Consider the following 63,868-nt stretch of genomic DNA (forward strand, 5'->3'; position numbering starts at 1 on the left):
TTTTAAGCTGTCGCACAGCCACAAGATCTGTAGCAACTTTGCACTTTTGTTGTAGTAATGTTGTGGCTTAAGCAATGCCTTCGCCATCTTCCACCCTCATAAATATAAGAAAATGTTACGTGGGAGGCAGCGTTCTAGGAAAACGACTCAATAGGCGACGAAAAATTATAATGCCGCTTACACCGCCTGCCACGGATAGATATTCCAAAAAGCAATGAGATTTTACTAAAATCAAAGGAGGCGATAAATGGGATTCCCGCCAAAGACTATTGTGTTGTCACACCCTCCAAGACAGACGCACTTAACGAAGAGGTCTAGAGACGCGCACTGCACAAACTAGGAAAGCTTGCTGGATACACTCGGGAAGCCCGGCGACTAAAATAAACCTTGAGTGAGCTTTTGCTTGAATTTTTTAATGCGACAGCGTTTAGGGCCCAGTGTCGCAGAAAATCCGGCGTCGGAAACCGGCGTGTGATCGCGGGTGGCGGAGAAAAGCATCCAACCACATTGACCGCGCAGGCCCTCCACGTGGTGCAAGGTTTTGGTGAACAAAAATTGAGTTTCTCAGTGAAATCCGTCAAAAAGATGGTAAAGTACGACTTTACCATTCGGCGTCAGATTCGGCGTCAGATTCGGCGTCAGATTCGGCGTCAGATTCGGCGTCAGATTCGGCGTCAGATTCGGCGTCAGATTCGGCGTCGGATTCGGCGTCGGATTCGGCGTCGGATTTGGCGTCAGATTCGGCGTCGGATTTGGCGTCGGATTTGGCGTCGGATTCGGCGTCGGATTGTAATTTTAATGTACGAGAAAACCTAATTCTGCTACGACGAAACTCAAACATTTCTGCCAGACTTGCGCGCGTCGGGGCAATAGCAAACAATTAATAAAATAATAAAAAAAAGGTGCTAGGGCCTTCACATTTTAATATAAGACCTCTTATATTGCCCCTGGAAACACGTCTTTCCAGCAATGCATTTCAGTTTAAAAATGAAGCCGTCTTTAAGGGGATCGGTGTAAGCTTGGTCTTTGTAAGCTGACTTTCCCACGTTCAATGTTGCAGTGAATGAAGCCTACTTGTCGTATGCGAACTATGCGATGCGAACGGGTCCCGATAAAGCTATCGCATTCTACTCTTAAAGACGAAGCTTAAGCGTCCTCCAAGTTTTAGTCCGCTTGGGTAGACATTAAGTAGGCAAATTTTTAACGGTCTTAACGTTACGGAATCAGGTCTAGTATAGGGCTAGTTGTTTTAACTATGTTTTTTTTTCCTTTTCATAACGCGGTGCCAAGACAATGTGACCGACATTGTGGAGTTCATGCACTCCCCATGACCCCAGCGATGAACCCAGTAGTATGCGAAGTCGATGGCGAGCATAGCGAAGAACCATGTCCCCGTGGAATTCCAAGGCAGCGTGAGGATCCTGAAATTGTTGTACACGTAGATATAGCCGGCCAGGAGGGTGCCTTCCGTGAAGAGGCTGCAGGAAGAAGGAATATCAACGTCAGCACCTACTCTTTTTTGTAGCTGTTCTCATTCCTCGCTTGCAAGCAATACGAAATAACGGCGATTCAATAGGCTAAAGAAACGATGATAGCACCTGCCTCTGCATTTTTCATTAATGGAAAAGGAAAGTTGCATCTTTCGAAATGGGCAATAGAAGCGGAACTGCGTAAACTTCTCTCGACCTCGTAGGATTTTTGTAGCTACTACATTGCAAACCGGGTGTGGCGCCCGATGCTCAGACGCTTCAATGACAGACAGTTGTAGCTGGTCCCTAGGACATATACGGAATACCAAAGCATCAGAGATATGAATGGCAGAAACATAAATTAGTGAAGATGATGATGATGATGATTTATTGACATCCCCTTTGAACGGGGCGGTGACGAATAGTCACCTAGCCTGGTCCATTTAATCAGGTATATATGGTATACATGTTTTTGCTTCCCACATTTGTGTGTGCATCTCGTTATTCTTCTTTTTTTTCTGCCTTTAAACTTCTCTATCTACCTAGTACCACTACCCATGCTGTAACGGATCTGATCGCATCAATCTCTTCCGTGCTTTTTTTTTCATCAATACTCTAAAAGTCTCTTGCTTATCTCGACTGCTGGCCGGTTGATGCTTCCGTCCACTTTAAATCCAAGCCCTTCTGGAAGGTGCACGTTACCTACGGGTCTCACTGGGTGAATCCCCTCGCATTCAATTAGGATGTGCTGAGTTGTCTCCGGTTTTTTGCTGCAGCATAGACATGCCTCAACTTGTGGCGAATATTTGCTCCTGTACGTATGTTTTTCACCTTAGGCAACCAACTCGAGCCTCAAATAGCAAGGCACTGCCTTTTGTGGTATCGTACAGATTGTCCCTTGTAATATTTTTCTGCGCATTCGTGTAATCTCCATGGTCTTTTTGTTTCGATTCTTTGCATCCAATTCGCTGTCTCTGGTTCTCTAACTTTGTTTTTGATGACTCCTGGTTGTCCATTTACACTGACCATTTACAACTTGTGCTCGGTTTCCTATATATATATATATATATATATATATATATATATATATATATATATATATATATATATATATATATCCCTCAGCAGCTCTACGAAATCGTCATATATGCATTCGTGCTCGAGAATAACACATAATTCTCCGTGTACGTGCTCCAGAAGCTTACCCAGGGAATTGTGTTATTCTCAAGCACGAATGCATATAACAAGCGACCGACGTCGTCCAGCATTATGCAAGAAGCAGTGGTCTCCGATGCTCCCCCGAGAAGTCGGAACTATTAGTCGTTCGGCAGAAATCCGGTAGAAAACTCTATGAAATACCCCAAATCACACTCACCCTCGACGGCAAAGAATTACCTACAGTAAATCGCGTCCGCATCCTCGGCCTCCACATACAACAGGACGGCGGAGGCGCATACACCATCCAACGTCTCAAGCAGACCACTTTCCAAGTCATGCGAATGGTCAGCCGCATCACCACCAAACAACACGGCCTGAAAGAAGACGACGTTACCTAGCTCGTCCAGGCCCTGGCACCAAACCAAACCAAACTCTGATAATCAGCGGCATCGCCTACGCTGCCCCGTACCTTCCCCTTACTCCCATAGAGAAAGGTCAACTGGACATACTTCTGCGGAAAGAATACAAGCAAGCGCTCGGCCTACCACCGGGAACAGCCACACTCAAGCTCGAAGCCCTAGGAGTCCATAACACAGTAAGAGAAATCATAGACGCCCACCTCATAACCCAACGAGAACGCCTAGCCCTCAAACCAACAGGCAAGAAGCTCCTAGCGCGCCTAGGCTACCCCACACAGCGAGGCCACGAAAAATCAATCTGGCCCCCAACATCCGGGAGCATATCAAGGTAGCCGCCATCCCTAGAAGCATGCACTCGGAACATCATGCCGGTCGTCGCAAAGCTCGCGCAAGGACTCTTCAAACAAGATACGGTAACCTCCCCACCACACTATACACAGATGCCGCAAGTACCCCTGAAAAGCAGCCATGGCAGTCAGTGTTGTCGGCCATAACCTTCAAGAGGTGGTTTCGATGACGGTCCGCACTGCCAACGCCATCGAAGCGGAGGAGACAGCCATGAGCTTAGCCATCACCTCCAGTCAAACCAAAGAACACGTTACAATTATTACCGACTCCCAAGCAGCTTGTTGTAGCTATGCCAGAGGCAGAATATCTTCCATCGCCGCTCGACTCCTCAAACAAGCCTCTCAATTACCCGACGTTGAAATAGTATGGACTCCAGGACACGAGTCTCTCTCTGAAAATCAGCGTGCGCACGCTGTAGCCCGAGCTCACGCCACCCGGGCCCCACAAGAGAGGGATACGGCCGCATCTATGGAGCCCGTATCTTTACAATGCAACGCCATATTACAACACCACAGATTGAACAGGTGACAATACCCAACCCCACACAAGACCTTCTCACGCGAAGACGCAGTAGCATGGCGACAATTACAAACCAACACATACCCCCATTTAAGCAGATTACACGCAATACACCCTGCACTGTAGTCGTACAAATGCCCCCTTTATAACGATTACGCTTCTCTATATCACACCACATGGGCCTGTCCCAAAATACAGGTAGCCCCGCATATACCCAACCCCACACCCGGGCAGTGGGAGGCCGTGCTGACTAGCTCGGAACCTCGTGACCAGCAACAACTGGTGCAGCGGGCCCGGGAGACAGCAAGAGCCGCAGGAGCCCTGGACTAAGGACACCTCCCAGCACAAGCAGGAAGACGCCTGCTTGTTTTTTTCTCTTAATAAATGTTTTCCCTCCTCCTCCCTGTGTACGTTGTCGTAGGTGCCTTTAATATCTAGAAGCGCTATCCATAAAGGTCTATTCTTAGCTACTGAAATCTCTATGCAGTGAGTTTGTACACACATATTGTCCTCTAAGTGTCTGTCCGGTCTGAACCCATTCTGTAGTTCCCCCAGTACATTATTTTTCTCCACCCACTTCGACATTTCTAATATTATGGCTTGTATTACTATTCTATATATCACCGACGTTATTGTAACTGGCCTGTGCTAGTCTTATCTTTATCAGCTTTGCCTATGTAAATGAGGCTCATCTTGCTATCACGCCATACAACCGCAATTTCCTTCGTTCTAATCACTTTCTCTATGGCATTAATCAGTAGTGCCTTGCTCTTTGGACCGAGGTTGTTGATTAGCTGTATTGGGAGTTCATTGGGTCCTGCGGCACTGTTATTAGGGACATCTTCTTCTGTTTTTTCTTTCAGTACACGTTTCCTATGCTAAATTTTGATCTCCCAGTCTTCTCTGTTATTTCTGGATCTGTTTGAATCTGAACTACGCTTTCTTTCGTGTTGAACTTATCCCTAATAACGTCTGTGATGTACCGCAGTGCATTGTCTCCTTCGAAGATGTTACCAGGTCTGCATCCCTTATAGCCGTTTGCGAATTTGAAGTTGGAACTCCGAGTGCTCTAACATGGTTCCAGAATCTTTTTGGTGCGCCTTTGTCTCTTTTGCGAATGTCACGCACCCAACGTTCACTTGCGCATTCAATTTTCTCTTGCACGAGCTGACTCGCTACGCTTATCTTTTCTCGGTATTTGTTCCATCTAAGAAGCACCTATTCTTTGTGTAATCCTAACTTTATGGCTTCTCGATGATCTCTTGACACCTGCTTACGCTCTTCTATAGCTTGTTTTATTTCCTTGTTCCACCAATTGCGTGGTTTCCTCTTTCAAATCCAACAATTTTTGTTGTCGTGCTTGTCTTATGTCCTGCTGCATAATGTATGCCAGTTCCTTATATTCCCAGACTGTTGTAGGAAACGCCTCCATTTTCTTCTCTATGCCAGCAGCGCTTACAGCGACACCTTGTGGTGTTCTTTGCTGTTGACGTGTACATCTTTTATGCTGTTGATGTGTATATACCAGTCATTACGCATATGGACAAGCTAAAGCTTTCAGATCTGACACGAAGAACCTGTGACGCCACAATATGTTATCTTCAAAGGCAAACAGTCTGAAATGTTGACTTGCCTGAACTGGAAATACGGTTTTGATAATGAACTATTGAACGTTTCGAGCGTTACCCTTGGCTTTTATAAAGAAAGCAAGATATGACTCAGGTAATATTTCTTCAACGGCTCCGTTCGCTTTGAGGCGATGTACCCGGCCAACTTCATAACATCAAAAATGCAAGTTATTTTCTAAAGTTAAATATTTCCCGCGATTATTACTATCTTTTTTTAGCGAATATTTATTAGTATACACGCTGCGAGCGAGAAGGCGTGCTGTAGCCAATCAGCGGTCTTAATTCTATTTGGAGTTCATCGCTGCTCTTGCGTATTTACTACAGCCCATACAAGCGACGTGTCGACAGACAGATTCGGTAGGCCCTGTACCGCTTCTAAGAACTGGCACTGATAATGTGCGATTGTTTTGATCTGTGATTGGCATCCACGCACATTCATGAAATGGAAACAACAATCTTGAAATAAACAAGAACGATTATTCGTGTCCCGATTTCTTTCAGTTCTCTGCGGGTACGTTTGTCTGGTAACTCGCATACAGCTCACCGGGACAACTCTTGAATAATGCCTTGTCCTATCGAGGTCAGGCCATCGTCAAGTTGAAAACGGTCGCTGTTCTTCTGCAGGAAGTTGAATATCAGTTCGACCAGCAGGAACGCCGTAAACAGAGGCACAACCTGGGAGTAGCATACCAAAAAGGAGAGAGACGTACTTTATTCGATTCCAAGTAGGCACACGTTGGCAGCTTCTAGCAGAATTTAGTCTCGGTGCAAGAGTGCGACCAGCTGCACCTGGAGCTCAGAACAGAGTGCAACGCGGCCCTGCCATAACCTACAATAATAATATAAAAAAAAGATCTGCAAGGATGCAGAAAGTTTTTTGGACGGACTATAGGGATATTACTTTTTGAGGAAGTTTTCTGTACAGACTATAGGGCTACGACTTTTTGAGCTGTCTTACATATCCGACTGCATGTCCGAATTGCTAGCTGGGCAAACTGGTGCATCTTTACAGCAAAAATGAACAACAAACACAAACGACAAAGAACAGTAAACGAAGACATAAGCAAGCGCTGACTCGCGACTAAAGTTTATTTTAGAAGAACGGTGACGCCTTGTCATGGAGGCATACCCCATAAAAAAACGAGCACGTCGGCATTAGTAGGCCTTCAGTTGCCCCTCATAAAAAAGTTTTACATATTGACTGCCGATGAAGTATTCCACATTCCTTGAATGTCGTGTTTTTTTTTCTTGTGTGTGTATTTTTATATTTTTATTGTCAGCTCACCTCATGCATACGTGATTTTGTGTGTTATATGAACACTGTTCTGCAAAAATAAAATTAAGTAGCGAGTCAGCGCTTATGTCCTCTTCCATTGTCCCTTGTCGCTCTTGTCGATCACTTTCTTTCAGGTATATCCAAATGACACGTTTTTGTTGATTCCATGAGGATGCCTTCATCTGCTATTAGTGCTCATGCATGGAGCAGTTTTGTAAGGAAGAAGAGGAGAATGCCCGCGAATATAAAATTAGGCATAAGATCTTTGAACAGTTACCTAGACTAGATATGTGCCGTTGACACACAAGGTTCTACAACTGCACGAGGCAGTGGAATATAAAGAGAAAGTAAGGTGACAGTCCGAAACGTTTGTCTTCCTACTTTAAAGGCCTTCGTCTGCCCCTACGATTGAGCCTGAACCACTATTATTGAGGGCTATTGCCAGTACATAACTTTCAGGGATAGTCTTCATAGTGAAGACACAGTAATCTCGCGAGAAGACGTATCGATTAGATGTAGGCGAAATAAAAAAAAATAGTCTGACTTGCTCCAAACGACGGCAAACAACATTACCTTGATTCTGTTCAGCTACGTAGCACTCGCATATTATTAAATTTTGTCACACGTTAAGTGGGACATCCCGTTTCTTTCACTGGCACGCTTCATATCAGTCATTTTCACGTCGCACAGCTGACGATCACATAGACAAGTCAGTCACGCGTTTGTAAGCAAAGAGGATGCTGCGGAGCACGATGCGAAAAAATAATTTAGTTAGCATGGGTGAATCGGCAGGCAGGACCAGTCAACTACATCCATTCACTTTCCGGTACTGTGTCAATATCTACCCCTGTAAACCATAATCTTTGGCACAAAAGTTCTGAGAACACTCCCAAATGTATCTTGTCAGAGAAAATTCTCGCAACAGACATCATCGGGCGTCTTATGGAAACTACGCGTTCATGCATGTAAGTACATGTCACACAACCGACATTGACAGCAGAGGTACCGCATTTTGGGCATACCTATAAGGCTGGGGTTATGATGTTAAGTTACGCGGTTGCGCTTTGTGAGGTTTCCTGCAAAAATAAATGCAGGCCTTCTGGAACTGCAATTCTTTAACACGGATATAAATTATATAGTACGAGGATCCTTCTGACAAAGGTTATTGCCGCGAGAGCAACGTCGAGCGAAGGCAAACACATCGCAGGGAGGTTACTTTTGTGCCTGCCACTTAAGTTGGACATAATGAGGCAGGACTAGAGCGGTGCTAACAATAAAGTAATAAACATTAATAGAGGTTCCAACAGTGTCGGTTTCAGATTGTAAGACTATTTGTGTTCAGGACCGTATAGGTGAATGCAAAAGTCGCGTGCGTGATGGCCCTTTTCTGTAGTGTCACCTCTACTAAATCTTTGGACCAAACTAGACGAGCATGACGATTCAGATGTGCCTGAATCGACGAGAAATTGCGGAGCGGCTGACACAGTGTTTGTGTGGTGTTTCTCCTCTTGTAACCTCGACCTCCACACTGACAGACTGCATTTGGAGCATCAAACCTTCACCAGGATTCGGCTTTTGCCTTAGTCCCATCATGTAATGGCCACATAAATTACAGAGAAACGGAATGCGCATCCTTCAGTTTACTTGTAAGAAAGAGTCAGGCGTGCCGACACGGACACAAAAAGAGGGAGACGGACAAGACAAACGCCACACCCATCTTGTGGCCGCGTCTGCACGCCTAACTTTTTCAAACATGAATCCCTACCAACTAGTTATATTTTTGTCGTTCAAAGTTTCAGCGTAAAGTTTTCCCCTAAATTTGTCTCACTGATTCAGCTACGTATCAGAGACGAAGTATTTTCCGTCGCGAAAGTACCGAGGGCAAAGTACTCGCAGCTGGCGGTGATCTGACTTGTACGTTTGAAAATAGAGGCCGATCTTCATACCATGAAAATTGTCCGGAGCCGGCAACAGCAATAATTCCGCACAGCAGTATTTTTTGCGCAGGCCTCGAGCACCTTTGGCTGGGAAACTTTACAAGAAGTGTTGTCTGCTCCATACTTTGGCAGGAAATTAGAGACCTATAGCCATTAAGCGCTCAGGTGATGATGCAACGATCCGGCTAACACAGCGGTTTTAGAAAGGCAGTATCCGAAGTTATGAGCTTCAGAGTGAGTGAGTGAGTACGAACTTTATTTAGGTCCTGAGGAGAAAGAATTAAAGCGGGTCCGGAGGCCCCCCCAATCTATCCGGTGGCTCCACCCAGGTCGGTGCCGGTAGACATAGTCCTTCGGCGACGGCCCGGGCCCTCTGGACAGCCTTGAGCTGAGCGATGAGCTCTGTACTTCTGAGCGCTGAGTCCCAGGAGGACTGGTCAGGAAAGTCCGTGCCCGCGTTGGCAGGGCACAGCCAGAGCATGTGTTCGAAGTTGTTGTATTCGTGGCCGCAGTGTGGGTATGCAGTAGGAACAGTATCAGCAAAGGCCAAAGTACAATAACGATGTATGGGCTCTATGTATTGAAAACAGAACAATATGATGCTTCCCTAAGCGGAACTGGCCGATGGCCGACGATTGGAATATTGGAATTCGAAGTTGGGAAACATTGGGATACAGTTATCTGCCGATTTTGTTTGCCAGCTGTATGTCGACCATAGTCGGGCCACGTTAAGTGGCTAACTATGCTGGTATAGAATTTGTCAGCAAGTTCAGTTGTTTCCAAATTCCAGGATTTTCCAAACAGGCCCACCAAAACTGCATATGTCTCGCTGCACAGACGACGCAGTGAGGTCATTCAGGTGCAGAATTATAGACAGACATTTCAGATTTAGTGCAAGAGGAATATGCTTTCTGAAATACAACCTCACACTACCAGCTCCGTAGCTCAAGTTCACACGAGACTTTGCATTATTATTCTAAACCAACGTCACAAACATAGATTCTCCATATCGTAACACCGGGTAATTGCGGCGGTTCAAGAAATAGCGGCTATATCCTTGCCACATATCATAAGCGGCACGCATATTTGTATGCGGCATCTGTTCTTTACACGGCGTTAGCCAGTCTGAGCGCCGAGTCCACGCTGAGAATTCGTGGCGGCGGACGATATAAAGGCCGAAGCTGACGTACAGAGGTCAACACACATGTCTAGAACACACTCCTGAGGGCAGAAGCAGCTACCAACGTCTGAGCCGACCACCAGGTCAAGAGAAACCAATGGAAACTGTAAATGTAGTCGGGTAACCTCACATACAGCCGATTTTGGGCCACATGTCATCTTCAGATATCACCAGCGCAGTCCTGAGAACGTGATTCGCGCGTTCTCGAGAAGTGTGTTGACCTCTGTACGTTATCAGCCATGAATGTGCTGCAGAAATATCAGTAGATTATTATACGATGCGGTGTGTCTAGGATAGCATGTCTATCCAATCAAATGCCCGGGATTGCACAAAAGTTCCTTTGATTTCGTACAGATCGGAGCCATCCAAAAATATGTTGGGCCATGCGAGGCGTAACATTGGTCAGTAGTTCGCACAACGCGGGACACCCTGGTAGACGGCCGACGTGATGCCAATGCCCGTTCTCAAGCTCAGCCCAACCTACATTGCCAAGCTTGGCCCAACCAACACGCCTTGGCCGGCTACTATAAATCTCGCCAAGTATCAGAACAGCTTTTTCCACTGGGTCACCACTGCATATTGGCTTTCATTAAATTTCTGGTTCACCCATCTCTTCATCCCACCGTTCGGAAAAACTTCTGGGACGCAGAGAAGTAAACTCCGTTGAAGCTATGTCCGCTTTCTTGAATCTCTCTTCCCTTCTTCTACTTTCTGGGGTTTTACGTACCAACACCAGTTCTGATTATGAGGCAAGCCGTAGTGGAGGGCTCCGGATTAATTTTGACCATCTGGGGTTCTTTAAAGTGCACTACAACGCAAGCACACGGGTGTTTTTTCATTTCGCCTCCATCGAAATGCGGCTGCCGCGGCCGGGATTCGATCCCGCGATCTCATGCTCAGCAGTGCAACGAATCTCTCTTCCCAACTCTGTACGATTTAATTTTTGGTATATCGATAATGTCAGTTTGCATTGTCACTTGCGTAGAGCCAAGTGGTGGATACCGCAGCGTCCAATTATGCCAGGACTAAGACTGGCCCGACCACCCAGGCGTGCCAAGTTCCAACACTTGCTCGTCCAGCCATGACCGCCGGCAATGCTTGTGTGCATAAATCTATCTATCCAAGTTAAGCCTATATATAGTGCGCGTAGCTACTGTATACAATCAACCATCTCGAGCTAGCGTTCTAAAGCAGTAAAGCAATTGCACAACATGTATTAAAGTTCTTATTAGCCCCGAGATGCTCCTTAGTTGTCTGCTAGTGATCAGTGTGCACACGTGCGTGAACAGCGTTGGCTTCTCCCCATTGCTGTTCCATTTTCATAAAGCACTCATAATAGTTTGTCGGCCCTTTCACGACAATGAACTGCAGGATTTGGCCTTCAGCTACGGTGCCTGCGCTGAAATAGTGTGTTTGTCTATTCAGCGCATGCTACATGTTCGGTCACCCACTCCGTTTGCCAAAGACATTTCGATTTTGTTGCTGCCCAACGTGTAAAACATATCGCGAGAGAAGTTTGATGCCATGCGTTCTCAAGAAATTAGGTGCTCACTGCGGCACGTTAAAATGCATGCAGTGCTTTAGCGGCATTGCCGCAAAATGTGGTCTGGAACGTCTGATACAAGGGCGGACAAAATTAGTGAGGAAAACAAAATTACACAGTCTTGTGCTGCAGTATACTGCAGCCTTCGCATAACTTTTAATTAAAATGGATTACTTCCACCGTTCCACACAGCTTACCTACCGTGGCTAGCGTGCACATTCCTTGTGCTAGATTCGTCCAGCGATGATAATTACTATAAAGGCGAACTGTTCACAGGTGTTTCTGCGTTTTTTAATAACATTTTTATCATTACGGTCATAAAGGTATGTTTTTCGAGTAGTTTCCTGTAGTCAGAAAGTGCGTCGAAGAGAAATAGTATTATGCTAACGTAAACAAACATTTTTTTTTCTGCGTTAGAAAGTGGTAATGAGATTTATTTGCAAGAAAATAGTGCAAAGCATGCTCGACAATTGGGAACGATAGCGCGTGCTGCCCCTAATGTTCAAAGTAAACCGCTTCTCAGTAACATAACGATACTTTTGTTGTTAGAAAAAGTTTTATATTGCAACACCAAGTGATAGGAATTACGAGCGTACTGTGAAGTTCGCGTTCAACTACAATGTCGCTTTGTCAACGCAAAATTTTGCGCATGAGCCCTGCGATCGTGCTTTATTTCCAAAGCTGCGTGGACTCTCACTTGCTCGCTCGGCGCGATGTATTATGACTGATTCACGAGATCGTGTCCCTGCCCGCGAAAGATAGGGTAATATTAAACACAAATATAAATTGTGACATTTTACGTGCCAAAACAACCATATGATTAACAAGCCCGTAGTGGAGGACTCTGGATTGATTTTGACCACCTGGGGTTCTTCCCCATGCACCTAAATCTAAGTACACGTGAGTGTGTTTGCATTTCGCTCCCATCGAAATGTGGCCGCCGCGGATGAGGTCGAATCAATGACCTCGAGCTAAGCAGCGCAGCGCCAGATCGAGCCACTGGGGCGGTTATGTGGAAAATATATTTAATATACAAGTTTTGTTGTCCTCATAATATTGGCAATAAGAAAACTAACACTAAGAAAAAAATACAGATGGTAATTGGAGAGCGCCGTGCTACGCGAGCACGCCGTCAGAGCGCGAGCAAACACACGAAAAATGAAGCCATTCGAGCCCCTAGCGTAGCAGACGACAAAGGAGAGTCCTCCCTGTGACGTCACGGGAGCGCCGTTCGCAGCGCCGAAATCGGTAGTGCACGTGGCCAATATGTCCCCAAGAACCGGCGCTTTGTTTATGGAGCATAAATAATAAAGGGCATGGCCCCTTTCGTTGTTTCCGCACAATGACTCATAAAGACATTCGATCTAACCTCTTAGATAGCCCGCTAAGTTTAGCGGCCAAAAAGATAGACCAAAGTCGTCTGACTAACTTGCCAAGATTTCTATTCCGCACGTAATCGAACAGTTATGAATCACTACTCTGGAAAAATGCTCAAGAAATGTTACGTACATAACATCAGCACATGAGGCGTGGTTCTGTTAATTAGAATTTACGTATCCATTAAAATTAAATACAGGAACAACCACTTTTTCAATTACAAAGTCGGCTGTCAAATTGACGTGACTGGGTCAATATATTCTGTGCTCGCGGGAATACAACAAATAGTTGTATGCTAGCACAGACACACAACCACAGTGACCACACTGCTCCGGCCGCGCGAATGGAAGTCTCTAACCGAATGGAGAAATGGCTGATGAGCGGAATTTTCGTTTTGTATTTATTTTGCTTGATTTACTTTCCTCGTTCACGTGGCACTCCTGAGTCCTTCCCATCGCCACCGCGCCAAAGGGGTCCAGATACCGCGGCAAAGCGTCGCCAGGATGAGACACGCTTTCGTTTTTCAATTCTCAGGCTAGAATTGCGAAGGTCATGCACGTTTGGTCCGCCTTCGTCATGATAGATGAGAAACTCTCTGCGTTTACGTGTGTAGGCCTTTTTATTCGCACAGAATACCGTCAGTTCAAGTGTTTACACATTGCCGAAATCCACGCATAGCAAGGAACATACAACGTACAACAGCACATCGCACAGCTGAACTAGCCGAATTATGACGAACACCCACGAGCAGCACGCCAGATTAGCACTTAAATTTAAAGCGTGCCAGTCTGTGACTCTGGATCGATGAAGCAGCAGACATAACTGGGCCACTCGCCTGTACAATGTAGTCGGGAACGTCTTCGAGCTTCTCAAACGACGTCTCATTCGGGCTGACGAAGTAAACAAGGTATCCCAAACGCTTCGCAATCTCTGGCAGATCCATGGCCCTGCAAGCTGTTGGCGCCGCCTTCCTACGAGGTGTTGCTTAGTGCATTTCGAGTAATCTGCAGCAGCGTGTGATCTATAGCAACGCGGAGCGCAATTTTTGCTTTCGTTTCGTGCTGCGTCAATTTTCCTCCAAGCGCTGTAACTTCGCAACAGACGTGCCTGACCTCGCAGCAAGTGGTGTCGAAACGCTGTCAACTTGGTGAAAACCACTCGACCGCTTACGGCCGACGTTGTGAGGACACCAGTGCTCTTTTAGCTTTTCTACCCCTTAAGAAACAATTCCTGTGCGCTCGTGTGACTGAAAAGACGACATATGAATGTGGTAGAAATGGACCTGAAATGGACATCCCAACACCTAAACGCCACCAGCCAAACGTATCACACGTTTCCTCTGCTGAGGTCGGTGCTGCCATCTCTTGAAGACTGACTTAACGTACGCTAGATTTGCTTCTCTGACATCAAGCAGCGCGAACTTTAAAGTTGATGTGTAGGAGGCCTTCATACGCACGCCTGCACTCTGTTGAACGTGTTTGTAGGAAGACTCTCTGAGTTGACGTTTTGCTTGTTAAGATATCCGTGTAGAGCTGAGTGCTGCGATATTTCCTAATTGCGTTTCCATTTTGCCCTATGGCGTAATTTTTGCGCAACCCTACGACTGTTTGGAAGCGCCTCTTGCACTGTTCTGTTGAGGTGTCCTCACATCGAGAGACAGTTACGGCGGTGCACTTTTCTATTCAAGTTTATCTTCCAGGCAGGTACTACTACTACTACTACTAATACGCGCGCAACGCTAATTTCAAAGGCCGGGGCAGCATATCATCATCAACAACAACAGCGGCAGTGAATGAAGTAGCATGAGCCCCTGAATGCTGAAAACATTAAACAGGAAGATGGAAACTAAAATTAACTGTCTCTAAAATTAGTTTATCTCAATAGTGTTTGTAGAATTTCCCACGTACTCTGCCTTACACTCTCTTTTAAGTTTGATCTCCCCTCCTCCCTTTAACCGCTAGCTTTTGGGCCAATACACCGTGGTGTGTAAGCACCATGGTGCAAAGAGCAAGGAGGTTATATAAATCTCCTGGAGTGGCAGACCCGGCAGCCGCCTACGGGAGCGAGTGAAGTCGCGGTAGCCATATTGCTAGAGGCAAAAGAGGACCCGGCCTCAGCATTGGCGGCCTCGGAATACGCGCAGCATACGGTTGTATTGGTAGTTCCGCGATAAAAACTTATAATAAACATCTTTAAGGTGTATATCTATTCAAAATTGTGTGTCGTAGAAAAAAAAATTCTGCATCCAACTCTTGCTGCAGGCTTTGAGACAATCAATTGTCGAGACGCTTCGCCCATTGCACATCTTTACTTTTTTTTTATTGATACGATATGAGGAGATGTTGACGCACAAGTAAGGCGCCGGCTACTCCTTAACTCTTGAATACGTCTAACCTACAACCTACAGGGTTTAAAATAGCCTTCTCATATAAGCAACGCCATTGTGCATGATCAAAATTTACTTCTTCACTGTTATATTACGAACGGTTTCTTGTGGGGTGTAGCTGCGTAATATTCACTATTGATTACCCGCTGTTTGGCGAGAAACATTTTCAGCAAGCTTTTGTAAAGACATAATACACCTTCCACCAGCAGCGTATTACCTAAACCTAAACCAACTTACCTGACCACCGCCTTACCTAAACCTAAACAAAGTGATGCCACTCATCCATCGGTGTCGAGATAATTTGTTAATGTAACATGCGTATTGCACTGGTACAGTTAGAAGTTTTTCAGACAACATAGACATATCAGTCAACAATACTATACAAACGTAGGAACAACAGAAAACACTTTTCAGTGACACTGGAGCATTTAGAAATGTATATTTGTATCACTACAAGCGCAGTATGGAACTTACGCTCTTTGTGAATTCAGTTTTAAGTTTTACGAGTTTCGAAAGTCGTGTTACTGCTCTTCACAATGCGCTGGATTAGATTTCTGAGTGATGTGGTCTATTCGAAACATTATATAGCACTCTGCAATCTTGTAATTGGAGTTGAACACAACCACTCTTGTGTCCAAGCCATAACACATCATGTTTTGCTGGGCGAGATTATACGTATTTGTGATTGAACAGGAAGTCAGTGAGAAATGCAGACGCGTACACAAAGGAAGAACTGGAGTGAGTTTCAATTTAAATTCCCTTTATTTACCGGATAGTTCTGGCTAGATGAGCGCTGCACTTGCAACCCTTCTCTTTTTTGTTTTTTAAGTCGAAATCCTTATATGTCTCGTTTTGAGGTGACCTTGAAAAGTGGAGCCAGAAATCGGACAAAAATTGGTAAGAAATATGTACAAAAATCGACAACTCAATAAGATCATTACAAACACCATAACATTATATATCAATCGTTAGGTAATTACATGAGGAATATAAATATCGATAAATGATCATGATAGTTATTAAACTAATTACGATAATTAGCATGACAAATCGGGAACATTCAGAGCCCTTCCACTATGTCAAGATGGAAGACCAGCGAAGCTGTTGGTTTTGTTTAATTATATTTAAACTTCTTTAATTTGGTGGTTATGTTAAGTGGTTGAAAAAACGCAACACATAACTTCGTTGCGTCGCCGTGTGCTGTATGTGCGAGTGAAAGCGAGCTTAGGCGACTAGATTCACACCACCTTGCGCCATCGGCCGCAGCACGTTGGGCCGCTGCGGGTTCGGCTTCTCGTCGCTTTCGCATCCATTCGCGCTGTTGAGGGCGTCGGCGCTCCTTGAAGGCGCCCTCTTCCTCTTCGGAGCGAGCGACATGGGTCTCACCCATACCGAGTCCAAGGGGCAACTGACGAGTCGACGTCGCTGCGGAAATGGCTAAGTCAGAGAGAATGAGACACAGCTATTGGTTGGTAGACTATTACGATTTATCACTGACGTTTCGACACGCATCGTCATAGACTAGCGTTTGGGCAACAACGTTTATCGTTTCAGAGCGTTGTTGTCTCTTTGGGTCCCATATGTGGCAAGGGTAGTTCAAGGGCGAGTTAAAGGTCCCCGAGCCCACAGGGCAGGCCCGTAGCCAGGGGGGGGGGGGGGGGGGGGGGAGGGGGGGATATTCTCTAGCAGGGCTCCCGCCACCCCGCTGCGCAAAGAAACTTTTCCAGGCTGAAACGCCTCAAAACCTACCTTCGCAACAGCTCTGTTGCGGAATGATTGAATGGGTTGGCTCTGCTGTCGCTCTACAGAGAGTCCGTTGTGAGCAACGTAATCGCAACGTTTACGAGGAAGACACGGAGACTTGTGTTTTAGGCTTCCGAACTTAAGGAGCCAGTGCGGAGAAGGACCTTGAAGCAAATAGACGCACCGCGCCGCGGACTTGTGGGACCTGACGAGATCACTGCCGATCCACCGTTCCACGCCAGACGCCGGGTGAAGCTCTTCTTGAGTGTGCTTCAATACAACGAATATTTCCACTCTTCGTATTTATATTTGTGACTCTGAGTAACGCTGTTTTATATTGATTAATGAAATCTATTGCGACGAATTGTCCGTATAAAAACATTATACTATTAGGAAGATTCATCTCAAAACTAAGAATATAAATGTATTTATAAAATAGTATTAAAAATGACGCATAATTTACATACTGAGATTTTTCAGCGGAAATATTTACTGAAAGATAGGCGCTTTCCTCAAATAGTCAAGGCCTTCAGCAAGTGCCCCCCCCCCCCCCCCCCCCTTGAAAAGATTCCTGGCTACGGGCCTGCCACAGGGGTATATGCCATTGAGCTTGGACCCTTTCTGCACTATTACCAGCATAGGCCCACTTTGTTGTTCTACGCGTCATTTTGTCCACGGCCGCGATCCGTCCAAAGCTGGCCATATACAGCTTAAATTCGCTGTAAAATGGTTCGAAAAGCCCGAAAAGTGACCAAGAACCAATAATTAATGATAGTAATGGGTGTAATTAAATATGGTTATGGTGGTAATGATAAGGATAAAAAATGGTTATACAGCGAGGTAAATGAGGTGAATTAAGAGTGAATTGATGGTGAATTAAAGGGGTCTAGTTGGGTCATAGTAGTCAAACGAAAGGTAATGATGAAATAGAGTGAGCCAAGTTAACGAAAAGTAAATGAAATTGAATTAAGAGTGGATGAAGGTGAATCAAGTGGTGATAGGGTGAAACGATCAAGAGTGATGAAAATGGGAAATTCAGAGTAATAGAGCAAACCAAGTGTGATGGAAGTAAAATTGAGATACTAGAGTGAATGAAGGTGAACTAAGCAGTGATAGGGTAAATTAAGAGTGAATCAAATGTGAATTAAGAGTGAATCAAGAGGTCATGAAGTGGGGGGAGGGTGACTTGCAAAAATATATATGTCCGACTTGAGTGTCCAAGTGAGAGTGAGTCAGCAAAAAAAAAGTGCTGAGTCACGGTTCGAGTTTGGTGAGTCATAGGAAGGAAGAAAGAAAGGAGGAATAGACGGAAAGACAGGGAGGTTAGCCAGTTCTCAGACCGGCTGGCTACCCTATGCTGGGGAAAGGGAACAAGGGGAATAAAAGATCATAGAACAGAGATGTAACAAAATTGTAAAGAAGAAAAAAATGGAGAATATGGCACTGCTTAAAGTATGTCTCTGAGACCAATTCACCGCAAGAAGCGCAACAGCGCTTTGAAAGCCTTCTGCGCTGAGGACGGTCTTGGCCAGTGTCCCAGGACCCTTTCCTCTGACAAAGGCCGTTTATCAGGTCCATCTAACACCGTTTAAAGTTCTTTCTTGGGCGCACTGAAGGGGGGAGAGGAGAGAGGAAGCGAAGAGAGGAAATGCAGGGAGGTCAACCAGACGAACGTCTGGTTTGCTACCCTACACATGGGGTAAGGGAAAGGGGGAATAAAAAGAGGAAAAGAGGAGGAGAGTGAGCATTGTGTGTGCAGCAAAGTACCATAACACCAAAGTCAAGTCCCATAGCTGGTGATGTGCGTTGGAGACGTCTCACATGAACCAAGGGCCAGTGGTCGTTGCGTGAATGCGGGTGAGCCATGGGGCTTACTCGAGACTTGCAAGCACTGGATTGAGAGCATCCAGTACTTGTACTGCACTTCGCGCTGACGGAGTATGCAGCTTGCTTAAGAGTATACGTAGGGTATTTACAAGGGACCGAAGCATCACAACCACTTGCCGGTCTTCTTCGGGCAGTTTATCGGGAGTCGGCATGGTGGACTCTACCGCAGTGCACTGTATTCTTTGATGTGACTGTGGTGCCGCCTGTGGCATCGGTTGTGACTCCGGCTGTGGCCTCGGCTGTGGCTTGAACTGGGGCGTCGGCTGTGGCATCGGCTGTGGCATCGGCTGTGGCATCGGCTGTGGCTTCGGCTGTGGCTTCGGCTGTGGCTTCAGCTAGGGTATTTGCTGTGGCTTCGGTTGTGGCTTCTGCTGTGGCGGCGGCTGTAGTTTAGGTAGCGCGGGCCAGGCTTCAGTATTGGTGTTCTCCGGCACGAGCTTGTCAGAGTTAGACTCGACTCCGCCAGGCCTAGGGGGCAGAGGAGGAGGACTGAAGTGGGGAAACTCACATAGAAGGTTGGGGATTGTTTCCTCGCAGCTACAGTTGTCGTATGTAGGGCTGTTGGCCATTCCGATCCGAATTGAGTCAGCCTATGCCGACTCAGTGGCCTTCACAAATATTTGTGAAGGCCACTGAGTCGGCATATGCTTGGCGTGGCCTTCACAAATATTTGTGAAGGCCACGCCAAGCCACAAGCGGCACAGAAGCGTCTCCTCAGCTCTAGATATTCCTGTCGGAAGATGGAGCTGTAGATTCAGATCCAAGTTGTGGAGACGAGCGTTGGATAAATTCCACCGAGTTTCACTGTGCAAGTGTAAGTTCACGTGCGAGCGAACGAAGCCCTGTGGCTGCGTCTCTTCTGGATAGGGGTATAGCAGCACAGTGGACACCATCATGAGCATATCGGGCGGCCTCATCTACCACGGTCGTTTCCGTAGATACCGCAATGGCCCGGTATCCACTGATATGCTATGTCGTGTATTTTCTCTATTGCGTGATGATGCAGAAGTCTTATGTCAGCGAGTAATTGTTCATTCGGTCCATGACGAAATGGCGACATAATGCACTGGAAAGCGGCCTTGGAGTCGGAGAGGATTCACCATGCCTGAGACGGTTCTTCGGTTAAGAACTCTAGAGCAGCACGGAGGGCGGCGAGTTCTGCAGCCGTCGATGATGTAAAATGCGATGCTTTGCATTTTATGGTGACCGACTTCGCGGGAACAACCACTGCTCCTGCTGAGCTTGCAGAAGAAACTGAACCATCCGTGTAAATGTGAAGGCGTCCGCTGTGTTGCTCATTCAGGAACAGTAGTGTGGCTTGTTGTAGGGCGAAATATGACGACTGCGTTTTCTTTTGGATTCCAGTAATGGTTAGGAGGACTTCGAGGGGATGTAGGCACAACAATGGTAATGGTGGTCTTGCTTCAGGCGTGAAGTTAGATTCTGGTCTTGATTCTGGACTTGATTCTGGTCCTGTACAGGGTGTTGCCAACTGCCAAGAACTGGGTTATTTGGTCTGTGTTGCAGTACATGGTAAAAAACAGAGTGAACAAAAAAGACGCAGTCTCTCTGCCTCTTCTATCGCGTGATTTTTTATCATGTACAACTGCGCGCATTATTAGCTACAACGCGCGAGCGCGTGGCAAAGCAGTCGCCTGTTGTTTCACTGCACGATTTTCACTGCACGATGCGAAGCAGTAATATCGCTGAACGCAGATTGTGGCCTAGAAGTAGGAAGTGAGGCGAGATGGTGTGATGGAATCCGGGCAAAATTCCTGGCGTGCATTCTTAAGGCATCGACGCGAACACATGTTGTGATTGGGCAATCACGCGCGATGACAACAGTCGCTGCTGAATATGCACATCTCGGAAGGCCAAGGTATATTCTCAGTGCTTGAGCTTGAATCGACTGGAGGACGTGTACGTCTGTTCTTCGGACCCTGCCCAGCAAAGGTAAGCTGTAGCGCATGAACCCGAGGAAAAGTGCAGGGTAAAGTTGAAGCATCGCTCGTACAGTTGCATCCCACAATTTTTCCGCAAGAAATCTTAGCACGTATGTGATCATAGTGAGTGTCTTTTTCACGTAGGCAATATGAGGGCTCCAGGACAGGTCGCGATCTATTATGACTCCCAGAAAGCGATGGGTCTTCTCATAACTAATAGCCTCTCCATTGATTTTAATGACTTATGGTCCCTTTGCCTTGAGCGTGAAGGCAACCAGTGAACACTTCTCAGATGACAGCTCTAGTCCCCGTCCTTAAAGGTAGTTTGACGTCAGTGTAGCCGCTCTGAAACCTGGCACATAAGTGTAGACGCGCCACCCCTGATGCCCAGATGCATATGTCGTCTGCGTGTATCGAAAGATGCACTGACCGCGGAACTACATCAACAAGGCCAATGAGCGCAAGGTTACAGAGCGTGGAGCTCAGGACTCCACCTTGAGGCACACTGCGACAAGTGCAATGGTGCGTTGTTGTACCATCTTCGGTCTGTACAAAGAAGGCGCTCTTTGTACAGACAGCGAGGACACTCTGATATACTCTACCGCAAGTGACGAAAGCTCGGATGAAGGTGACTTTGCGCCCATGACATGTGTCACGTAGTAGTGACGGTGAGGAAAACACGCGTGTCTTCCAAAAGGAACTAGACAATTCGCGTCGCTCATACAATCAGATTACATAAGCGTCGGCGACAACCGACAACGGATAGAAGCATCGATAACGTTCGAGAAACTTCCGATACATGCAGGCGCGTCCTGTGCCAAGCGATAACGTTTAACATTTGTTAGCCGGTGAAAAGCGCTCACCGGTGAAAGCTAAACAATTACACGTGTCAATAGGAAGGGTGACTTGCAAAATAACATGATGACTTGCAACAATGACTGTAAATTGTGGTCTTAGAGTGATGATGACTCAGAAAAAGAGTGCTGAGTCACAGTTCGAGTTTAGTGAATAAAGGATGGTTTGCAAAAATGACTGCATGATGTGGGTTCAGAGTGACGGTGGCTCTGCAAAATTAAGTGCTGAGTCACGGTCGGAGTTTGGTGAAATAACGATGGCTTGTAAAATTGAATTTGCAAAATATGGATTAGGAGTGAAGTTGCCTCAGCAAAAAAGTGGTCGTGGTGTCATTGAGTTAGCGGCGCTCAGGCTTGCGCCTTCAAGTCGCCTTAGTTATAGCATAAGGGACCCCTAGTACTTTTTTCTCGTAAATCGAGCGCTCGTCTTTCTTATACACGTGTTTCACTGGTTTCCCTATTAAAAACACAGGCTTTGCTCAATAACTCAACCCTATAGAGAAGGCCGTGGGATGTGCACATCGCACGTCACAACCCGAGCCAGCTCCGTTAATAATACCACGCAGTGACGTGCCAGCGACTACATGACGCGTACAATTCATACGTGTATGTACACGCACCATCCTAACCGTTCCCAACTGAAGCAAACGTACGCACAACATCCGGTCGTGAGCAACCAACGAAAAGCTTATGAACAGGCGGAACGTTATACTGGTTATACGAGGGGCGTCTACTTTACGTGATTGGTGCAGCCGTGACCTACTAAGATGTTGTAAGGCTCTCGGAGAGCATGTCGCAATCTGTTAAACTGTTCCGCCTGCGTACAATCAATGAGCACAACGAACGCTCTCCCACTGTGCTATAGATATACGCCGGCTCGGGCTTTTTGCCTCTAGCAAAATGGCGGCGACCGGCTTCACTTTTCGAGAGCCACCACTACTCCAGAAGTCTAAGTAGTAAGGAGCAAGCAAGCAAGCAAGCAAACAGGCAGGCAGGCAAACATTTCATTTTTGCACAAGGGGGTACATGCTGTACTTGAAGGGGGTAGAGCCTGCAGACGCAGATGGCGAAATCGACTTTGAAATTGGCGATTCTTGTGCGATGTGGCAGCCAATATCATTAGGTGTGCGATGCTAATTTCAAGCTAATGACTATTCTGCATTGAGCGTATTCTGGCAGGTTTTTTTCTTGGCTACACTTTTGTTCATTTTGTTCGATGTGAAGTCTGTCAACACTGGATCAACGTTAGCCGGGTGGTCGCTTGCACTGATCTCCACTATAGTAGAGGTCAGTGGTGGCAAGACAGCATTGAGGTAGAAAGAAAAAAAAAGCAAACACGATCGGTTTATTATTAACATTCCTTGTTCCACCGCAGTTAATCACTTTTAAGCCTCCATCTTCCTGTGATTCTCGAACTCTTGTTTCGGAAATCTGATTATGAGGCATGCCGTAGTGGGGGACTCCGGACTAACTTTGACCACCTGGGATTCCATATCATGCACCCATTGAACGGTACACGAGCTTTCTTGCTTCATCGGAATGTGGCCGCTGGGGCGGGGATCGAACCCGTGACCTTTTTCGCAGCAGTGAAACGCCATAGCCGTCAAGCTACTTGGCGGGTTAGGACTTAGAACAAGTTGGCAACCAATAGGACTAAAAGCAAGAGACATTTAAAAAGTCACTTATGTATTCAAGATAAAACTAAGATATTACTTCTCACCTTCGAAATTCCACTAGCTTAGCTGCCTCTCTTCCTTTCTTCGCGAACCTACCTTTTTCCAAGTTCATCACGTTCCCTGCGCAGAGGTTGCACCCGTCCTTCCCTTCCTCTGCGCTGTCGGTCATTTATCGGCCTCCGAGCTTATTAAAAAAAAAAAAAAAAAAACCTAACAGTTTGTATTACATATGTGCTCGTAATTCTTGCCAATTACTTAATATTTAAGCGAAATAATGCGGTAAAGAGGCCTTTCTGATCAGTGCAGTATCCAGAATTTCCTTCCTTTTTATACTCATGTCTTCAAATGTGCTCAAAGACTCTCGTATTGTAGCACTGATCCTGAATTTGTAAAAATTATTTACCATTAAAATTTAATCAATTTGGTAAAACCCAAAAATATTGAAATCACCTTAGTGGCTGCTTTTATCCACAATGTGGGCTAAGGTATAAAAAACAAAGAATAAATAAAAATAAGTAAGAAAATGTGGGCTGCACGTTAGCGGGGACAACCTCTATACTGCTGCATAATGTGGGTTGGTTATATATGTTCCTGAAAAAAAATATTGAAGAAACAGGCTACAAAATATCTATACGTCTCTACATCTAATCTGTTCAAACTCGCTTCTGTAAAGGCACATACCTAAGCGGCACACTAAGCGACACAAAAAGTAAGTTGAGCATTGTACTACGGCCAAAGAGCATTTACACCAGATTAGCGGTAATTGGCAGACCCTGTGCTTTCATGCGGACCATGAGTGCTGCCGTTGTGCCCCAGCTCGTCGCGTTTTCATAATCATCGTCAGTCACCAGCAAGTACAGTTGAACAGTAGCACCATGCAGATTTCTTTTCTTTTTCTTTTTTTTTGTTTTTTTTTTTTGGGGGGGGGGGGAGGTCTTTTTTGAGTTCGCCCTTACGTAAGGAACGAAAAACATAGAAGTCAGGCTTTTTGCATTTTTATTGCGCAAGCCCTTTTGTCATGTAGTCACTGTTCTGGAACACCTTGAACAGCGCACCTTTGGGATAACCTTAAGCTATCGCCAGGAGGCTATTTCAACCAGAAATGATGGTTTTTCGGTTTTCTTGCATATGCCGAAATAAAAGCCCGGCTCCAACAACCAAGTTACTTCGGCAGAGCAGCATTACCTTTCAGGGAACGTTCGGCGAACTTCATGATGGCCCTTTATGCTCTGCCAAGAGATGTCGAAAGGCGCCAAGGCCAAGTAACCTTCGTTTTGTGTTCGCGAACATAAAATTAAAAGCAAGGAAAGCGTCTGAGGAGCGCATTCTCAGCCGTCAATGTCACGCCAGTTTTTTCTTGAGAACCCGCTTCAAGGTACCCCATACGCTCGCTGCAAGGCATCCCAGCAGCGAGGCCGCGTACGTGGCCCTGACTATGTTGAGGAAAACCATGCCGGCCGCAGAATCAGCCATGACCGACAGGTGGAAGACGCGCACGTCCAACATTAACATCAGGGCACACCTGAGTGCCTCCAGTCCGTAGATGTGGGTCCTGCGAAGGAGAAGATGCCGTTCATCAAGCATGGTACACACAGGGGTTGCCACGGAGGTATAAAGGCTGCAATGGTGCGGACAAGAGCGGGGAAAGGAAGCATGTACTATCGCGCTCAGTATGAGCTACAACACGCGACCGCTTTGCCACGCGCTCACGCGTTGTAGCTAATAATGCGCGCAGTTGTACATGATAAAAATTACGCGATAGAAGAGGCAGAGAGACTGCGTCTTTTTTGTTCACTCTGTTTTTTACCATGTACTGCAACACAGACCAAATAACCCAGTTATTGGCAGGTGGCAACACCCTGTACAGGACCAGAATCAAGTTTTTCCATCCATCCATCTCACTTCTACTGAAACGAACCTTGGTTAGGAGTTGCCGTTTGGCAGTAATAATATCCTATAGAAGTGAGTATATTAAGAAAGGAATAGATAAAGAAAAAACCATTGAGCAGTGATGTAATTGTTAAGGGTTGCGTATACAAAAAGGTGAAAGCAGGATAGGGTATCAGTGGCCCCTTCAATACTCAATATATAAAATGCTGCTGACTCGACACCTGAACAGTTGCATTTCGGATGAAGGCAAAAAGACAACTTGAACATCGGTGTGACTGGACTGAGCGCAAGCTAAGGAACCTCAGTTAGTCAAAATTAGTCAGACATTTTGTGACATATAGGGCTCCCATTTTAGCTCACATTTACATTTTAGTTGCATAAATCCATAGAGAGAGGGGTGGGGGAGGGGTGGCTTTTTAATGAATCCTGGAGAGGTTTGGCTGGCGGCATACCTAGTATGCTACTCCAGATGGGTATCATGAAAATGAAATGATGGGCACAGTTTACAACACAGATACACAACATACACAAAACGCAACACTCAACACTCGACTAAAGTGTTTCACTGAGACCAGTGTCTCCAAGAAAGCTCAAAAGTGCCTTTTTTGCACGAGGTGCACAGGTAATGACAGTCAATAGATCAATCAATCAGTTAATCAGCAAGTCATTCACGTATAATAAATCAATAAATCGCAAATACAGTATTTGTTTTGAGCGAGAGTGACCGCGATCTGCCCACCGCTACCCTTCTCATGCACGGAACGGCGCGACCTATTTATTCACTTCAAAATAACAAAACGGCTACCTGCAACTTCATCCGCAGTAGCTAGCAATGGCGTAGGCAAGCCCAAAATGGCTAGTCTATTTTGCCAAGATGGCAAAATAATATTCGGGGTACATGTGTGAACTGCAGGCACTCTGCATGATTATTTACAGACGCCATTCAAGCTAATCCATTGTATTGTTTAATTAGCGCACATGACAGCAATGCTAAGGCTAAAATTGCCACAATGGCCAATGAAATAAACAAAGTTCAAATTTTTATGCGATAGTTATATATGAGCACATGTGTTTACTTTATCCCATCTATTTTTTTCTTCTTTTCGCGTTGCAGTATGTCAGTTTTTCAACATGCATGCCACTGAAAACATCAGTCGAGAATTATGCCCAATATGAGAGGATTGTAAACCCGTTTACAATGCTCCCTCTCTACCTCTACATTATCGTATATCTCTGCAGAGCCGAAATAACATAAAATAATTTCTCGATTTCGAACTAGCGGACGACGTGCATAGCGCTCGGACGTGCCTCACATGGGTTTCGTCGTTTTTGCTCTCTGTGCGCGGCCTTCAGATACATACGAGCTCAAAACCACTTTCAAAGTGTTCGTGAGTACCTAAGAACCCGAACCGCTACCAATTTTTGGTGCGGAGGGGACTTATTGGCCCATTTTTGGGCCTTTTCTACCGACCACGCCCGAGAAGGCCTAGCACGACTACGGCCGCCGAGGACTGGTATGCCACGTGAATACGCCACAGACGGGATGGACATCCCAGTGGAAGAGTATGACGACACCAGTCAATGGATCTCTGCCATTCAAGCGCAGAAGATGTCGAACCGCCGCAGAAAAAGTGAGTCTTTGTCACTTTCCTCACCGACCACGTCGACATCGAACACTAACCACCGCCGCCGTCTAAGAAGCCCGCTGTGCGGACCCGCATGATTCTCAAGCGGAGTCCTTTGCCGAGATTACCTACCGACTTCTTCAAAATTGTGTTCAGGCCGAAAGGCGGAATGAATTTGAAGAAATTTACCGTCATCGAACTCCTTCAGGCCACTATTTGCGGTGCAAAGGCTAACGTCGCGGATGCGAGGAGAGACGACCAGGCCCGTGTTAACCCTACGAATAACTCCTACACCGTCGCAAATCCGTCAGAACAGAGCGCAGCAATACGTTGCTATCAAGAACATCCAACTGGAGGACGAAACCTTTGAATTGAATACCTACATTGCACCCCCCGACGAGTCTGTACGGGGTATTTGCTATAACATATACTCAGGCCACAGCAACGACGAAATGTTGCGGGACCTACAACAGCGTAACAAAGGCAAGAACTTCGAAATCGCTGGAGCTAGAAGATTGGGACAGACTAAGTCTGTTCTGATCATCTTCGTCGACACCACAAGAGTACCGGAGAGCATTGATCTCTTCGGCGGTGTCGTGAGATGCTACTACTTCAAGTCGAAAATTGAAGCTTGCTTCCACTGCCGGAGACCAGGACATCGAGCGGATGTATGCCCGCAAGAGAAGCCAGAGCTCTGCTACCGATGCGGACAAGGCCATCCGAAGAAAGAAAACCCAGATTGCATCCCGAAATGCATCGTCTGCAAGGGAGATCACGTCACCGGGACCAGTAGATGCAAGTTTCGCTACGAAAAACAAAGGAAACCTCCTACTTCACCTGTACCACACAAGAAGAATGATGGACACGTCTCAAGAAGCCGGTTCCCTTCAGCCACACGAGGCCCTGGAACGAGAAGTCGAAGCAGGTCAAGCTCCTTCCCGCCCTTGTCCAGAAGCGTCTCCAAAGACTGGTCAAAACAGGTGAGCTGGGGTCCGCCTACCTCCCGGTCTAAAGCAGACGAAAGAATACAACAACTAGAAAGACAAAATGCGCACCTAACCTCCGTAGTCGCTCAATTGCAGGAGGAAATTAACAAACTGAGAGCAGAGAGAGAGCAAACTAATAGCTCTGTAGTTCAACACTCCACCACAAACACACCCCAAACACAAATAGCTAACACACCCGCTGCATCCGCAGCCTCTTCACGATCATCCTCCCCACAACGCAACGCCCCCGCAAAAAAGAGACCTCTAACGACTGAAAAAGACCCTATGGATGAAATTAAATCCATGCTGGAGAAAAATTTCACACAATTTGCCGCACAAATTGGCAGCAGAATCGAAGCACTTGAGGCCAGACAAAGCAAACAAGAAGCAGCCTTTGCTAGCTTCACATCCACCTTTGAGCAGGGTGCAACTACTTCAGGTGCCAGGCAGCGTCCAGAAACCCCCCATGTACTTCAACATGGCGGGACTGCATAATGACATAATAATCTGGCAATGGATCTGTAGAAGCTTCGGAAAAAACGAAGTAATCTGCAGTTCCACATACAAAACCTTAAAGAAAAAGCCCCCGACGTTATTGCCTTGCAGGAAACACTTGGAAATGTTAAACTGCGGAACTATAAAACCTATGAAAACAAAATTTCAGAGAAATACCAAATTGCCACATTAGTCCAGAGAAATCTAACGGCCATAGAACATGACCTAGAAGTGTCTGACTTGGACTGTCTCCTAGTAGAACTAATTCCACAAAAGGTAGGCATACCCGCCTTATTCATACTTAATGTTTACAGCAACCCTAAGGGAGGACACCCTACCATTATCGAAGCAATAAATAGGACACTCAAAATTTCCAAACAGTATCCACTAGTCATAGTGGGGGACTTTAACGCACAAAACATGGTCTGGGGATACAGAGCCAATAATAAGAAAGGCACGCATCTCTGGAATTACATCCAGGATGCGCGCCTTACACTACACACAGACCCAGTCACCCCTACTAGAATTGGCAGGAGCACACAGGTTGACACATCTCCAGACCTGACGCTCACAAAGTATATAGGACAAGTGACATGGCAAAACACTATGACTAACCTAGGTAGCGACCACTACATAGTGGCAACTACTATAACTGCCAAGAACCTCAGAGGTAGAGGCAGGAAACCGGTCCAGATTACGGACTGGGACAAATTCAGACAACTCAGAGATCAAACCGCAGGGAATGAGATAAGTAACCTAGATGAATGGGTCAAAGACCTCATCCATGATGTTAAAACATTAACGAAATCAATCCCATCTTCAGAGGCACCAAAAACTGTGGACAGTCGGCTGCTACATATGTGGGAAGCATACGACAGTCTGCAGAGAAGGTGGCAAACGCAGAAACTCAGTCGACCACTGCGCATTAAAATTGCAAGGCTATCCAAAGAGATAGAAGATTATGCACAACAGCTTGCCAGGCAACAGTGGGGCCAAGTCTGTGACCAAATGAGTGGCAAACTTGGACTCAAGGATACTTGGCACCTCCTCAGACACCTGCTAGATCTCGCGACCAGCAAAATAGCGCACCTTAAGAACATCATTAGACTAGTGCACAACCATGCGCTCACAGATAAAGAACTCGTCGAGGAACTCAGACAGAGATACCTAGACACATCAAACAAAGTCTCTCTGCCGAGCTACTTGGGAGCCCCGAACCACAAACTGGACGAGGAAATCCAAGAGTCTGAAGTGCGAGCAGCGCTTCAAAGACTTCGGACCTCCTCGGCTCCAGGCGCGGACGGGGTTACAAACAAATCACTAAGAAACTTAGATGATGCCTCGATCGAAGCAATTACTAAATATTTCAACAAATGTTGGGAAAGAGGGGAACTCTCCTCATCCTGGAGGCATGCAAAGATTGTCTTCATCCCGAAACCGGGAAAGAAGCTTGACTTGCAGAACCTCAGGCCCATATCTCTCACCTCCTGCTTAGGCAAAGTGCTCGAGCACGTAATTCTAAACAGGCTACAGAGCCACATGGATGACAATAATTACTTCCCGCACACCATGATAGGCTTTAGAGGAAATCTATCAACCCAAGACATCATGCTAAGACTCTCAGAAGAGGTCTTACACCCTATTCACAGGAAAAGAACTAGAGCTGTCTTAGCCCTAGATCTAACAAAAGCCTTTGACAACATTAAGCATGAGGCAATCATGCTTGCATTGGAGAAACTCAATGTCGGACACAAAACATACAACTATATCAAAGCCTTCCTCTCCGACAGGACTGCCGAACTTCAGCTAGGCTCCGTCGCATCTTCTATATCGCAACTTGGCAGCAAAGGAATTCCACAGGCATCAGTACTATCCCCTTTCCTATTTAACATCTCTCTTATACCGCTAGCTACTGCACTTGGCACAATCCCTGGTTTGAGACACTCACTATATGCTGACGATATCACTCTCTGGGCTAATACTGGAAGTGATAGTGAGATAGAGGAAACACTACAAGCAGGAGCAGATCGAGTGCCATATCATGCGAATCAAATAGGCCTGTCATGCTCCCTGATGACCTGATTATAAGGGCTGAACCACGAGCAAAGACACCTCACCCGGAAATCAAGGTGATGGTAGATGACGCGTACTTACAAGAGGTGCAGACCCTTAGAATTCTGGGGATGCACGTACAAAACAATGGAAAGAAGGCATTCACCCTGAGCAAAATCATAGGATGCGTTATCCAAACAAACAGGCTAATTAGGCGAGTAGCAAACAAGCATAAAGGCATGAAGGAAGCGGATCTCAGGCAACTTGTCCAAGCCTTCGTCCTGAGCCGCATAGTATATTCCCTTCCTTACCTGCACCTCTACCCGGCTGAAAAGAAGAAAATCGATTGCCTAATTAGACAATCATACAAATAATTCCTTCACCTACCTAGATACACGGCTAATGAGAAGCTCCTTGAATTGGGAATTCACAATACCCTAAAGGAGCTGGTCGAGGCACACAGACTAGCCCAACAGGAGAGGCTATCCAAAACTGAAGTAGGAAGACACATACTGGAGGACCTGGGGATCCGATACGGATCCACAGACACCTCAATATGTAAACTTCCCCTAATATACCACAGAAATTTAAGGATAGACCCAATACCAAAAAACATGCATCCTGAACATCACAAGGACAGAAGGAGAGCAAGAGCTAAAGCTCTACATAAACACTACTCGGGTCTGCAGGATATAGTCCACGTCGACGTTGCGGAATACCCAAGTCGAGATGCCTTCTCTATAGGCATAGTCAACAATCAAGGTCAGGCCCACTCTGCAGCAACAATTTGTTGCATGCATGCAGAGGAAGCAGAAGAGGCAGCTATAGCTCTGGCTATAAATGGCACCACCGCGGAAATCATTTTTAGCGATTCCAAAACCGCAGTTAGAAACTTTGCCAGTGGCAAAATCCACAAACCGGCCATGCAAATTCTAAACAAATATCCACCACCTGATCGCCAGATTCAAATCATCTGGGTCCCGGCACATTCCTCGCACCCAGGAAATGAGGCTGCCCACAACTATGCCCGAGGTTTCGTCAGCCGGGCGGTGGAAGGCCTCGACCTGGGTTCAGCGAGGCATCGCATGGTGACATTCCATGAAATTACTATGCACTACCGCGAAGGTAGACAAAAATACCCCCCTCCGCATAAATCACTGAATAAACTGCAACAGGTGACCTGGAGACAGTTGCAGACTGGCTCATTTGCCAACCCTTACAAGTATTCACTAATATATCCGGGCTGCTTCTCACCTAAATGCAAGAACTGCGACGCCTATAAAGCGGAACTGACACTTATATTAAGCGAGTGCCCCGGGCTCAAACCTAAGGCGGAACTCGAACTTAATAACACTTCAGACTGGGAGGTAGCGGTGTCCAGCTCGGATCCCGCGGTCCAGCTCCGGACCGTCGACTGGGCTTTGGAGGTCGCTGAAAGTCAAGGGCTTACGACCACCTCACGCCGCCTAGCAGAAGAAACCCAGTAATTTAAATAACTCTGCATCTGACGAAAATAAAGTTTTCCCTCCTCCTCCTCGATTCCGACTAGTGTTCAGCTTCTCATCCATCATGAAATGCCTTAGTTGCACCATGGCAATAAAGAACTGGGTGCTAACTTGGCTTTTCCCGTCTTCATTGCCTAAAACACTGCAACAATATGTAGTCTCTTATTTCATTTGTTGCTGAACATCCCTTTTCCTTACTGAAGTGAACGCACACTTACTATAGGGTCGGGGAAACAATCTTTGTGTATGTAGCTGTTCTGCAAATGCACGAGAAAAAAAAATACACGATAACACTGCGTGGTAGAAAAAGAGGCTTGCTCCTTTTTCAACTCACCTGTTGTCCAAGAATGCTCCCATTACACCAAGGGAGAAGAAGATGTAAGCGATGCCGCAAAGCAGCGCGCCGGTGCCAGTGACCTGGGTGAGCATAGGGAGGGCGGTCGATTTATCACCGAGCTACATTTTATATTTTTCACTCACTGAGAACAGAAACAAACAGGCCACTGACTTTCTCAATGACTGAAAAAAAATTTGAGCCTTGGTATATCAGCACTCACAGTCCATGCGTTTCCGCATAGATACTTCATTGTGGAGCATTGACCATGACATCTGATATGATTATATTGGTAATACTGAAAATGCTGACAACTTTCATCACCGATTTTTCCAAAACATTTCACTTTCTGAAAAATATACAGAAATGACACGAAAAATGAGCAAATATGCACATATGCACACGCATAAGCACCATGACGTGAGCTTAGCGTCAGCGCGCTTGAATCGATGAGCAATGTAGTGTGCGCGACAAGCATTTGGTACGATATGCACATAATTGTTCAGGCAAAGAAAATAAGCATGTCTTGTTATTTGATGAATCGAAATAAAAACTGACATTTGTTGCGGCCTTCTTATGAGCAATCTTCGAGTAATTTCTAAGCCCAATTTCCTCAGCGTAGCATATTCAACTAATTAACTCGGTGATGACACCCCTGTTCCCACCGTATGGCCGCTACGTTGTCCTGTACCATTCGTCGCCAGGGCAAGTTTCGAGTGAATTTAAACGTCGGTCGCGCCAAACAAGTTTCTCCCTCCCGTCGTCAAAAGGAAAAAAATAAGTACAATGAGTAGCTTCCGAACAAGTCACGTTCAGGGTGAGCACAGGGGCCATCTATACAGGGTGTTTCACTTAACTTAGGCCAACCTTTAAAAATATGCAAATGCTACGTAGCTCGACAGAACCAAAGTACCAACACACAAAAAATGCTCGAGGCATTTTGCGTGTATTCGCGGGCATCTTTCACACTCGGAAAAACACTTATATAACACGCATTCAGCAACAGAGCTGTATCGAGAGTTTTTCATGCTGCTCTACAAGTTTCTAATTTACAATTTTCATCGAATTATAATATTTGAAAAGTTGAAAAATTATTTAGACTAATTATCTAATTAGGCGGAATGCAAAAAATATAATCTGAGTATCTGCAAGCGACGGCAAACAAAATTACCTTGGTTCTGTTCAGGTACGCCTAGCATTTGCATATTTTAAGGTTTGGCCCAAGTTAATTGAAACACAGTGTATACATGTCTACGCCGATGGCTCTATTATATTGTTACGCCAACGAAGGATTAGGAACTGCAGACTATTTACAAAGGATAGCTGCAGCGCTGGCCAGTTCAGCCGACAGCTCGAGATGATGATGATGATGATGATGATGATGATGATGATGATGATGATGATGATGATAGCCTCACACTTTGGCTCGTACCCCACACTAGGGGATGGGCCAAGAAAACAGCCAGAAGCAGTTCGTCTTCTTCGTCGGGGCACCCGCGCGCATCGTCCACAAGAAACACGCAATTTGCATGCATCAATATTTTCAGAAACGTGCAGTAGTCATTTCAGTGAAGTGATCCATAATCGAATTCAAGCCATATACCACGGAAACCAATCCACATCCACGGAATTTGTAGTCTTCCGTGCTACCGCACGATTCATTTACTCAGAACACACCGCATAAATGGAGCTGCATGAGTAGAACAGTGCAAACAGGAATGACCAGTATAAAGACGACAAGATGAAGCGCTGACTTCCAACAATTTTTTTTTCTTCAATGAGGTGAGAATATACGAACTAGCACAGCTTGCGACGCACGATGGGCCATATGCCGCAAGTCCCACGGTGACCAAAAAGAACGAAAAAAAAAGAAAGAAAACGAAATACATATGAAGATGAGGAGGCACGATAAAACTCCGCGTTCTCAAGCATATTCTGCTTGCACTGTCCTATTCAGTATGGAGTGCCAATATGTCTATTCGTATATTCTGCTAAATGGAGCTGTCGTATAGGTAGCTCCAAAGCAGCTTTACCAATCCTTCTAGCTTCATGGCGCCACAGATGAACATTCAGACCTGTTTCCTAGTTCAGATACGTTCGGTAATATGCAATTTAAAGAGGTCACAATGTGCTTCTTTAATGGATATCCGTTCGTTACGTAATCATCGGAAATAGTACGGGGGATTAAAACCCCCCATTCTAGCTTCAGTGGTGTGCCATGGAATTTCCTATAGTGCTTCGAGAAAGTGACAACGGGAATGGGCTCTGCAATATACTGTGTGAGCCTGTAGCTCTATAGTCATGCCTTCCTTCATGACTGCTACAACGGGAATCAATAATATACAATGCTTCGCGTGGTTCAATGTGGTGTCTCCGTACTGACGTTTTCCAATACTGTTCGGTCTAAATAACACCGCATATCCACGAAGTGAATGATGATGAGTGGGCGAAGCACCGGGGGATCATTCGGGCAAAACGCTGGAGGCGTTCTCCGCAAGCCGGAAGCTGGCTTCAGGAACCGAAAGCGGAACCGAAAGTGGAACCGGAAGCGGAACCGGAAGCGGAAGCCGGAGCTTGGCGTATATATATATATATATATATATATATATATGCATATACATACATACATAGCGGTCTCCATGCCAACCAGAGCTATGGACTACGAGGGACAAGGCTCGGCCCTAAGGGGCTTCGCCCCTAAAAGAACAACACAGTTACTTACTGGGCTCCAGTGTTTGAGCTTCACGTAGCCGATGCCAATGAGGGTAAAATGCAATGCTACGTAAAGCTTGCGCAGCAGCGTGGTCTCCGGCGCGTAGGGTTCAACAGGCCTACGTACCTGTGCGAAAACAAGCGGGACACTCAGCGAACAGAAACCTTCGTCATTGGCGTTAACTTAAACAGTATTTGTTGAGCATACCAATTATACTTTTCAATGAATGCACGCTCTTTCAGAAAGGAAAACAAAGGTATTTAGCAAGCACGTTTCAGTACTTTCATGACTTCTGCCAGTCCCTCTATATAGGGATCACGTGCCTACTTCTGCCTTCACGTTCGTGCTGGAATCAATAGCGGTCGCTCCTCATTAACCTGTCTGGTTAGTCTCCTTTGTCAATGCAATGATAATCAAGTGCACAAGCTTAAATTAGTTTTATTGCTCTCCCTCTCCCCTCCCCCCCCGCTTTTTTTTAACGTATTCTACGCTGTCTACAGGCCAGCACCCTGGAAAGCTTCTCTGCTGTCCGTTTCATGCGTCTGCATGAGTTGCGTTGAAGTTGATTTACGTTCTACCGGTGGACATGGAAGGGTCACGCGTAGTCGCAATAGTGGTTCGTGGGCATCTTTTCGACGACTACACCACCGCTACGCACATACTGGCAAGGTTAAGCGAATAGAGAACAATGAGGATCAGAAATTACTATTTGAAGTCACGTTTTAGATTTTTTTTTGCCATAAAACTAGAACTACGGTGAACTAACTATACTTTTGTATTCGATATATGTACGTGCAAAAAAAAAAAAAAACTCCACAAAGATGAATTTTGCATTTAATGTTGTCGTGTGAATAACTTTAGCATTAACCTCCTGATCAACAAATGAAAAGCTGCTATCATGCCCGATGGAGATTTGCGGCAAACTCACATCTGGAATATCGTTCGGGTCGCCCAGTCTTGGTTTGCCCGGTTGCCAGCCAGGTCCCTTAAAAACGGTCGAAAATTTGTTTCCGAGCCCCTTGATGGTGATAACTTGTTTGCAGATGTACAGGAAGTGTTGCATCTGAAGAGACAAGAAGATAGAAAGCGAGTCATCATGAACCTATGAAGAAGCGCGCGCACGCTTCCAGAGCCCAATATACACCAGTGAACAAAGGAATGTAATGCATTCGTCTTTAATATCATTTAAATTAAAGAACATTTCGTGTTTATATAAGTCTAGCAGATGTGCAACAAGCGTTTTATCTCTAGAGGCAAATCATCATGAACCGATGAAGAAACTTACCTGCGCTTCTAGAGCACAACGTACAGTAGTGAGCAAAATAATTTTTACGCTAGCTTCTAATAGCAGGGAAATTAGAGAATGTTTCGTCTTCAACTACGACACATGGGAAAATCGCACGCGACTGCGCAGCCTGTCTGACGAGCAGGTATATAGCAGAGCAAAAGCATCTGGAAATACAAAAAGAGGCATTGGACCATCTCGAACCTGAAGAGTCCATGGGTCAAACGTGTTCACGGAGTGCGTCAGTCCGTAAGCAGGTCGGCGCTGCTCAGCCGCAAAGGTGCCAAAAAGACGGTCCCAGATGATTAGCGTGCCACCGTAATTCTTATCAATGCAGTATCGGTCTCTACCTAATAAAGAAAGACAAAAAAAAAAAGGATAGACACAGAAGAAAGTGAACGTCTAGTGACTTTTTTTTTTTTTGTTCTTGCAAGGTAGAAAATTCCTCTTGCTCACTTATCGTTTGTTTCCTTATACCTATTTGCACTTACATTTTCAACAACAGTAGCAGCAATAACGACGAAGTGAGTATTAGAGTTATAGGTGGGATCTACAGCATTCAAACGTCTAAATGAACAACGTCCAAATGTAGCGCGTTCAAATGAACCAAAGGTCGAAATGAACCAATTGTAGTGTCACACCCCATTCTGTCACGCTTTAAAAGGGCATAACACTGATAAACTCAGCATGCTAATACTTTCACGTATTGGCATGCAAGAGGATTCACATGACCAATTACTTCAGAGGATAAAACGATACAGTTAAGAGCACCAACCACATTTAGGTATATACCGGCTGCTTCAGCGAACACTTTCAAAAAATTTTAAAGGTTGCCTTTGGCAGATAGCACAATTCTAGTTCATGAGCTGGCCTACTCAAAGAGGCGAACATTACTTGCCCAAGAAATTGAAATGCATTATCGACTAATTAACAAAAAATCCCTAATGAAGTTTTTAACTAATTGTCTTATGGCTCATATTGCAATTTACAAATTCTAGCCGTGGAGTTCGCAAGGCGGATCCACTTGGAAAGAATTCTCGAGATGACACCAGTTTCGAGATATTAATTCCACAACTTTGCGGAGAAATGCATTGGCGTTCCGGTTACTTTTGCGCTTCAGTGCATAAAATTACGTTTTGTTAAGGTCATGACAAGACAGCCTATAAGTTCATTTTGCCGAAAGCGTAAGGTTGGTGTGCCAGAAGATGGTGCAACTATTAAGAACGGATGCTGACGCAAACCTTCAATTTCTCGAAGCTACTCCCTGTGACTCAAAATGTTACAGCAACCTTTCACTGAGACCAGTTACTTTGTAACCATATATTAAACGTTACCTTTAAATGTGGATGCAGATACGATTATGCGATTTTCCTGCGCAAAATGATCAAATCCGCGGGAATACCTGGAAATATGAGGCCGAATTCACAAGGCCTGTTTGCAATTAGACGGGTGCCTTCGCTAATATGTTCAGCGTCGCGATTAACTGTTTCTGCTCTGACGAACAGCTGTAGCATACGACCTTTTCTGTGAAAACGGGCCCTGTACTGCGCAATGTTATTCCGCTAGAGCCGTCGATTGAGAGTGATATTTGATATTGCAAGAAAGACGCATGTATTTAGTAAAAATATTGTCTTTCGTGGCGAACAACAACAGAGAGAATTCTATATATAGTCGTATACACCCTTGTTACATGATGTATTGTATGCGTGCAGCTTCCTCCAGGCCAGCGCATTGATTGACGTTACGTAGTGCTAAATTATGTGGAAATACCGTGATGTACTCGGTGGTGGCTTGGGGTGTTGAGCACGTACTCCAGGGGGCCAAGTGACTGGACAGACTCCGTGTGTATGAGGAACTGGTACAGACGGTTGAATTGGTGATGCACCAAGTACGCGCTTGGTGACAACACCACAGCGAGCGGCAGATACAGCACCTGCAAAGGGAGCAGGAAAGGCGCGTGTATGGAAGCACCACCCGCCGGGGTGGCTCAGTCAGCTAAGGCGTTGCGCTGCTGAGCACGAGGTCGCGGGACTGAATCCCGGCCCCGGAGGCCGCATTTCGATGGAGGCGAAATGCATAAACGCCCGTGTGCTTGCATTGTAGTGCACGTTTAGAACCCCAGGTGGTCAAAATTAATCCGGAGCCCTCCACTACGTCGTGCCTCATAATCAGAACTGATTTTGGCACGTAAAACCCCAGAAGGAAGAAGAATAGAAGCACCCCCTTCAGCTCGCCTGAAGTGCCGGAGGTGCAGCAGCATAGATACACAATGCGGCGCTGCTGAACAGACGCATTCGCTCTCAACACACACACACACACACACACACACACACACACACACACACACAACTGGTGTTTCCCGCAACTTGAATAAAGTGTTTAAAAATGTTTATTTAGCTTATTTAGATTATTTAGCTGATTAGCTGAGTTCAGCGTTAAATATTTCAGCTTGAGGGCATACGTGCGAGTCCATTTTCTTTAAGAGCATAAGTGTGCGTGAGTTCCTTTAAGTACGCCGGTAAACCGCTGAGAAACATGTATTTATCAATCGGGAATCGCCTGCAAGTGCGGTTGTACTGGATTAGTGGGGAAAAAATAGAACGGATGAGTGCAAAAAAGGACAAGTGCTCAGTATTGTATATTAGTAGCCTACCTTGGCGTAGCTGCCCTTAATTAAGTCCATCTGCCAAGTTTTCTGCGCCTAATAAACCTCGCCTAATAAAATAATCACTAATTCCTTCCTAGTAGGAGACTAAGCTAAACGTAACTCATTACTCACAGCAACGACGTACAAGCGCTACTGTGCGGTGATAATATGCGGTGGTAGTGACTGTGTGTGTCTGTGCTCACTTTCTCTCCATCTCTCGACTTTCCTGTCTCGTTACCTCTCCCTCTCGTCTCTCCGCAGCGTAGGGTAGCAAATCGGGTTTTCTCTTCATGTTAATCTCCTTGCCTTTCCCCTGTCTTCTGCCTCCCTCTATCCCTCTCTAATCCTGTTCGGGGCCTACTTGATATGGTTCGCAGAAAATTACCGCATGTCAGCGAGAATTTTACGATTCATTAGAAGATCACCAATTTTATGCCCATTAATGTGTAATTACATTGTGGTCATGTGATTTCCATGAAATACAAATACGTACCACGCTCATGCATTTGTCATTCCTCCGCTGAGGTGATTACCATTGCCACAGGACTTCCTTTTTTTTATCCCCAATATATCAACCAAAATAATCATTGCAATAGTAAAAAAAAAATTATTCAAGCCTTACGGGTTCGTAGTACGCTTGTAAAGCCGACTGGCGCAGAGCGGTTGTCAAGTTGTAGAACTGGGAGCTGTGGTGCACCTGATGGCCGGACCAGGCGAGGTTGACCTCTGAATGCCAAAGAGGTTAAGCAATAAGATAATCACGGCCAATGACGCGTCCCGCAAGCAACTTGCGCGAGGAATTGTAAGCCGTGGAATAGTAGTCGTCAATAGCAGTTTCTTCCCTTTTCGAACGACCCTATAGTACGGAGAATCCTTGTGGATCCAGGGCCTTCAACACGGGGAAGTACCAACTCAAGGAATTATGATCACAAGCATCCAATACCCCTAGAGCAGGAGGCCGCAAACAGGATAATTACCGTGGCTTCTATAAGTGAACGTCGTTTTTCGCCAATCTAACCAAACAGGCCAAGAGAAAGGAAAGCAAAATAAGAATGAAATAGAAAACCAATATGTTGAGTCAAAATAGGTTCTACGAGCTGTTCAAAGCCAAGCTGTTAGCCAAGTTGTTCAAAGAAATAAAACATTAAGTAGTAACGGTGCAAGACATGAGTATAAAACCAACGGTGTTCGGTCATCGGACATCTTACAACCGAACACCATAGGTTTTATAATCGCGTCCTGCATCGTGATTTTAAGTTTTTTTTTTTCGTTGAACAAGTTGTCTAACGTTAGCTGGGACACACGGCATATATGCATCACACGTTAGCGGTATTTTTTGAGGTTTGACATTTTGTTACAAATTGCATGCGAAGTTTGTATTATGAACTGCCTAAATTTGCAGGCATTTTTGTGAACAGAAGAGAAAATCACACGCCATTCCATCTGCTGTGAAGGTGGATTACCAGCGAAGCAGTTTAGCTCACGACATAGAGATGACACACAATTTAGATTAAGGATATGAGCAAATTATATTTCTCTTGAACAGCGACGGCGCTCATCCCGAAGAAAGACACATGCACACACACACATTTATTTTGATCGGCGGTCTTGATCGGCGGCATACATTCGGATGGAAGACTACCGCCATCTCGGGGAGCCAGAGGAAACTAGACACGTGCGACGGGACTGCCACGCCGGGAGGCGGAAGAAAACTGGGCACGCAAGCACTTGGAACGACGACAAAGGGAGGGCGTTGCGAGAGTACACATGGCAGACGCGGGTCGCACAGCGGCACACATTGGGAAACCCTTATTATCTACCTGAGAGTCTACTGATTTTGAAAATGGATCCTATTGATAACTAATGTACTGAAAATACATATTCAAGTGATGAGACCTATAATATTTTGCATAGAATGAAGCGATTTGACATCAAATTCGGGAGCCGAGGTTTTGCACATGCAGATCTGTTGACGGACACGAAAAATACATAGAGCCCTAGCCATAGACAGCTTCGCTGTAAAAAAAAAAAAAAAAAAAAAAAAAAGACTCAGAAACCTCGCGCGAATACCCGCGCTATAAGCAGCTCCAGTGCCATGTACTTATTCACACAACCAATAGCAACCGAAGTCATACAACCAACGAATGTTTATATTAGGAATGCTGAAGACTGGTATTCACTTGAGCGTTACTGGGCAGTGATTAGTAATTGTTGTGACTTAATGCGCCTGCAAGCTGGAAAATGTATCATAAGAGGCGGTACGGGCTAAGGGGTACATGGAAATTAGTTGGTCTCCGGCCCGTGAGATGCAAGAGTCAGGAGGGACTCCTGCATAAATGTACACATTGACAAGGGAATAAACAGGAGGGCTTATGACGGGCGCTGATCTTTGTGCGGGGAGATTGGTTTGAACGTTGGCCTGGATGTTGGGATATTGTAATCTTGGTATGTTGCTTTGCTATTCATTAAAGTGCAGAGGTAAATGGAGCTGCTGTACTTGCCGTGAGCCCAGCGATGCATCCAGTAATACGCGAAGTCGACGGCCAGAAGAGCGAAGAACCAAGTCTTCGTAGAATTCCATGGCAGTGTGACAATCCTGTGGTGTTCATACACGTAGATGTAGCCGGCCAGTAAGGTGCTTTCCGTGAAAAGGCTGCGTCAAGTGGCAACGTATTCGTAAGTCGAAGGGCGTTGTGCACTCTATTGGTCAAACATGATCGTGTGCGTTGTACGTACCATTCAATTTCTGGCTGCACGTCTAGGCTCCGAAATAAGAAAAAAAAGTCGGGCATAAACCATCAACAATGATCGTCAAAAATAGTGTGAACTTCCTTGAAGTCTGCTGAAATCCTGCTGAGTGGCATTTTACATGAACCACCTGAAGGAAGCAAGGAAAAGCGCTTAACAAATTCCGGAAGAAAGTAACAGGATAATATCGGTCACGTTTTGGAGCCACGGGATAAGGAGGGTCACGTGACTCCTGCGCGTTAAAACGCGACAGCGGATTACACTTTCTTCGGGATCAGCCCAGTTTCGACAACACCATCTGCGGAATAGGCCGAGTTTACTCTTGCGCTATCTCCCGTATCATCTCGGGTACTGGATGAGATACCGACCGCGGAGACACGCCAAACCCCATGGAGGTAAAATGCAAAGAATAGCTTCGATTTATTAGAATTGTGCGCTAAATAGGAGAGCGTTTGCTTGGGCTGTTCAAGCAACTTTGCGGCCCACCGCCCGATGGTTGCGTGGGCGGTTACGTAAATTTGATGTCAGCAGATTGGAATAAAATCAGAATGGAATAGTTTTACGTTATAAGGCTCCAAGAGCACTACACCGGACCCACGCGCACATCGTGGTACATTTTTAGGCATGTAGCTTGCCAGCAGATATATAGACTTACCGAGACAGCTCTTGAATAATGCCCTGCCCTATCGAGGTCAGGCCGTCATCAAGTTGGAAGCGGTCACTTTTCCTTTGCACAAAGTTGAAAATCAGTTCAATCACCAAGAACGCCACGAACAGAGGCACAGCCTGCGAATAGCACGAAAGGAACAAACGTGAATGGTGGATCAGGAGCCAGCTTTCAGACATCCTCTCTTACATTGCTAAAAAAATGTGATGCGTAAGTGTGTTGTTTTAATAGAGCTGAGGAATTTCTCTCGCCGCAGCCTGACCCCAAATATAAAGGCGTGTACCCATCGCCCCCCTTTAACTCCCCTGTAAAGGTTGCCGCAGTCTGATCGATAATATAGTGTGCGCGCGTTGCGCCCAAGAACGCGAACACAGATTATATAGATGGCCGAAAAACAACGTATATGATAATACTGAGGGCTCGGTGAAGGTACAGAAAGAAAAGAGGACGTTGCATTTTGACTGAGCAAGTTGCCTTCTTTTTGTTGACCTTGCTATCCTTTCCCGTCTGTCTGTGTATTCGAAGGAGGATATAGACTTTATTAATTTCTGTCAAAAGAAATTCACCGGTGATTACGATATTCCCTAATGCGAAATTTGAGCGCAGCTCTATACATGTTTTCATTTCGCAATATATTGGCTGGCGCGGACAATCTGTCTCGTGCGGCACGTTGCAAACGAAGCGAAGTGTGGCGCGACTGCCTCGCTAATCGTGAGATCGCAAGAGGCAGCGCGTGGGTGACACGTGGGCGCGATTCACAGCAGCCGCCGCAGACAGATCTCCGCTCATGCCGCGCTGTTTCCATACAGACGACGCGCGTTACTCTGGCGCCATCTCGTAGTCATCGTCGCCGCAAAGCCCGTCTTGCGTGGCACTACGCTTTTCTTCTCACGCTTTCGCCAAACCCTTCCTCCTCGCGCTCTCTTCGCTCTCGCCCTCTTTCATGTACCCCTGTGCCCCGCGTTCGCTTTCATCCTTCGCCGCGCTCGTTCGCTCGGTTACGAGGGACAACGCCGACGCCGCCGCTCATCGTAGGAATGGGTACTTAAGAGCTGCGCTCTAAAAAAAAGGAAGACAGAAAGAACAGCGGGCATTGTTTCACGTCTGATAGGGTGCGTGCACTGTCCTACGGTTTTCATACCCGAAATGGGAAGTCAGAGATGTTGCTTCCAATCTTTCCATCTGGACCACAGTGTACCATGCCTATAAAAATAGCGGGAGAGAGTGTGAGTTGGAGTGAATTGCATAAAGCCACTGAGACCAGTGTGGTCGACCGCGGGGTGCCGTTCTGCTTTTCAGTATTAGGGAGATGATGCTAGGCCGATGCAGTTCATCTCAGACTGTACAGAAAAATGTCATGACTCACATTGTACTGCTTTTGGCTGGACAAGTTGCTTGCAAAGTAAGTTACTTACTCAAGCTATATTATGATGCTGAGGATTCTCTTCAGTTGTGATTTATTCTGGGTGCTGGGTTTTAGCTGTTCGCCAGGATACAGAGAGACGCAGTCTTGAGTTGTTTGCTTGAAGCGACAGGTGGTTCAGGTAGTCACACCCAGCTTCAGGATCTGTCTCGTTCGGCTTTGCTGCATGCCCACCCTCCGGCGTAAGGTGACTGGTGGATTTCTCGAAACCTGCCGTTCGTATCGCAGGAGCGACAGATGCCACCTTTTCCATGAAGGAAAATATTTATGTACAGGGTTTAAAAACCCCCATTTGTATTCACTGGACCCTGACTGGCGACTTCGCTTGCCACCTGAACTCTCCCGTCGTGAAACACACTCTGGTGTGCCGCATGTTGTTGCGCCTCGCATTTACGAACAGTTAGTCATTGCTCGTCGAAATGGTCAACAACGCCGCATGCCATTCTTGCTGATGTGACAAAACAATACAGGGTCTGTCCGAAAGCTAATGTCAATGATTATATTGTGAAGCGATTATACGTGGCAGCGCGCTGGGACCGGTTGGGATTGGTGGAGGGGCAAGTTAGCTTACGCACGCGCAGTCTCTCAGTCGTCTGCGACCATATGGATAGTAAGGACAGGCTTTTCCGTGCAACTCGTTTTCATTTCCCGTGCAAGCCGTAATGCAGCGCTCGATGTAACAAAGGATTGCCATCAAGTTTTGTGTGAAACTCGGCAAGTCCACATTGGAAAGTTTTCCTATGAAAAAGACAGCTTTTGGTGATAATTGTTTCTTAGAACGTCAAAACTACCGATGGCACAAGGCCTAAGGTCGTGAAGAAGTCAACGATGAAGCCCGCACTGGACGGCCATCAACGACCATCACGGACGAAAATGTGACGCGTGCGAGAGATCTTTCGGACTCAGACCGTCGTATGAGTGTTCGTTTAGTGGCACAGACAGTAAACATTCCAAAAAGTACCAAAAAGACTTTTTTGGTACTTTTTGGAAAAAAAGTACTCAGACTTTTTTTGTTTCTGCGCTTAAAAACTACCAGGAGATTTTGATGAATAATTTGCAGATGCGAAAAGTGTGCGCGAAGATTTTGCCCAAAGTGTTAACGGAGGACCAAAAATCGCGCAGAGTTCAACGTGTCAGGAACTTTGGGACATGCGCAAAAGTGACCCCCACTTGTTAGACGATGTCATCACAAGTGACGAGCCTTGGGTGTTTGAATATGACCCCGAAACAAAAAGGCAAAGTGCCGAGTAACACATCTCGGCATCCCCTTGCCCCAAGGAGGCCAGAATGAACAAGCCAAACTCCAAGACCATGCTCATTGTGTTCTTTGACATCAGGAGAGCTCGTCCACCATGAGTTTGTGCCACATGGCACAACCGCCAACGCCAAATTCTATGTGGAAGTGCTCGAGATACTCAAACAAAGGGTTCATCGTGCCCGGCCTGACATCGGGGGCGATTGGAAACTTCACCATGGCAACGCGCCAGCCCACACGTGATCCGCTCCTGGCCGACGGTTCCCCAGCCGCCATACAGTCCTGACGTGGCTCCCTCAGACTTCTTTTTGTTTCTGCGCTTAAAAACTACCATATGAAAGGACATCATTTCGGGACAGTTGACAAAGAGGCTTGCACCAAGGCTCTAAAGGACATTCTGGAGGATGCCTACCATTACGCCTTCGATGCCTGGAAATCTCGGTGTAAGTGATTTATCGACGCAGGAGGAGCCTATTTTGAAACAGTTTATTGTGTTGTATCGATCTGATCAATAATTTATTTTTAATCGACTTACTGACATTACTTTTTGACATACTCTGTACATTCTGTGCCATGGTCCATTCTTCAGCTCTCAACGACCTGTTCTGCATACCAACCGCTTAGACGATAAATTGTTCTCGGAAGTAAAGATCCTGAGACTTTGGCCGAATAACTTTGGTACGCGCAAAGTTAAGAAGCGCTGTACGAGCGCTTCTGGCTACATACGTGAGTGAACGTTCATCTGCGAGGTTGTGCACACTGATTCCTATCGCACAGCCTGCTCTTATTTATCGTTCATGTCTCTCTTGCTCATCTCCCATTCATTGATGTATAAATTCTAATGCTTCTTGAATATATTTCTTTGCCTCGTGTATTGGCATTTCATTGCATCAAAATATCCTCAGTAGTTTCTCTGGCTCGTTACAGCATCGTAATCCTGTAGAGCTGTTCACTCCAGCTCAAAGTTTTTCTTGGCGATCTACGCATGAGAAAACCGCTGACCATACTGTACTGTTGCTGAAAAAAAAAAAAACGGAGCTCAGAGGAGACATGACCACCGCCTTCACCCACTCGATGCTTTTCCAGCTAGGCGGACAAACGTGATCTAATTCGCAAATACTTCCTGATTGAACCTACACATTCTCGCCACATACCCTGCGGCCTTATGGTACCTCGATCAGATCGTGACCTGCTACAGACTGCTGCGATAATAAGGGAATGGCACTTTCCTTGTTCTGTCCACGAGCGCGCTTCAAGGACACGCGGTGTCACAACGTCACGTGGCGAGGAATCCTCTCTCCGCATCGGCGATTTCACCTGTCGCAATGTGGACTATAGGGATAGACAGGTGGCCAAACATCGCCGCTTCCTCGACGCTACAACTGTTGCGGGCAAGCCTCCTGTTTATCACTCGCCCTGTATAGACTTCACAGCTGCTACCGATGATACGGACGCATATAGATCCGCCTGACCAGCTGTAAGAAGTTACAGTGCTTTCGAATTGACTCCGGTAACGCCAAGTTTCATTTCGTACGAAACCTCGCCTCCAGGATTCATAATAATACTATATCCGCGTTATGGGAAGGCTGGTACATCTACAAGTAAGGTAGTTTGGAGAACACATTAACCAATGGAAGATCTTGGAGAGATTTAAACTTCGTGCAAATAAAATATGTGTCTGCACAAACAAAAATGAAATAATAATAAAAAAGGAACTCGCTGATGTTTTCTTTTTCTGCAGCAGCAATAAATGTCTATAGCAACACGACATTCTTTCATGTATCGTTCTTGGCATGTATTCTCACCACACCGACTTATATTTACTGTCTTGTATGGCGTTTAAACTAATTCGTTGTATAGATATTAATTACATTCCATGTTTACCTAATCAGAGGCCTTTCTTTTTTGTATCATGCAATGGGGTTTCTTAGAAAACATATCTGGTGTCATTATTACACTCCAGATGCCTGCAGCACTAATCAGTGAAACCCAGAAAATGCGCGCGACCAGTTAGTTGTATACTACTCAAGTCATCGCTTGTATGAATGTTCTTTTTTTTGTTTAGGTTCAAAGGTCGCCAATTGGAGCAGAATGCGCTGTTTAGAGTATTTTGACAGCGAAGCTGTATACCTCTCGTTGGTCGGAAGATTTCGTGGCGTAAACACAAAACCCCATACTCCATACCAGCTGTCCGATAGCTTCGCCGAGCTGGAGGAGAGAGAGCTGAGAGAGAGTGAAAGCAGAGCATAAAAAGCAGAGCATCGCTAAGCATCGCTAAGTAGGGTGCCTACATGTAAAACGGCGTTGCATGTAGGCACCCTATCGCTAAGCAGAGCATCGCGCAGAATAGCGGATGCGAGGTGGAGAGGAGGAGTGAAGGCATGTGGTAGTGGGACGCGTAGAGCTGCTGTCGACGCCGATCGCGTTTCCCCGCGTTCCCACCGACGCGCCTGGTGTCCGTGACTGCAGCCGATGCCTCTGGCGGCGGCTCCGCAGGTTTCGACCAGACAACTGGACCGATTATTAGTAAGTACAAGTAATTTCCCCTATGTTGTCTATGATGTCAATGTTTGTTGACTTATGATATATATATATATATATATATATATATATGTATATTGTACCGGAGCACATCGGCACCAGCTCTGTGCCAGCCAGTGTGTGGAAGAAGACGTTGACGATCGTGTGGTTCGCGCTAGGTCGGTTTTCAACGACCGTGCGTCGCGAGCTATAGAGAAGAAGACAAGAAGCTGAGGAAGGCTGTTCGTCCGCTCTGCATTAAGGAAGGCAGCGTCCGCAGCGTTCGACTGCAGCGTTCGATTCCTACGTTCCTGCGTTTGATCCCTGTAATAGCATCTCCTGCTTTGGGGGCTTGGGTCAAGTATCGGGTGGTATTTTCTTTGTTCACCTTGATCTTACGTTACTCTTTTTATTTCCGTTTGAAGAATTCTTATGTGTTTTTGAGTTACTCAGCCTTGCTTCATGTCTGTCTCATCACCTGGCCTCGGGGCTTCCCCGTGGTCAGCCTCGGTGGCTCCCCAGGAGCTACCGCTTGAGTTTTTTCTCCGCAGTGGAACCGGCAACGTTCCCGTGGCCATGGTGCCTACCGACGGGGGTATAATTAACATGAAAAACCCGAAGACGATTCAGGTGGAGTTGCAGAAGGCGTCAACTCACTACCGACAGATCACTGAGGTCCGCCAGTTCGGCAAGGGAGGTATTTTATGTTGCTCGCCAGACCACAACTGTACCAAGGAACTGCTCAATTGCCCAACATTCGCTTCACATCCGGTGAGATGTTTCGTCCCACCACATCTTGCATGCTCTAGAGGCATTGTACGAGGTGTAGACGTCAGTTTAACCCCTGAAGAGATTTTAGAGATGTTTTCGGTGGTTGGTGTCATCTCCGTTTACCGGTGTAGCCGAGTGATTGATAATAAGAAGACTCCAACTGAGTCAGTGATAATCACATGTGCTGGTACATTGCGACCGACAGAAATCAAGGTCTGGCCCCTTATATGTAAGGTTGAATCTCTAGCTCCACGCATTCTACAATGCGCCAACTGTTGGCGATTCGGTCACAACGTGAGGGGCTGCAGATCTGCGCCACGTTGCCGTAATTGCGGTGACAACCACAATTTCACTGATTGTTCATCCGAAGAAGAGAAATGCTGTCTCTGTAGTGGTGGTCACCCCGCTAACTACTCGAACTGTCCTGCGAGAACACAGGAACTTCAAATCCTGGAAGTAATTGAAAGGAGACGTTGCTCACGCCGTGATGCTGTTGCTGAGGTCCAGGGAAGATCTAAGGGATATGCAGGAGTGACAGCCCGTCAACAAATGGTTGCAGACTCTACCCTTTCCGATGCTATTGCGATAGCTGTCGAAAAAGCGCTCTCAAAGGCTATGGAACGACTAACATCAAACCTATCGGAGACTCTAGCTCATGTGATGACATCACAAATGATTCAGCTTTTCAGTTCTGTAACGAGCCCTAACACTAGCTCGCAGATTCCTACAAATCCCATTACATCGAACGCTGGGCACCTAATAGATCCCTCGCCAGTCATTGCAGAAAGCACTAAAAATGCAAGACCATCAACTTCAACTCAGCAGACCGACAACGGATGCTTCTCTGGATCAGTGTCGGAAAACAACCAGGACGTAGAAATGGATCTTCCGACGCTTAAACGCACAAGATCACCTAATGATAATTCATCCACCTCTGTCCCGCACTCCAAAACCAAAAAAAATTGTTAAAGATAACATTTCTAAATCCGATGCTAACCCCAATTCTTCAAGTTCTATCCATAAATCAAAACCCGCAAAACACGGTAAAGACAGTCTTTCGAAGAAAGATTTTTTAAAAGACAGTCTATTAGAGCAAGTGATTTCTACAGTAGGCATTAATTCATCATAGGTGTTTTAAAGGTATTACAGTGGAACTGCCGTTCCATTATTTCTGCAGCCACAGATTTAGTATATTTTTGTTCTCAATTTTCTCCCGACATTATTCTTTTGCAGGAGACTTGGCTATCACATGGCCAAGATTTCCACATAAGAAACTACCGTTTATTTCGATTGGACCGTCCATCCAGAGGTGGAGGACTCGCTTTCCTGATAACAAATAAAATATGCCACAAAGCAACAATATCATATCAGTATATGTCTACGGAGTGCGAGATACTAGCAATAGATGTAACTATTCCTGGTTGTTCTCCGTTTTCTTTAGTTAATACATATTTTCCTGCAGGTGTTCAAGATATTCGATACCTTAATAACGTTGTCAAATCTTGTAGGAAAGAAATTGTGATAGCGGGAGACTTTAATTCACACCATGTGGCTTGGGGTTTCCGAACAGACTCATGTGGAAAAAGATTATCGGACTGGGCAATTAATCAAAATTTTTGTTGCTTAAACACGAAAACAGTTACGTTTATTCAAGGCCGTTATAAATCAGCATTGGATCTAACATTTGCCAGCGTGGGGATGTGCGTGACTTCCTGGTCTACAGTCGACTCTGCTTCAAACAGTGACCATCTACCCATTAGATTTGATATTCTGTGCCCTCTTACTTCTTTAGAGTCTCCGGCGCGAATTTTTGTCAATTACCAGAAATTTCAGAGTGTATTAAAAGCGACCCTCAACTCCCAGATAACGGTGCCGGATGACATCAAAGCCATGAGTCTTTGCGCGGTATTAAAAAGTTCATATAAAAGATCTCAGTTCAATATTAACAAAGATAAACGTACTCACTCTCCTTGGTGGAATTCGGAGTGCACGCGGGATTATAGAAGACGAAAAGCCGCTTGGAAAAAACTACTTTACAATCAGTCTCCGAGTAACTGGAGTGATTATAAGTTTGCAGCTGCCACATTCAAAAGAACTGTATCGAATGCCAAAGACGAATATGATAAAAAACATCATGAATTCCTCTCTAAGCCTAACAACAAAAAAGCACTGTTCAGATTCCTTCGGTATAGAAAGTTCATACCTACATCAGCGAATACTACATCGATAATTCTTTCACCACGTGAGACAGCTGCTTCATTAGAATTCATAGGAAAGGGATTAGCTCAACGCTTAACATCACGTTTGCCGAATCGACAATTAAGACCTCCCATCGCGGATGACTTTGTGGAAGTCACAGTGTCGGAGCTTTCCAATATCGTTAGATCTTTGCCTGCCTCAGCACCAGGTCCTGATGGCATTTCCAATGCCATGTTAAAAATTTTGTTTGCAATGTCTCCTGAGGAACTTCTAAACACCGTGAATTATTCTCTAAAAAATGCTTGGATTCCTCAAGAATGGAGGACAGCCAAAATAATTCCGCTACTTAAAAAACAAGGAGCTGGCTACAATCTTGACAATATTCGACCTATTTCTCTTACCTCAAATATGGTAAAACTTATTGAAAGAGTTCTATATGATCGCATGATCGATCATATATCTAAAAATTCGTTACTGAGCCCAAGTCAAATAGGTTTCCGTCCTGGTCTCTCTATTTGGTGTGCGCATGTAGACTTGGAAAGCCGTATCCAACTTGCTAGAAATAGAAAAGAATTGAGTGCTTTAGTGACTCTTGACGTGGCGAAAGCTTATGACAGTGTCGAATACCCACTACTACTGGACAGATTACAGTCCTACAATTTTCCGAGATATATAACGACATGGATTTTTGCATTTTTAAGAAATAGAAAATTTTATTGTTTTCAAAACGGCGTTTCTTCAACAAAATTCGATCAGACAAGAGGGGTGCCCCAGGGGGCTGTTCTGTCTCCTGTCCTATTTAACCTTTTGATGAGTTCAGTTCCACTGAGCCGGGAAGTTCATCTCTATGTCTATGCAGACGACATCGCATTTTTCGCGACAGCAAGAGACATCAATTCCCTTTATCTGTCCTTGCAAACATACCTCAGTATGCTAGAAACGTGGCTTCACACTCTTCACCTGTCTCTAAACGTAAACAAAAGTGCAGTCCTTGTCTTTCCGCTTTCCAGACCGATACATTTATCTTTAGTATGTGATCAGAGAATAATTCCACAAGTAGAGTCGCTTAAGTACCTGGGTATCACATATGATGAAAAACTTAGCTGGCGTTCTCACATAGAAAATATTGCAACGAAAGGGACACGAGCTGTAGGTTTATTACGTAGAATCAGTAACCGGCGATCTGGTATGCGAAGTGACACATTAATTATGATCTATCGTATGTATGTACGACCGATTATAGAATTTGGATGTGTTTTGTTTTCCGGAGGTGCAAAATATAAAATAAGACCACTTGTTCTTTTAGAGAGAGAAGCTCTTCGAATATGTTTAGGCCTGCCTAAATTCGTTGCTAATAACGTGTTATACCAGGAAGCGCGCTTACCTTCTCTTCACACGAGATTCTGCATGCTTACGGTTCAAACCTACTTAAGGGCTTATGAGTCGCCTCTTAGACGTACAGAATATATATTTATTAGTGAACCAAATTCATTTTTTGAGATCACGTGGCCTCGGTTACATACCCCACAGGTTGTATTTGTGCAGGAACAATTAGCACCTTTAAATGTTCACATTAGGGAAATCATTCCGTTAGATAGCTCCAAATTGTCCTTTAAAATAGAGTTTGCGGATATTTTCCCCAATAACGCAAAACTGCTGCCACCAACATATTTGAATGCCCTTTTGCAAGATTATTTGGCCCATTTCCCAATAAATGTAATAGCGACTGATGCTTCCTCGTGTGAAGAGAAGGAAGGCGTGGGAATATACTCACCATCCCTCGATTGGTCTTTTTCACTTCGCCTGCCAGATTACACACCAAGTTTTTCAGGCCGAACTTCTGGCAATAATTCTTGCATTGAGAAAGTTACCGCTATATGTTACAAAAGTTATTATTGTCACAGATTCACTTTCTGTATGCAGCGCGCTTAACGCATCTACAAATTTGACAGCTTTAAACACGTTTTATACATTAGCTCCTCCCCACTTAAAGTTAGTTCATTTAGTATGGGTACCAGGCCACCGAGACATCCAACTTAATGAAATAGCTGATTCTTTAGCACGAGCTTCTTTAAAGGGTCCGGCGATATCTGTGCTGCCGGCAACTGCGTATATCACTGCAGCCAGATATAGGCAGTTTGCTTTGACTGAAGACAAGAAAAGCCTCGCACTAGCAAAATCAACAGACTTTATACATCTAAATTATTCTTGGAATCGACAGTGGTGTCCCAACCGGCAATTCGAAGTAACACTGACAAGACTGCGTTGCCGTATTCCACAACTAAATTTTTACTTGCACAGATGTGGTCTGGCGGCATCACCATTATGCTACCTCTGCAATGAACCAGAATCTATTGATCACTTTTTACTATCCTGTCGGCGGTTTTCTAATCATCGACAACGATGTTTAGAAATCCCACTTCGTAATCTAGGACTGCCGTTAAGCAGTTCAGTTTTACTCTCACTTGGAGCCACGGTGTTAGGATATGGCCACGGGAATGTTTGCCGAGCCATTTATAACTTTTTATGTGACACAAAAAGATTGCCTTATTAATATTTTCCCATTGTTACGCGATTGCTTTATTTATCCTTCAATAAATTATAGCTTTAGCAAATTCAAAAAGTAAAGTCATAAAACCACAATTATGTTATTATTATTATTATTCAAAATCTACGTATTTCCTTTGCTGTATTTAATTTATTATTAAATTCATATTACTATTCCTATTCAGGCAAGGCTGACTAACTTAGTAAACACTACTAAATTCTTTTATTATTGCTTTATTTCTCATTTTGAATTACTCATTTATTTTTATTCTTATACTTATGTATTTATAAATTAATTTATTTCAAATTTCTATCATAATACCACCCGGTTCGTGGCCTATCCCCCTCAGTGGGTTGTGCCAAGTATTGAGGCATCATCATCATCATCATCATCTTCAACGATCCGGCTTGTTAAACCGCTTTATCAACTCTACCTGCAAAATACTCTTGTTGCATTTGGTGGAAGTGCTGGGTCGTCCCCTTCAGCGTCCTGGAACTCCGCAGCCGTACGCTACCATCTGCCTTCACAATGACTGAGGATGCCGGACCCTCGCGAGCTTCTCCCGCTCCCACACCTGTCGTGTGCTCTGGGGTGCTTCATCTGCGTGATCCTCCAGTCTTCAGTGGCACTGACGATCACGACGTGGAAGACTGGCTGGCCGAGTATGAACGTGTTAGTGCACACAACAAGTGGGATGACCGCGACAAGTTGACTCATGCCATCTTTTATCTTACCGGCGTGGCCCATCTGTGGTTCAAGAACCACGAGGCTGATTTTACCACCTGGTCAGCTTTCAAAGAGACCCTCGTTTCGTTTTTCGGTCGGCCAGCGGTGCGCAAGCTTCGCGCTGAACACAGCCTCCGCGGACGATCTCAACAAATTGGTGAGACCTTCACAAGCTACATTGAGGATGTCATCGGCCTCTGTAGGCGAGTGAATGCGTCCATGTCGGAACCTGACCGAATCAAACACTATATATATATATATATATATATATATATATATATATATATATATATATATATATATATATATACTTAGTGAAAAGGGAGACCCGTCTAGAAACTCATTCAGTTCATTTTAAGACGGCCATGGGTAGACCCCGGCAACTAAAGACGCCAGAAGAACAGCGCGAATACAATGCTCGACCATGTGTGGTGTTTGATACAGCTTCGCTGGACATTCACGTTCGCAGGGCGGGATGGCGGCCAATATTTGTTTTCCTTTTGGTCATCTTACTTTTTCTATCGCCGAGCAGCAATATATCAAAATTTTAGACTACAATGCCTGAAGTATATTTCGCGGTATGCTGGATAATCTAATACGAACAACTCTGACGAATAAGATGGAAAACTACACCTATAAATGATGAGAAAAAAAAAATACGTCAGCTTCCAGCTCTGGCTCTGAGCTTTTTTACAGCGACAGTGGCAGCCTGTCACATTCAACACCACAGTCTTGCTTGCTCACTTCTCACATGATGTCGCTATATCTTAAAAAAATAACTTTGCAATAGGCAAAGCATTGTCTACGTCACCTCCAGCATTTCTTGCTGTGCCTACCCTGAATGCAGTCCAAAGACGTCAGCACTTTCAGAGTTTGCGTGAGCACAACATCCCGCATAAGTTACCATGGAGAATGTTTGCTCTAAATAAGTGATTAGGTGTCGATGTCCGACTCCTAATGCGCATTGCCTCGGTGACAATAGCTATATGACCAGAGGCGACCCGATAACGACACGATAACGGCGTAACTTAAAGGGCGAGCAGAACGAACCTATAATTAAGTGCTTCTAACTGATAAGAAAGTAAAATACAAGATATACGATTGTACTTTGCTAGACTTTAGCTCAAGTCTTGGTTAGAAAAATGTGTGTCTAAAATGTGCATGAGCAAATCTTTCAGCTCATGAACACCAGGAATGTGTAATTTTATTGCGACAATACACTGTAACTACATACTGAAGTATAGGATAAGAATACGTAAGGCTACGAGCACTTAAACGCCTGAATTACAAGTATACGAATTAATGAACGTGCTGTAATTAATTACAATATATTTTTTTCATTTTGAAAACACATTCAGGGGAGATAACGCATCATGCATGATGGAATACGCATGATGTTCCACGAAAGGTAGTCGTGAAATTTAGAAGCCAGTCAACAATGGAAATCAAGCATGTAAGTGAGGTGTATTCATCAATCTGCGTAACAGAAAGTGTAAAAGGGGAGACAAGAGAGCTGGAAGGAGTGCGCTAGCTGACAATGATGACTCAGGGAAACGGAATTAATTTGCTTAACCACACGTTTGTCGGTCCTACTGAATGTATGAAGTTTAAACAGTGCTATTGAGAAAATAAATATCGAGGCACGGATGGCCTGGCTGCGATTTTATAGCGATGTCTTCAGCTCGATTCTGTGAGACTCCTATCATCCATTGTTCACGGCTGGCTGATCCGATTTATAACGCGGGCGGAGCACCGCTCTGACCAAGGAAGTAGCGCGAAATGCGCGAAAAGGAGTTCCATCAGTTAGAAATCGTGCTCTTGGTAACTGTATTTGCTGTGCCGTCCCCCCGAGGATCCAATGAATGCTCTTCTGACATCAGGTGATTTCCAAAGAAGCAATAAAGGCCCTTTGATAACGCGGATATAATAAAGGAAAAGACAAATCACACCCGTGGCTCACAGTTTCATGGGACGTGGCGTGAGACACAGCTTGCAGAGAGATGAATTTATTTGGAGAAAGGAACTGGTCGGTCTCAGCTATAGATTGTCCTGGCTAGATACTCCGTGCACTGGTTAATGATGACAGGAGAGAAGAGGAGTGCTGAGTGACGATGATGATGAAAAAAAAAAAAAAAGTGTGCATATGCAAGTGCACCACGTTGCAGCATCTCTAAAGTCGTACGTGTTCCTGGTAGAGTGACTTGTTAAAATGCTAGAGCTGCGCTCATAATCACGGCTGTGTGGTTTGAGTCAGGTCAAGAACCCAAAACAGTCATCAAGTAGTGGTCTGCTGTCGATGTGTGTTCTCTCTGCCATACTCGCGCGGGTGTCGAACTGAGGCAAAACTTGTGTGTGAGAGTTTCTGGCACCTAACAGGGGGTTCACAATTTGGACCAATGTCTCTCGCTACCTATGAGCCACGTACAAAGTCTGGCGAAGGCAACATCGAGGCGAATCTGGTGCACCATACCTGCTTGGTTCCATTCCAACTTTCGAGGCGCACAGTACTCTATTTCTGGGTCCCGCTTATGCAATCGCAGTCTGTATATTCAACACAACGTCTAAGGCACCGATACGGGCGTCATTTCCTTGATGAAACGAACGGAGAGAGAAAAGTGTTTGTGATACCTACCTGAACAACGTAGTCGGGAACATCTTCAAGCCTCTCAAACGACGTCTCGTTCGGGCTCACAATATACAGAAGGTATCCCGCGCGTTTCACGATTTCTCGCAGTTCCATTCCCGCGCAGATGCTGCTAAGCGTCCTGTGCGTATAACGTCGCGAGTGAGTTGTGACAGCGAGAACCGAAGACCGCCACGAAGTCCGAAAATTCTTGTCTTTATTTTATGCTCGAGGGGTAGAGGGGTCATTATTTTCCCTCATGGCTCGCAGCCTTTGGGTGCGCGCGCCATTGAAGCGAGCAGCTGCAGCAGTTGCGGAACACATGGTTGCAAAAGACAGAAAAAGCTTATTTTTTTTCCCCTTCAGTCCCCGCTCCGCGAAAACGGGTCTCTGCCTAGAATACAAATTACGTAAGAGAGCATCGCTCATTTAGACTTATTCTGATAAAACACCAAGTTTGTTCACCTTTTATAGAAAAAAAAAAGAATGAACGAAAACCTACTGCGTTCACTCTGGAGTGTTTGTGCACGTAACTTCAAGTTCCGTCGCCTTTGGGCGGTTACATATAATTTATGTTGTTACGCGTAGCAGCAGCCGCGTGAATTATTTTCGGCATGGTGTCGCCCAACGTCGGCGACATCCAACCAGCCGGTATACTTTGTGGTTCCATGAGACGATTCAGTAGGGCTACGCGTAGCGATGTTTGCACGCTGATGTTTTCGACTCTCAGTTGCGCAGTGTATAGCTTTAGGAGTTAGGATATTTAGCCCATTGTTCGGGTCATGCCTGCTCTGAGCTCGGTGTTATGTGTCTCGCCTTGTCCTGCGGTGACCTTCACTGTCCTGCATAAGTAGTGGAAGATATCGTGTATTATAAGTCACGGGCATGTTGGATTCAGGCGACTTTAACTTCAGCCAGCTTTAATTTAACCGCACGCTACACTCATACAAGGGTATTATAACAATTTTCGCGCATCTGCTTAGCAGGAAACTATTGGTCGTGACCACAACACTCATTCCGGCAGTGGAAGACATAACGCGGCCCTTGCTGCGCTGCCAAGTCGATCGCGCAGAGCTTGACGGCGTGTCTGTCCACTTGGCTTCGTCGTTTTGCAGCCAAGCTGAACACGCGTCGCTCGCGCCTATGGGAGACGCACTTCATACCAAAATGCGTAATTAAAGCAGTTCTTTGCAGTGTCTGAGCGCCTGAAACGCTCAGCTAAAACTATCCTTTAGATACAGTATTCTGCTATATTACTAACTAAAAGTATTTTATTCCAGGCCGGTAACCTCGTCCAACAAATGGGGTAGTCGCTCAATGTATCCAGAGATAACAATTTGAACGCCTGTCAAATTAAACAACACTATAATTCCGTAGGAGAACAGTACCGAAGCTGTTGGGATCGTCATAAGTTTCTGAACTACTCAGTGCTGCTAAACCACAGCTTAAAACTAGAGCGAGAATGATGCAGCAAGATTAGTGAAACGAATTTTCAGAAGTACCAAACTGATCTCGAAGGCCGCTGAAACTCCGGCCATGCTGACCTAAATCGTTTCAGTACGTCCCACAAGACCATTCCCCACGCATAAAACGCCATGCTATACTAAATAGACCAAGAAAACAACCACCACAACCACAAACGCAAACGACCAAGCGCACACCTGGCATACAACACAGAGCGCTCGCCCAAACCAGCATGCCAACTGTCTATAGATGGCGCCACTGCATAAGCAATATGCCGGCGCCCATGAAAAAAATGGCTGCGACTTCGCTCAGCTAAAGTCCCTAGATTTAAGAGCGGCTTAGTACTGCGCTGTTGAGGCCGAACGAGAAATGTTACCTATGCCTGTGTCTTCTTTGTGTTCTTTTTTTCGCTCTCTCTCTCTCTCTCTCTCTTTGCACTCTCTCCAACCCCTTTATCCCCCACCCCAGTGTAGGGTAGCAAACCGGAAACTGACTTCTGGTTAACCTCCCTGCATTTGCTCCCTCGTTTGCTCTCTCTCTCTACGGCGACGGCTGCCGCATTGTATTGCGGTCACGCAGATCACGCCGTTCCAGCTGGTTTACGGAAGGAAGCCGACGACGACTCGCGACGCCATGCTGCCACACGTCACCAACGAAGACCATCTCGACGTCGCCGCCTACCTCTGGCACGCCGAAGAAGCACGGCAACTTGCCCGCCTGCGCATCAAGAAACAGCAAAGTACGGCCAGCCGAGGCTACAATCTTTGTCGACGCAACGTGGAACACCAGCCCGACGACCGTGTTGGGATCCCTGTACGCCGACGTGAACTTAATGAAGAGCTACTGCGGCGTTGCTTGGAATCGGCGATCCTCCGACGTATTGATGCTTTGGACTACGAGGTCATGTCGTGTCGGACGGCATTACGCAATAACAGCGGCGCCGTGCACTACCTGAAATCATCCACGTGGTGCGAATTAGGCCGTTCCACGCGCGCTAACCAGCTCTGGTACCCTATTTCAATGTTACATTGTGATTTATTTATTACCAGTGCCGTTGCTTTAAAACAATAATTATATTACGGGGTGTCGCATGCCAAAAAAACTATGAGGCACGGCGTAGTGGGGGTCTCCGGATTGAATTTGACCACCGGGGGTTCTTTAACGTGCACCTAAATGTAAGTACACCGGCGTTCTATGTTTCGCCCCCATAGATATGCAGCCGCCGTGGCCGGGATTTAATCCCGCGACTTCGTGCTTGGCAGCGCAATACCATAACCACTAAGCAACCACGGATGGTTGCTTTTGATTTTCGCTTTCGGGCTTTGCATGCAGCACCAGGACGATGATTTTTGGAGGGCGCTTTGCCACGCGTGCTTAATTATCTTTCCCGGTGACCGTCCTTCACTAACTGCCCCCCTAGGGCAAAAGCCCCCAGGCTAAGTCGGTGGCTCCGCCCAAATGTTGAAAGTTATCGCCTGGCGCAAGAAGCGCCTTTCTGTATCGGGAGTTTCTCGAATGTTATCGCTGGTTATATCCTGTTGTCACCGCACCTGGTGTAATCAGATTGCATACGCGACACGAATTGAGTAGCACTTGCTGGAAGGCACACGGGCACCAGCGATTACTCTGGAACTTTCGGCGAGTCATGTATAAAAGCCGACGCGCGTGACCCGCAAATCAAGTTTTCGACAATCGCCGACTGTGCCTGCCGCTATCATTGTACTTTGAGTGTAACTTGTTTTTCTGGGCACAGGCTCGCCCAAAAAAGAGTTGCTCTCGTTTATCAGTTTTCGCTACTCCATTCTTCACCGTCACTACAATGTGATATAAACTATTGAATCAACCCTGGCTGAGCTAGATGGCTTGTAAATGCCGAATGTTTAAGTGAAGCTTTTAGGCTCAAGTGTCGGCGATGGGGGTGGTGCCACGCTAAAAAGTGGGCCGATCCTGGCGACAGTGCAGAAAGGGTCGAAGCTCAATGGCACATACCCCTGTCGTGTGGGCCGATCCTGATGATTGTGCAGAAAGGGTCCAAGCCCAATGGCACATACCAGGGATAAAAAAGAAAGAAAGAGAGAAGGCAAGCAAGGGAGAAAGAAAGAACGAGAGAGAGAGAAAGTACGTGACTTACTACTTTCCCTTTCCTACTCCTTTTCGTTCCCTTTCCTTCTATTTTTGTTTCCCTTTCGTGCAACTTTTCCTTCTATTGCTTTGTACGTTTCCTTCCCTCGGTGTATCAATTTAATCAACGTTTATGTTTTATTACCGTGACATGTCGTGAACTTTACTTTACCCTGACGAAGATCAGATACACACACGACAAGCTTCGCTTACCCCCATTTTCTCGACAGGGCAATGGCTGGAGTTTTTTTTTTTTATTATTATTATTAACAGCCCTTGAATAGGCCTTAGCGTATTTGCCTGCGGTAAATACACTATGAGAGGACTTTTCACCTCCCAGCTTAAGTCAAGCGATGCCAAGCAAGCATGCTTCACCGGATTCGCCTGGGCGTCGCCTTCAGTCGACGCTATGCGCATCTGATTGGCTGTACCGACAGCCCGAACTGTGAACGCTGCCAAGTGTCGGAGACTCTCCAAGATTTGTTTTGCGACTGCCCCCTCTACGCATCACAGCGGAACATGCTGGCTTCGACGCTAGCAGGCATTGACAGACATTTATTGTCCGAAAGTACTGTTTTGTCCGCCATGTGTCACCGTACAGTAGCATCAATAGCTATAAGGGCTGCTATGGACTACTTGAAGACCACCGGGCTAGACACAAGGCTTTAAGGAAACCACTATGCTAGTGTATATATGCATGCCTTCTTCCTCTCCTCCTCATCATTATCTTTCATCACTCTTTTTTGCCCCCTTTCCTTTTTCCCCTGTGCAGAGTAGCAGGCCAGAGCATGCTCGCTCAGGCCGACCTCTCTGCCTTTCTAATAAATTCTCTCTCTCTCGTAGCGTAGTACATGTACAAATGTCGGTTAGTGAATATAGCACAAATTCCAGCACGTCGACTTTGATTTGTTCTTGTTATGGAGGCTGCCTGATCTCGCAAATCAAGCCGAGGAGCCACGTTTGTTTTCCTTTTCCCGGTCAAGCATCATTTCCGGCAAGCGGAATCGGCAGTACTTCAACACGAAATTGCTTTATGCCGGGGTCCACGATCAACTTCCTGTAAAGAATGTGACGTGTGCGGAGAACGCGTAAAATATTAATTCTTGACAGGGATGGTGCAGCCATCTAGGAGAGGTGAAGCTAAGTATTGCATCATCCCACTAACGAGCGCCGACAGTGAGCGCTTCGGTAGTCTCAGCGCAGCGGAGGCTCCAATGCGGAATTCTGCTCAGGTGACGGCGCAGTTTCCGCGCATGGTTTGTTTTTCGCGGCAGATTAGCCCGTGACGCCTCGTCGCCAACGGAGTGCAACCTAAACATGCATTAGCGGTACTTACACGCCGCCTACTGGGCTTCGCTCGCGGTGGCACCAGCTAAGAAAACTGCTGCGCCAAGCAGCCTGAAACGCAACGACGTCGACGGGCGAATCTCACTTAGGTCCGGCGAGGGACACGCCAGCGGGAAGCAGAACGCCTTCGCGCGTTCGCGGCGCATGCTGCGAACTCTGCTACTCACATTCCTGAATAAGCTGAGCGCGTCGCAACCACTCCGTGGTCGACACTCAACTGGTCGCTCAAGACACTACGGAGCCAGACCAAAATGCTCGTACCTTCGCCGATGCGACTCGGCAGCAGGACGCCGCCAGCCAACAGGATGCCGCGCGCCAAGCAACACTGTCGCCGACCCGCAAATCGTGAGCTTTCGCTGCAGCGGACTGGAGTTCGCGAAGCGATTTACTAACAACCCGTTCGGTTTCGCTTGAACGGTTTGCGAACGCCTGTGGTTTATGGCGAATTCGCGCAGTGCATGCTCCGACGCGTGCAGTGTCTCCGGGGGGATGTTTCCCGGTCGTGAGTCGTTCGACAACTTTCGCTCGTGTGGCAACTGTCGAGGATCCCTGTGCAATGGTAGGGTGCCGCTGACGGCTACTTGCAACTTAATCTTCAGGTGCAATAAACACCTTCTGTGAATACACGTTTCACTTTCGTGTTCTACTGATGCCTATGAAAGCGGGATCAATCATAATTTTGTTCTTTGTCTCAGTGTAAAAATGCCTATTTTTGCTAGTGTTTTTCTGATGTAACCACTCGAATTTGACATGTAATATTTTCTACGGACACTAATTTCTCTCTAACTTATTGAAACTATGCTTTTTATGCTGTCCAATATTTTCTTCCAGCTGACTTTTAATTATGGAATGCTACGATGATTACGGGGCCGGTGTAAAACTGTAGTAGAAACAAGACGGACGGATCCTGTGCATTTCATGTTTGTGTTTTAAATGCTGCTATGCAGCACCTTCTAAGAAATGTGTAAGATATGTTTTTATGTTAAAATCGCTGCCTAACAAATCTCTTGCATCAAAATTTATTGCTTCCCACCTTCGCACTCTCGGCTTATGGTTCTAATGTCGAAGCATGCATATTTTCAACAAAAGAACATTGTCGCATATATCTTTTTATTCCCACATCTATCATAATGTCTCTGTTTATTTTCCAGCCCAATAATCTCCTCCAAACCAGGGGGAAGTCGCTGTGTAAGCCGGCCACAAATGCTATGAAATTCCTGCCTAATTGTTGTCCTCAAGGGCCTGACCAGCCCACCGTTATCTAAACACTGACCAGCCAGCCGAAGTCAGCTCCCTGCTCTCAAAGTCCTGGCCAACTCACCGTCCTCGCCACCTTCCCCAATTCCTACCCTATGGACCCTGCCTAACCCACCGTCATTCACCTAGCTTCAAGGAAGATGCCCCTCTATCACACTTATTCACTTGAAAAAAAAAAAAAACGGTTCCAAAATAACCCAATGTCACCTACCTACAGAGCCCACAAAAATGCCCGTTTGTCATTTAATTGTAAATAAACTGTTATAAGATGTATCTCTGTATTCTTCTCACTTATTATTTGCATGTGTGTACAATTTTCGCTTCTTGGGCGTCTTCTTAACTTCTGATTGATATAGACACTATGGGGAAACCTGCTATCAAAAATACCACGACAAAATGTCATTAGCTCGAAGTGTGTCGGCGCAAAAGCTAGCGTTAATAATTGGAAACGATATGATCCTGCGCTACTCTTATGCTAGCGGCGCATTGGCTGTTGCACTGGCCTAATGTTCGCCCAACTTTGGCCCTAATTCTGGTGCAGCATTGTGTTGGGTTGCACGTTCCCCAAATCCAAGTGTTGGGCTAGAGCATGGTTCCCATTTCTGCAAAGAATTTGTCTATGATTGGTCCAATGCTGGGGTTCTGCCTGGGTATAGACAATTACAATGCAAGCCCAGCCAGATCCAATCACTTTTCTCGAAACCACTGGTGCGGCACATACATCAATCCCCATGAAAGTGTTCACGCCGATTTAACCAATGAATAAACCGAAATGCGAATAGATATTCGCTTGCCCGAAAAAAAAAGAAGTATGGTGAGCCTTTACCCATTAGAATGTTGGCCAAGCCAGGCCCAATCACATCTTTCGAAAGCTGTGGTTCAGTGCGCACATCATTGCCATGCACTTCATGACGCCGATTTAGGCCATGAATAAAGGGCATGAACCAATTGGCCTGCCCGAGTAGAAAGAAGGAAAAGCTAAGCTTATAGCCCATTGCAATGTTGGCCATGACGGGTCCGATCTCTACTATCGAAAGCACTTTTTGGCGCATAAATCTCTCCCCATGCGCGTGCTACAGCCGATTTACAAATGGTGAAACGTATATGCGCAGATTGGCTCGCCCGAAAAAAATGAAGTAGGGCTATAGCCCATACAATAATTGGCCCACCCGGTCCAATCACTTCTCTCGAATCGCTGATCGTCATATTATAACTCCCCCGGCACGTGCTGATGCCGATTCAGAAGTGAATAAATGAATATGCTCAATTGGTTTGCCTCACCCAAAATTACAAAAAAAACGGTAGAGCTAAGCCCCTAAAAATT

General features: G+C 45.7%; 2 protein-coding genes across 2 annotated transcripts in view; both read right to left on the reverse strand.

The window, feature by feature from the left end:
• Positions 1 to 14,171, reverse strand: part of LOC119456225 (alkylglycerol monooxygenase-like) — a 27,897-nt gene extending 13,726 nt beyond the window's left edge. Inside the window, exons 1-3 of the mRNA XM_037717871.2 lie at positions 13,690 to 14,171; positions 6,086 to 6,216; positions 1,327 to 1,478 (exon numbers count right to left, since the gene is read on the reverse strand). Coding sequence (XP_037573799.1) covers positions 1,327 to 1,478; positions 6,086 to 6,216; positions 13,690 to 13,797 — 391 coding nt within the window. The 5' untranslated portion in view covers positions 13,798 to 14,171. The remainder of the gene's footprint in view (positions 1 to 1,326; positions 1,479 to 6,085; positions 6,217 to 13,689) is intronic.
• A 10,513-nt stretch (positions 14,172 to 24,684) lies between these two features.
• LOC119456966 (alkylglycerol monooxygenase-like) lies at positions 24,685 to 56,472 on the reverse strand. The gene is made up of 10 exons (XM_037718786.1): positions 56,365 to 56,472; positions 42,279 to 42,409; positions 41,377 to 41,528; positions 39,498 to 39,601; positions 37,999 to 38,161; positions 36,433 to 36,578; positions 35,872 to 36,006; positions 34,953 to 35,069; positions 32,231 to 32,313; positions 24,685 to 24,895 (listed from the first exon to the last, which is right to left on the reverse strand). Exons 1-10 carry the CDS (start codon positions 56,470 to 56,472, stop codon positions 24,685 to 24,687), a joined length of 1,350 nt encoding a protein of 449 aa, XP_037574714.1.
• Positions 56,473 to 63,868: the final 7,396 nt, after the last annotated feature.

Source organism: Dermacentor silvarum, chromosome 6, assembly GCF_013339745.2.
Source record: "Dermacentor silvarum isolate Dsil-2018 chromosome 6, BIME_Dsil_1.4, whole genome shotgun sequence".
In the NCBI taxonomy this organism is placed as follows: domain Eukaryota; kingdom Metazoa; phylum Arthropoda; class Arachnida; order Ixodida; family Ixodidae; genus Dermacentor; species Dermacentor silvarum.

What these genes read in the sequence shown, in the direction of transcription:
- LOC119456966 (XM_037718786.1), bottom strand. Translation starts at nt 56,472, where the DNA reads ATGGAACTGCGAGAAATCGTGAAACGCGCGGGATACCTTCTGTATATT. An exon ending in ATTATTCAAGAGCTGTCTCG is followed by an intron (nt 41,529 to 42,278) that starts GTAAGTCTATAT and finishes CACTTGACGCAG; the next exon opens with CCTTTTCACGGAAAGCACCT. An exon ending in TACAAGCGTACTACGAACCC is followed by an intron (nt 38,162 to 39,497) that starts GTAAGGCTTGAA and finishes CTCCCTTTGCAG; the next exon opens with GTGCTGTATCTGCCGCTCGC.